Genomic DNA, 72,089 nt, shown 5'->3' with positions numbered 1-72,089 from the left:
AAACACATCAACAATAATATAAAAGTAGTAGGGGACTTTAACACCTCCCTTACTGAAGCATACATATCATTTAAGCAAAAGATCAACAAGGAAATAAAGGTTTTAATGACACACCAGACCAGATGGACATCACAGATATATTCAGAACATTCCATCCTAAAGCAACAGAATACACATTCTTCTCTAGTGCACATGGAACATTCTCCAGTATAGATCACATCTGGGTCACAAATCATGTCTCAACCAGTACCAAAGGATTGGGATCATTACCTGCATATTTTCAGACCACAGTGGTTTGAAACTAGAACTCAACCACAAGAGGAAAATTGGAAAGAACTCAAATACATGGAGGCTAAAAAGCATCCTACTAAAGAATGAATGAGTCAACCAGGAAATTAAAGAATTTTAAAAAGTCATGGAAACAAATGAAAATGAAAACACAACTGTTCAAAATCTTTGGCACACAGCAAAGGCAGTCCTGAGAGGAAAGAATATAGCAGTACAAGCCTTTCTCAAAAAAAAAGAAAGGTCTCAAATACACAACCTAACCCTACACCTAAAGGATCTGGAGAAAAAACAGCAAAGAAAGCCTAAACCCACCAGGAGAAGAGAAATAATAAAGATCAGAGAAGAAATCAATGAAATAGAAACCCAAAGAACGGTAGAAGAAATTAATGAAACTGGGAGCTTGTTCTTTGAAAGAAATAATAGGATCGATAACCCCCTAGCCAGACTTAACAAAAAGAAAAGAGAAAGGACCCAAATTAATAAAATCATGAATAAAAAGGAGTGATCACAACCAATACTAAAGAAATGTAAACAATTATAGGAACATATTATGAGCAACTATACACCAGCAAATTTGACAATCTGGAAGAAATGGATGCATTCCTAGAGACATATAAACTACCAAAACTGAACCAGGAAGAAATAGAAAACCTGAACAGACCCATAACCAGTAAGGAGATTGAAGCAGTCATCAAAAATCTCTCAACAAACAAGAGCCCAGGGCCGGATGGCCTCCCAGGGGGAATTCTACCAAATGTTTAAAGAAGAATTAATACCTATTCTCCTGCAACTGTTCCAAAAAACAAATGGAAGGAAAACTTCCAAAATCACTTTATGAGACCAGCATTACCTTGATCCCTAAACCAGATAAAGACCCTATCAAAAAGGAGAATTACAGACCAATATCCTTGATGAACACAGATGCAAAAATGCTCACCAACTACTAGTCACTATGATCCAATGGTACATTGAAAGGATTATTCACCACAACCAAGTGGGATTTATTCCTGGGCTGCAAGGTTGCTTCAACATCTGCAAATCAATCAATGCGATACAATACATTAATAAAAGAAGGAACAAGAACTATATGATACTCTCAATAGATGCTGAAAAAGCATTTGACAAAATACAGCATCCTTTCTTGATCAAAACTCTTCCCAGTTTAGGGATAGAGGGCACATTCCTCAATATCATCAAAGCCATCTATGAAAAATGCACAGTGAATATCATTCTCAATGGGAAAAAAATGAGAGCTTTACCCTAAGGTCAGGAGCACAGCAGGGCTATCCACTCTCACCACTACTATTCAACATAGTACTAGAAGTCCTAGCCTCAGCAATCAGACAATAAAAAGAAATAAAAGGCATCCAAATCAGCAAAGAAGTCAAACTCTGACTCTTTGCAGATGATATGATACTTTATGTGGAAAACCCAAAACACTCCACTCCAAAACTCTAGAACTCATACAGGAATTCAGTAAAGTGTCAGGATATAAAATCAATGCGCAGAAACCGGGTGCATTTCTGTACACCAACAGCAAGACAGAAGAAAGAGAAATTAAGGAGTTGATCGCATTTACAATTGCACCCAAAGTCATAAGATACCTAGGAATAAATCTAACCAAAGAGGCAAAGATCTATACCCAGAATACTAGAAAGTACTCACTAAAGAATTGAGAAATACACAAAGAAATGGAAAAACTTTCCATGTTCATGGATTGGAAGAACAAATATTGTGAAAATGTTCATGCTACCTAAAGCAATCTATACATTTAATGCAATCCCTAACAAAATACCATCAATTTTTTTTCAAAGAAATGGAAAAAATGAAACAAGATGGGACCAGGGAGGGAGACAAACCATAAGACTCTTAAACTCACAAAACAAACTTAGGAGTGCTGGGGTGTGTGGGGGGAGGCATAGGGAGGCTGTTATATGAACATTGGGGAGGATATGTGCTATGGTGAGTGCTGTGAAGTGTGTAAGCCTGATGATTCACAGACCTGTACCCCTGAGGCAAATAATATATTCTATGTTAATAAAATAAAAATTAAAAAAATTTTGAAAAAGACCTACAGCGTGGGAACCACACTATGAGAAGATGGTTTCGCATAAGTGCATATTTTATTACCCAGCTGATACACACTGATTGTCTCATCACCTAATCAACACTGAGTGAACTGAAAGAGGAAGAACAATGAGAATCAGGTGTTAAAGCAGGGGTCTGAGAGATCTGAGGGAGTCTGGGACTTGAACTGATCCAGTCACTTGTTCTGTCCCAACTGTGTCCTAACTCTAATATGAGAATGAAGGACAGGGAGCCCTGACAGCTGAGTGAGGCAGAAGCTGTGGCTCCTCCCAGCTTTTGGAAAACTAACTTCTCTTTCTCCTTCCTTTTCCCCTCCTAGCTCCTGGCCAAAAAAAACATTGACTGAGATACTTACTGCATGCTGGGCAGCGTGCAGGCGGGATGTTGGGGATTTAGAGGTGCAGTAGATCTGTGCATCCCTCCAAGTGCTCTGAGCCCAGACCAGCAGCCACAAAGGGGAATGACAATGTGAGTTCTGAAGGGGAAGTCTGTCTTGGGGTGGGGCTGCTTAAAGGCTACGGAACCTACATTCCACACAAAGCAAGGGTAGGGCTTGCGTAAACAAAAACTAGAGTGGGCTACCTAGGTAAATGTGGACATGTTTAAGATGTATTTGTCTGGGGAATGGGCAGAGGAGGGCTATAAAAAGTTAGAGAGGAAGGTGAAGAAAAGAAGCCCTTTAAATTTGAGGGCTAGGCTTAGGGTAATGCAGATCCAGTGAAGTTGTCCATGCAGTGCAGAGAAGTGTCTTATACATGATGTGATAGAGTACATTTTGGGGAGCCAATTTTTTTATACCTCCCTATAGCCACACCCTTCCCATACAACTTTGCAGTTTCCTCATGTGAGCATGAGTGAGTGCATTTCCCTATCCCTTGACTTTGAGATCAGCTATAAAACTTGCTTTGCCAATAGGATCTTAGGAGATGAGACAAAGCTATCTTTTGCAGAAGACCCTCCCTCTTGAACTTCTGCCCTTGCAAGACAAAAATATGCACTGGATGGTTTGGTCCAGAGAGGAATGAGGCACACTCTCTGAGACCCACAGACTTGAGTGAGAGAGGGAGCTTTTCCAGCTGTCACAGTCAAAGCCGAATGGCTCAGCCATGCCCCACTTTGATCAGACAACCTCCAGCCAACTGATGATGCATAAGCAACTTAGGCTGAGATCAAGAGGCATAGAGCTAAGCCACAGATGCCATATAAATGCTTTTTGTTCTATGCCACTGGGATGTGTTTGTGGTTGCTTGTTACACAGTAATAGATGACTGATGCTCTCACCATGATTCTCTTCCCCCAAAATTCAGGGAATTTTGTCAAGACTAGTCAATTCGTGGACAATCATAGGCACCTTAGCTAAAGTTAGGGATTATGTCTCTCTTCGTCTCATGGAAAGAAGGGCAGGACAGTGCTGGCAACAACTATGAAAACGGCATGGCTCTAGGTAAGATAATAGTCACACATACATATTTGACCTGTATTTGACCTGGCCTGACTTCCTAAACTAGATGAAGGAAGTAATGCTTTTTCCTAGAGATTAGGAGCATTCTAGAAGATTCTGAGAAACTGTCAACCAATCCTGGGAGTTGGCCAAAAAAAAAAAAAAATGCTTTAGAAAAGTAAATATTCTAAGTCCCAAAACTTTAGACTCTCTTACACACACACACACCCCCCCTTTCAAACCTAAATATGTGTAAGGTTTTGCAGTATACAGGGATTAAAAACACATTCTCATTATATGAAGAGAATTCCCTTTATAACAAATCTATCTTCTTCAACATATGAAAACTCATGTTTTGGAACCCATATCCAGGAGTATGTCTTGGGCACATTTAACACTATGATTTTAAAATGTTGGCTGACCCTTAACTATTTTAGAAGGTTAAAATGGTAGAGGCCTCACAACTGTCAACAACTCTGTTATTAGGAGGAAAAAAATTGTACAATTTAAACATTTCAGCCTGAGATCTTATCTCCTTTTCATGACAGCTGGTTCCAGGCAAGCTTGGACAAGGTAGTCATAAGCATTCATTGCCTTCCCTAAGCCAGGAATCAGGGCTGTTCGCTGCTGAGAGAGAGAGACAGTTGTCCCCAGAACTGACGTTCAAACCCTAACAAACCTGTTCTCTCTCACAGATGGAGATTTGGGCAGAAATGAACCCAGACCGCTTTGTACCTTCAAGTGTGGCCACAGCCCCCAGCTGGCTCCACGTCCCCAGCCCACCACGCATGAGAGACTGCTTCCCAGCCGACGCTGCTCAGCGTGCATCCCGTTCATCCAAGAAGAAATGATTTCCCCAAGAGCCTCCCATAGAATGAATCAGGACCTTTCAAAGTAGCAATTCGACAAGGCTCTTCTCACCCTTAGGAGGTTTTTATTCTTTTAAGACATATATAGAAACATAGACCTCATCCAAGTATGAAAGGGTTCTTTTGAGTGTTTGTAGAGTGTGTGAGCAAGCCCCTCCCAGAGCTGCCCCCCAGCCTTTGGTGCACTGGAATCTGAACCTTTCCCCATTAACAGCCCTGTCCTCTGACCCCCCAACAAGCCTCGGCTGATTCTTCCCCTGGCCCCTTGCTCAAGCTCCAGCCCCTGTCTGGGTCTGTCCATCCACACTCCCTCTCACCCTGACATCCGGAGCTGGGCAGAGCTAAGTCAGGGAGTCTAGGTAAGGACTGGGGCAGGGCTGCACACTTTAGAGCTTATGCATGAAGCTTTTCATTGCCAGGAGCAAGAACAGCTTGTTACAGTGACACAATCCTTATCTTGTCTGACAGAAATATCCCATTTTGAGAGACTAAACCTAGCAGGGCAGAAAATGAGAAAGATACCAGACCCAGATTGTCAAGGAAAGCATTCATCAGAAGCCAGTACAACACAGATCCCTCAGGTACCAGGTCAGGAAGCAGGAGCCAGACCCAGGCATGGCTGCACTTTTTTAAACTGAGGTCATTCCCTGATCAGAGCCAGGCTGACTCCTCAAGCCCAACACAGTGCCCTGGGGACAAGGACAGATTCCAGGATAATCTGCCTCACCTGGGAGTGGCCCTATGTGATGCTGCTCACAGCGCCATCTGGTGGCTCCTTGATAACGTACCAGCCTGCAGAGCCTAAAGACCACAGCAAAACCTCAATCAGAAGGGTTCAGAAAAGTCAAAACTTCACCCTGCCTGTAGCTCTTTCTCCCACCTGCTCATTCTTGTTTAATCGTCAAGATTTACTCGGTTCTCATAATGAAAACGGTGAGAAAAAAGCTCTGCCAAACCTCAGTTCCATTTGCAATAAAGCAATTTACCCATTTGCTTCACTGGATGTATTAGACGTCCAGCCACGCAGACCAGTGCTGGAATGTTCCAGCCCATTTGGAGTGCAGAGCTTTTTCCCACTTGTCCTCCCTTTCAATGCCTTTGCAAAGGCAGGCGATGAGGACAGAGAGTCTTCCGTGGCTCTCCCCCTGGGATTGCACGGTCCTCTTCCTCTTTGAATGTGATCTTCAAGTGCTATCCTCAAGCCAGAAGGAAGATCTACAGCCGCCAAATGATTTAGTGGCCAGTGGCACAACATAGAGGCCTCTTTTTACCTTTTCCAGTCCTCTTTCAAATACATCAGAGCAAACCTCCCCTTATAATTAATACTCATCCCAGTGTGAAAACACCATGAGAAGACAATATCCCACTCTCCCCAAAAACCTTGCTGCAAACACAAGAAGATGGGTGGGATAACCGAAGACAGATGCCTCAGCTAGGACTACGGTGTTGTCAGGGTGTGTTCTTCCAGCTGAACCAGGCACAAGAAGTTAGTGCTTTCAGGTAAAAACATGCACTGAACCCCTGCCATGATGATCCTGATCATACCAGATGTATCACAGCAATGAAGGGGATACAGAGTTCTCTGGAGAGTGAGCCAGAGAGCATGATGCTTGAGCATCATAAGCAAAACAGGCCATTGGAGTAAGGTAAACATTGGCAGGATGCTTTTTGAGATATGAGCCTATGGTTTTTCTCATGCTATTTTAATCTCTTTGGATTTCATGCAAGTAGCCTTTGTAATTCTTCCCTTCAGGGTATTTTTTACAGAGCAGGATACAAATGGGACTTGAGGTCAGAAGCTTGTCCTTCTCCTGTCCTCTGTAATGGCTCCCTGATAAATACTAGGTGTCCCAGGTGTGGAGTGGAGAGAGAGAAGCCTATGCTGGCAAGGAGAGAGTCCAGGACAGGGTTGGGAATATCTATGAGTTCAACATCTATGATGCTGGGAATGTCTGAGTCATGAGGACAGCACTTTGAGGCAGGTGGGGAATGAGGGGGTCACAAGGATACTAGGGTAGGTGATGCTAGGCCCAAGGACCCAAAGCTCAAAGCATCACCAAAGATTCTCGAATTCTGAGCAGAACCTATGCAGCCCCAACAGACTGAGACAATGGGTATGTCTCAGCATTAATCAGTGCGGACCTGTGACTCATGACTGGAAAGGTCTCCCCTTGGCTTTACCATTGTGAGTGACCCCAGGACCCTGGCACGGCCTCAGGATAGAGAGGAGCCTACAGTAACACCAGAGGTGAAATTTCCAGGTGATCCTCCCTGCACACCTGAGTTCAAGACTCAGATTCACACCACTCCAAACGTATTGGCAGGAAGAGACTCTGCAGGAACCTGACACTAGAATCACAGAGACCCAGAAGGAAACATAAAATGGAGACTGAAGGTAAAGACTCAGCAGTATGGAATTAAAATCCAAGCATTTAAAGCCCAGAGCCACACACAGTGCCCACAGTGGACCTAGACAGGCCTGGGGTTTGACCACGTGGGTGAGGGTGACTCCCAGATTGTCAGCAAGGACGCACAAATCAGAGCCTGTGATTGGTAGCAATCGCGCTTTGTGTGGTCCCCTTGTCTTTTGAGACCTCACTAACACTGGCCGGAGCATTCTCTCCCACAGGCTGCAGGGAGCACAGTGAATTTTTGGGGTGGCACAGCCAGGGCTTGGCCCTCTTAAGAAACTCAGGAGAACGGACAGGATCCCCGGAGATGTCAGGCTTCCTCCCCTTCCAGACAAGCCCTGAGCCAGCAATTCACTCTCCCTCAGATACAAATTCTATTACTCCATCTTCCGTAAGACTTAGCTCTGTAGTCAGGTTTGTCCTCAAAAAGCAATTATATGGTTGTCAAAAACCATTAAGCTGAATACTTAACATTGGTGCATTTTATTGTATGTTAAATAACACTCACCTTAACACACACACACACACACACACACACACACACACATACACACACTTGTTATGAGCATCTGTAAAATCTGGAAACAGACCAATACATATGTCATCAAAGACATCTTCAATCTGTAAAAAGGGATACTTCCATGCTTTAGGACCCTCGAGACTTGGATTAGGTTAATGAAGACAGAATATATATAATATTCTCATTCTAGGGTGTGGGTCAGTCATTCTCAACACTAGGAATTACCTGGATAGGACAGAGCAGGTGGGCAGCCCGGGACCTGGTGCTGGCATGGTGGTGTGCACAGAGTTGAGGCTGTTGTGGAGGAAAATACCCTTATGGCTTTTTTAAAAACTCGATTGGGAGGGGAGAGATCTAAGCTCATTACGCACCCACTGTCTTCCCTGGAGCAAGTTTATTTCCCCTCCCTAGGCATTAGACAGTCAACCGTAAAAGTAGTAAGATGGGTAAGATGATCTCTACATCTTAAATTTTATGATCGATTCTTTATTTAATCTATCTTGCAGCACCTGGGTGACTTGCATTATCAATCATAGGAGATGGAAGTGAGGCTTCCAATAAGCGACCGTCTCTAAGAAGATGCCACTATTCCAAGTCCCCGAATGGAAAACCAAGGCCACACAGCAACTTGAAAATGAAGTGCCTTCTGTGGGCCACACCTCTGAAGACAAATGCACATTGGATTTCCATGATCCTAAAGGTAAAATCACCACAACTGCATTTTTATAGGCTCCTTAGACTGGTTGAGGACCAGAGCAGACCCACGCCGTGGCCTTAGCACTAGAACTAAGCTGCCAGCCTACAGGTGTGGGGCTGTGGAGTAGACCAGAGCTGAGAAGCTGACTGCCTGTGTCTAAAGAGGGTCCGAATGTATCCTAGCAAACCCTCAGCAGTTAGCGCTAGAGCCCCGGCTGCCTTTATAGCCTAGGAAAAAATAGAATGCAGCCCAATGACCAAACCACAGCCCCGTCACCAGCCTGTGCTGCATTGGAGCTAACCTTGGCCCATGTAAGTTCATTGCAGACAGGGTGTTTTTAAAAGATGAAGAAACAACAAGCCTACTGCAATGCAACCGCGGCAAATTCTATCCAAAGCAGACCCAGGAACCCAGTGCTGCAGACCACAGTGTGATTCCAAAAGTCAAGAGCACCACCTGCTGCCCAGACTGTGGAAAGGCTGATTTGTACGTCAACCTTTAAGCTCTTCAGCAACCTCAAACAGAAGGTGCCTTCAGCTCAAACTGGGGGAACCTGCTCAGTGTCCGAAGTTCTCTCCAAGATCTGTGAGCTGTTTGTATGCCTTTGTGTTTATGATGGCCTAAAAAACTCCACACAAACTCAATCACATGCTGGATCATTCGACTGATAAAGGAAAGGAAAATCATCAAAAGGGGCGCTTGGGTGGCTCAGTGGGTTAAGCCTCTGCCTTTGGCTCAGGTCATGATCTCAGGGTCCTGGGATCGAGCCCTGCATCGGGCTCTCTGCTCAGCGGGGAGCCTGCTTCCCCCTCTCTCTCTGCCTGCCTCTCCGTCTGCTTGTGATCTCTCTCTCTCTGTCAAATAAATAAAAAAAAAAAAAAAGAAAATCATCAAAACATTCCTGGCCTCTATTTTGCATTTGTTAGGATATAGCAAAGAGTTGTGTCCAGTGCTACTGTTTTTATCTGTGGCATGTTCATGGATCAGAACAGAGGTGGATGGCATCCTCAAGGAAGTATTTCTACTAAGTAAAAGTCAAAGGACTCGGCTTCGAGCTCTATAGCAATTGTACAAAAATGGAGTGAAAACTGAGTCATCACAGGGGACTCAGGAGGGTAGAAGCCCACCTAACTCAAAAGAATGTAAACAGAACAGTAAGGACCATATTTGAATTGCAAAAGGCAACTTAGTGGAAATAAAACATCATCTATCCGATCTAACTGATATAAATTATGAGGCAGTTTTACCTGAAGCTGATTTGTAATTTTGTTTTGCTTGTATGATGCAGTATAAATTATAAGGATAAGAAATGTATACCTGGTATTGTTTGAAATATTTGTTAAATTAGGGGCCCCTGGGTGGCTCAGTGGGTTAAACCTCTGCCTTCAGCTCAGGTCATGATCTCAGGGTCTTGGGATCAAGCCCCATATCAGGCTCCCTGCTCAGTGAGGAGCCTGCTTCTCCCTCTCCCTCTGTGCTCTCTCCCTCTTTCTGGCTCTCTCTCACTCTCGCTCTCTCAAGTAAACAAAATCTTCTTAAAAATTTTTGTTACATTATATAGAATGATTTACTTCTGACTCCTTCTAACTGCTCTCCTTACTTCTATCCCTTCCCCTCCAATACACACATACACTCATATTCAGTGTTAATTGTTGAATGAATGGAAAAATTATGTCAACACAGAGTGTTCGCTAGAAATTTCTCCCTCTAAAAGGGACCCCGTATATGACTCAGCATTAATCAGGTTTTGCCTGCAGTGGTGGTGTGCTTCCTAACAAACAACCCCCAGGTCTCGATGGCTTACAGCGACAACTGTCTGTCTTCCTCACCCACATGTGCTGTGGGTCAGTTAGAGCCCCTCTGGGTCTGCAGGCCAAGTTCAGGTTGGCTCCACATGTCTCTCATCTTTGAACCTGGCATGCTTTTTTTGTGGCCAGTGGCAGGGGCACAGAGGCCACGTCAAACAGGCAGGCCCATTTGAAGCCTCTGTGCCCATCACATCTGCTCCAGTGCTTTCGGCCAAAACAACAGGGTAAGGAAGTGTTTTTCTCCCACAGCAGCGTAAAGAAGCCAGGATGGGGAGAGGAGGGAAGGTAGGGTTGTGGACAGACCATGTAACCTGTTACAGACCCACATTTTAGAAATGCTGCCTTTAAGGAAAGGGAGCATTTACATGGCTATTTCTCCCTTTAAAAAGAGAAAATGTGTAGAAACTCCGGTCCAAGTGGTAATTGAGTCTCTGCATTGTATTCTCTTTTCTCGTTTCCGAAATCTCCACCAGAATAACTTAAATGAACTGAGAACGAAATCACGACCAGAGGCCAGACCCAAAACTTAAAAGCTGAGATTGGGGACCAAGGGCCCTCAGAGGAGCTCTGGCCTCACAAGTCACAGACTTGTGAAAGACGAATTCCAGGACCCAAGCTTTCACCCCAGCTCTGAACCAGTGTCCGAAGACGGGGGTGAGTGGTGGTGTAGTCAGCCAAAAGCAAAATCCAACAGGAGTAGCCCTTAGCCTGCTGCCAAGGCCTGAGGGATTGGGGTCACAGAGGGACCTCACTTCTCCTCAGGGCTCCCCACCCTGCACGGAGGGTGTGGGTAGCGAGCTGCATGGGACACGGTTCCTGCTGGGAGTGGCTTTGCCGTGGCACTGGGCAGGCTGGCGAGGGGACCTTGATCCTGGCAGCGTCCGTCTGCTGATGTGGACATGGAGGGGAAGTACCCCACAGAAAGGAGGGGTTCCCGTGGTGAAATGGCTCCCTCCGTGGAGAGGAAGATCTGCGCCGGCTGCCCCCAGTGTCTGATATCATACAAACAAGACCAGTCTGACCTATGAGAAAGAGCACTTAGAAAATGACATGGAGGAGGGAAGATGGGGGAGGGGCAAAACAGGCGAAGGGGAGGGGGAGGAACAGGCTTCCTATTGTGGGATGAATAAGTCACAGGGATGAAAGGCACAAGATAGAGAACATAGTCAATGGTACTGCAATGGCATTGTATGGTGACAGGGGGGAGCTACACTAGCAGCGAACACAGGGTAACATACAGACTTGTCAAATCACCACGCTGTATCCCTGAAACTAATGTAGCATTGTGTGTCAACTGTACTGCAATTAAAAAACAAGAAGAGGGGTGCCCGGTGGCTTAGTTGGTTAAGCGAGCGCCTGCGGCTCAGGTCATGATCCTGGAGTGCTAGGATCAAGCTCAGCATCCGGCTCCCTGCTCAGCAGAGAGTCTTCTTCTCCCACTGACACCCACCCCCATGCTCTCTCTCTCTCTTTCTCTCTCTTTCAAATAAATAAATTAAATTTTTAAAAAAAAGGAAGAATCACCCGATGTACAAAATTACAAAATGACTTCACAGTGTAGAAGCAGCAGCCCATAGTCATAAACACATGGTGCTTCTGGTACATGGGTTAACAGGTTAATGAAACTGAATATAGTCTAGACATAGGGATGCATATGCTGATTGAATGCATAAGAAAATTTACTATATAATAAATAAGATATTATTTTTTTTTAATGGATAAGTTAAAAAATTGTCTCAGGACAGCTGGCTAGCCACTGCGGGGGGGGGGGTGGGGGTGGGGGAATAAAACTGAACTCCTTACCTAACTCCTTGCACCAAAATAAATTCTAGATGGACGAAATATTTATAGTTGAAATGTTTATGGTGACTAACATAACACAATAAAAATAAAATAAAATGGTCCCTTGGAATGGGATGTCATTTCTAAGAAAATAAATAAATGTTTAAGAAAAATAGGAAACTGTTAATATTTAATCTCGGTGTTGGGGGTGGGGAGTGCTCTGTAGGCAATAGATCAACATCAGAACCCAAAACAGGCAAGACCAGGGAGTGAGACCTCCAGAAGGGCATCACTTTCCTTGAAAGGGAAGCTTACCAGGGGTGTGCCCCAGAGCACTGGGCAGCAAGCAGGAAATGACGTGTAGGGATGGCACTAGAAATGCTGGCCCTCTCCTGCCCAGTCCACACTGTCATCTTCTTAGAAAAACTGCTCTCAATTCATGCTTCTCCGGAAGGGGCAGCCCATGTTCCCATGCCACCTGCCACCACCATCGCACACACCTGATGGGGCTAGCTAGGGGTGGGCACCTGACCCAAGCTAGCCAATCAGAATTCCTTTCCCAGGAATTTGGAAACAGATCCCTATGGGTGAGCCAGTTAGCTCCAAGGAGACACGCTATAAGGCCACGGAGACTCCAAAGCCAGCGCAGGCACAGGACGGCCGTAATTGTGAACCAGCAAGACCCAGACACTGGTGTGAAGCAGGCTGGTGTGCAGGGGAAGGGGAAAGAATGCCCAGCCCCAGGCCCAGCTCAAAGCCCCTGGGCTACCTCTCCACGAGGCTGGACAGTCAGTGCAGGTGACCTCTGGTTCTCGCGAGACCTTTTCTGTGGGGTCCCCATGACCGACCTTGCAGTAAGCCCTCTCTCCACGTGACTCACTTGCCCTGCTCATCGCCCTTGCAGCATCATGATTCCTGATGTAGACGCGGCTTTTATGGATACACAGGCTAAGAAAAGCGCCCTAAGAAGAAAGGAACAAATCAGAGCTAAGGGAGGTGGGGGGAGGAGAGGTCACAGCTGGCTCCATTCTGTTTGAGAGTGATCAGAAGGGACAATGAAGCAGACCTAAGAAAACCAGACGAGTGGAAACAGCGTACAGTCACTCAGCCCTCAGAAGGTGGCCTGTGTCCCAGAGCTCGGCAATAGAAAATACTCAGAAGCTGCAAATGTGGGACAAAACGTCCCATGGTGCTTCTGTTATTTTCAAGGGAGTAGGCAAAGCAGAAAAAACAGCGATGTGCAGCCCTTGGATGATTTTTAGGAGGGCTGAAAAGCCAGCCAGGCGGCTTGAAAGGAGCTGCCTCCCCGTTACAAAGGCTGGGCTTTGCGATTCCAGGCGCCGCGAGCAGCCCTGCTGACTTTTCATAACCTTCCATTTTTTTCCCTGGGATTGGTTTCCACCCCTGAGGGCAAGTGTAAAGAAAGAAGCACAATAAAAGGAATTACCCTCCGGTTTTAAGACTCAGTTCCCCTCCTCAATCAGAGTGCTTGTGTGGGGGCCTTTGGGCCAAAGTTGGGCCTTTTGTAAAAATAGAATCAAACTTCACAGATCACATTTTGGAGAATGGAGACTCTTTTTGAAAAGGTGTTTTTGCTTTTGTTTTTGCTTTTTAATGAGTGCAAAGGTGCAGAGCCACCACAGCTGGGAGAAAACTGTTGAGCCTCAAAAAAATGAAGGAAAGGGAAGGAAGAACCTTCTAGCAGGTGAGGGGCCACTCTCCTTCCTGTCATGATTTTTCTAGCCAGGGAGGCTTTGTCAAGGGGCCACATCTCCATAGCCAAGAATCTGAGCTGAAAACGGTTTGAATGGCAGCTGCTGCCTGAGGTGGATGAGGAAGCAGGGGCCTTCCTGGGGGCACACCTGTCCAGGAGCCTCTCCTTGTGATCTGCAGGGCAGGCAGGAGGGCTGCCACTGTGTGGCTGGACGTGTCTTGGGATATGAATGGATGGTTTGTCCTCCCGGTGTTTCCCTCCCTCTTTTCTTCAATTCTAGCTGGTTTTCAAAAGGTACGTGGCAAGATAGAAAAGACAAGTAAACACCAGGATATACTGGTTTTGTTTCCAAAATCCCATGGCCAGCATTAAAGTGAGGCAGGTGAGGCACTGTCCTGCGGGCAAAATCTAAAGACACCCCCTACCCCCAAGAAACTCAAAAGTCAGGATCGATAATATTTTAATGTAATAGTTAAAAAATCAAAATGACTAAGTCAATTTCACCCCAGGCTTGTTAAGTGATATTCAATAAATATCCTTGGTGTTGCTTAAAAAAATTTTTTAATACAAAAAAACTCTGATTTGTAAGGTGTACCCTTAAATTTAGGGGCTGAAAGAGATCGTCATTCACCTCGTCCCAATCCCAGCCCTGCCCAGGGGAGTATCTGGAAGACCTATGGAGAGTGTAAGGAGGGAGAAAGGAGCTTGCAGAGAGAAAAGGAGAAAGAGTGCCTCCCTCTCCCAAACCATACAAAGGGATCCTTCCCAGCTTGAGGAAAGAGAATCCTACAGGCTCCAGAAACCCCAGGGATCCAAGTGGATGCCCTCTCAGGGGTCAGGACCCCAAAGAAGAATAATCAGTGCGACCAGACTATGGACTATTGTACAAAGGATTCCCAAGCCCTAGAGTGGCAAGGGAGCAGCAGAGAGGGAGGCTGGGACAGAGCATGTGACAGCAGGAACCCATGGGGACCGATCGCTGAAGGCTGCCCCCCTCCATGTGGCACTTCACAAGATCTCAGAACTGGGATCCCATGTGGAACGAATGGCTGAAGTCACTGTCCAGCAGCCAGCAGGATGGGGGTACAGCCAAAACATCATTCAAATGACAGAAAATAAAATTATGCCATAACTGTTGCATACCCGTAGTTTCAAACTAATATTAACAACTGCCATATCCAGACAGGGAAACTGAAGCCAAAAGGTAAATTAAGCAACTTGCATTAAGCTTGGATTTAAAAAAAAAGAAAGACTGTATACATCTACATTTGATGGAGAAACATATCAGTTTCAATATATCCATTTAAAAGGACAGCCTTAGTTTTAGAAAGAATGCTTATCAAAATATTTCCTGTTTCCAGGGTTACCTCCATGATGCTCCTGCATAAAACTCAATGTCAAAGGCCTGGGAGCCTTGGCAAAGGCTGATGAGACGGGAGAGCGATCTAAGTGCCACTTGCCTTCCCCCACCTCTCTCCCGAGTTCTTTTGGGAAGTTGGAGCCGAGAATTTATGCGCACGCTTCCTATCAGATCAGGGGAGGGCCCAAGATCTCTCAAGTGAAATATACTTTCAGATCATGATGAAGCTATTGGCTTTCTGTTGACATAAATTACACGGGTACCACAATAGATGAAGCATCACTTTCTCCGTGCTGCGCGGTTTTTGTAATAGCAGCTGGATTTCTCAATGCAATTTTTCTTAAGGTCAAATATTCTTCTCCAAGTATATTCGGCGATATGAAACTTGTCAGAACAAATCTAGATATATCTTTATGTTCTTGTATTATTCACTTCCCAGATCCTATCAGGGAGATAGACAAGGAGGAAAAAAAATATACCATTAACAACAAAGGAAATATCTGATGCTACACTGTATGGTATCTGTGTAAAACAGGAAGAATATAACCTACGGGGAAAAAGAAAAATCTGCACTATTTATTCCAGTAGCGCTGCTTTCTTGAAAACAATTAGAGTTTTCACTGCTCTGAGTTTCCAGCTTCTAGGACACCATCACTGTAGGATACACGCTAGGTTTAAGAAGAGCTTTCAAGGGGAAAAGGAAATGATATTCAGTACGCATCAGTTGTAAAATGCACTTGAGCTGAAGAAATGCAACGATATGGCAAAGCGTCTATCTTTGAATGAGGGGAAACAGTTGTGGAGATTCTGTCTCACAGCAACTCAGCTGTTAGTATTTGCCATCAGAGGGACGGCCACAGCGATCCCACACCGACACCAACAGCAAGGTCATACAACGTGGGATTGAGATCCAGCGAAGGGGAAAGGTATGGTGTTCCAGGTTCTCTAGGCAAGATGACATGGAGAGAAGAGCCATGGCCTTCCACAGGTATGGGTTTGGATCCCAACTCTGCCACCTTCCACCTGTGAGACATGGGTCCTCAGTTTCTTCATCAGTAAATCCGAGATTTCTTCATTCATGCAACAGATATGTATTATGAGCCTAAAATTTTCCAGGCACTGTTCTAGACATGGATGATACCCAGGGGAACAAAACGGAGAAGGTCCCCTCCCTCCTGAAGAGTAGGTTCCGGACCCTGGGGTCACTGAAGGAAATGAAACAGGGGGATGGGACAGCATCTCAGGGAGGCAGCTTCTCAAGGAGACAACCTTTGAGTTGAAACCTCAGATGGCTGAAGGAAAGCCATTCCAGAGAAAGGAAAGAGCCAGGATGAAGGCCCCACAGGACGCTGACTGGGCTTGAGAAAACGCCACGGGGTGTGTGTGAGGACAGCAGTGCTAGGGATGGGAGAGGAGTGAGAGATGCGATCAGTGAGGGAGGGAGGTCCGCTCAGCTTCTGCAGGCCACAGTGAGGAGTTGGGTTGCATTCCAAATGGAACTGGAAGTCATTTTAAATGACGGTGACAAGATTTTTTAAAAATTCCACTCTGGCTCTGATCATTCATGCAAGAGGTGCGGGGTGGGACACTAAAACCTCTACCATGGGATTGTCTGGGATTCACTGAGAAAATATCAAGGTCCGGGCAGAGCTCCTGGCTCCACATCTGTGCTCCTAAATGACCACTATTAATTATAATATCTATGGAGCCCTTTGAATATCCCCTTCATTCCATTTAATACATTGCATGAAATGACCAGCTTTGGGGCCAGTCTCCCCAACAAGACAGAGCTCCTTGACAGCGGATACCAGGCTATAGCCATCACTGTATTCTCAGGATCTGGTATAGGGCCTGACTCATGACAAGCACTCTATCATACTTGCTGAGTTCAGAGCTGAATCCACGAATGACTTTTTCCTGATGGAAGGAACCCAAGTAGTTTCCGTTCGTCCACTGTGAGTGTTAAGAGATGGAAATTCAGGTTTGCAAAAATGAGTGGGTTAGTAAGGATGGCTAATTCTCCTTAGCAGGCACCTTAGAGGTGTTAAGATGCCAAAGTGGCTGTAGATTCTAGTCTCCTCAAGATCCTTCCATCAAGTGGTGAAGACTGTTTCTTTGCCCCTTAAATCTGAGCCAGCTGTGTGAATTGCATCAGCCAATAACTGGAAGCCAGTGGTGGAAGCGACTTCATGCAAGCTCCAAGGCTAAGCATGAGAGACCTCACAGCTACCAACCCCATGCCTGGATCTCTTCCTCCAACATGTCATCAAGCCCAGGCCGGCCTACTGGAAGGATGGCCATGTGGAAGCCGTCTGTCCCAGCCATCCCATCTCCTCTAACCAAGAACAACAAAGCACTGCCTAGATCGGGGCTGCCCCACTGAGCCCAACCCCAAGGAAGGATGGGCATTGGTGGTTAAAACCCCAGCTCCTCTGGCCAGGAGTGGGAGGATTCTAAGGTGTATCCTACACACGGTGTCTCAGAGCCCCCCACGCCCCCTGCTCCCCTTATTGGGAGCAAGCCTCGATTATCCACAGCAGTCCTCAGGCACGAACTCCTGCTTGTCTGGCTTTTCTCTCCTTCCCAGACTCCCTGCCCTACTCTCACCACATTTCTCAGGAGACAGGTCCCTGTCTCAGCCTCTGCTTTGAAGAACGCCATGACCCCAGAACTTTTCCCAGATGGGTTTAGCTTCCCCATCTCCTGGCCGGAAACCTCCAGTGCCACCTGCTGGAGCTTCCCCCTACCCCACAGCCCAGCGACAGGGCTGGAGCCCCGATGTTCGCACAGGCCCTGAGAGTCTTGCTCACATGCTGGAACTAGCTCTAATCTCCTCCGTGGAAGATAGGAAACCACAGTTGAGTCTATAACCCCTCTCTGAGCTTATTGATCCCTGGATTATATCACACCACCAAAGTCACCAGGGTCCACCCACTGAGGAAGCCCCGGACCCAAAGCCATTCTGTGCCCTGGTCCCCTGGAATTCGCCTCAGTCTGGGCAGCCAAGAATTAGGGGGTCCATTCCAGGTATGCAGGGGCCCCGTCAAGAGGGTCTGGAAGGACTGGGGAAGGTCCCTGGAAGCAGTGGCCTCCTGCTCATACTAACTGGATGTGAGAAACTCAAAATTTCCCAGGAAAGCAGACTCAAAGAGGGTGCCTGTGTTTTGAACTTGCTCAGCAGACCCATTCCGTGCCATAGGGAGTAAAAGGAGAAGGGCCAGAGGGGAGGTGATGATCTGGTCTAGAGGAATGTATGCCCACATGTGGATGCGTCATGTGGCCAGCTGGACGGACGGTCTGAGCCAAGAGGAGGAGCCTCGGCTAGAGACATACTGGGAGGAGGGAGGGTGAGGATCGTCTGCAAATCGATAGCAGGTACAGGTGAAGGGAGAGTATGGGAGGAAGGAAGAGGGTCTAGGACTGGTCTTGAAGGAACTACAACTATATTTTTTAACAGCTTTATTGAAGTATAAGTGACACACAATAAACAGCACATATTAAAAGTGTATAATTTGATAACTTTGACATGTATACACCCACAGATCCATTATTATATTCAAGATAATGAGCATACCCCTCGCCTCCAAAGTTACCTGGTGTTCCTTCGTAACCCCTCCCTCCCTCCTGTCCCCAGGCAACCCCGGATCTGCTCTGTTGCTAGGATTAGTTCTCACCTTCTAGAATTGTAAGTAGACAGCATCACACAGAATGTAATCTGCTTTGGTCTGACTTCTTTCCTTCACTCTAATTACTTTTCTTTTTTTTCTCTTTCATATTGTTCATGTTGTCACTTGTATCAAGAGTTTATTCCTTGTTATTGCTGAATTGTATTCACTATATGGACACACCACAATTTGTTTGTACATCGTCGATGTATGGACATTCAGACTGCTTCCACTTTTGAGCTGCTACAGACATAGCACCTATGAATATCTGTGTACAAGTCTTGGTGCGGACATACACTATAATTTCTCTTGTAAATGCCTAGGGGTGGAATGGCTGGATAATACAGTCAGCATTCGGTTAGCTTTTAAAGGGACGGCCAAATTGTTCTCCAGAGGGGGGAGATTATTGAACATCCCCACCGGCAATATACAAGAGTTCCATTTGCTCCAACTCCTCACCAACACTTGGTACAGTCAGTCTTTTCATTGGAGCCATTCTAATAAGTGTATGGTATCATTTCACCATGGTTTTAATTTGCATTTCCCTAGTGACTAATGACGAGACAACCTTTAGCAACTGGAAGAAGACTGAACCTATCTATACAAGAGACCCGAAGGAGAAGACAGAGATGCAGGAAGAAAGCCAGAAAAACGTGGCATCACAGAGGCCAACAGGAGAAATGGCTCAGAGAGAGTGGTCAAGAGAATCAAATGATGCTAACGTGGACTGAAAATTCTCACTTGGATTTAGTGAGAATTTAGTGCCTTTGGTGACGTTCTAGCAGCAACTGGTTCCAGTTTCCAGCCTCTCTCCACATTTGCAGAATAGGAGTCCACTGGGAAGCACCCTCTCCTCTGGTGTGTGGGCTCCAGCTCCCTCCTCAGAGCCCCTGAGGCAAAAACACCAGCTGATGCCACTTTGCAGCAGTCCCACATTTCCAGAGAGGGTCACAGGATCTGTCTCCTGGAAGGCCCACTGTGACATGGAGATTAGCATGCAGAAGTTTTCTTAGGAAGTGGTCTCCGGCTGGTCATCTCTGACAACGGAAAGAAGCAAGACTGGGCGAGGCAGATACTGGGATGCTGAGGCTGGGATGGCTCTTCGGTGTTGTCCCCCACTGGGGGCAAGGAGGTTGAGCCTTCCTTTCCTGCACGGACCAGTCACTGGACACAGCCTGCCGCAGGAGGGAGGTGTGACTCCGGGGGAGGTGACTCTTTCAGCTGAAAGTGATGCTTGTAGATAGTTACTGCTGAGGGCTGCTACCCCGGGATCCTCTTCCTTTCATGTTCAAAAGCGATCAGGGTGGCACACTCAGCATCCACTACAATCGGTTTCTCCTCCAAGTTTCCAGGTTCTAATCACCCAGCCTCTTCCTTTGGCTCCCCAGCTCAGATTGGAAGCCATTTCCTGCTGTTAGAGTTGGCAGATCACTTCAGAGCCCCTGGTGCACTTTTGCAATGTTCCAATGCCCGCTTAAAGAATTCTTTACGCTAAACACTCTCCTCTCACTGTTCCCAGTTTCCTGATGTGCTCCTCTGCCCAGATGACTCCAAAACCATTAGGGAGGAGGGGGTGGAGTGAGAAGCCCACGCTGGTGGGCTGGTTCTGTGTCCCACTGGCTGGGTTACATATATAACCCAGAAAGGTCAATTTGGGAAATAGCAGGATTACGTTTTGCTTTCAGCTCATGCATACCCCCGAGTCATCCGAAAAGAGCAACATTTCCATACAGAAATCTGGAATGAATCAGAGAACATGCATCCTCCGTGTGTCTGCCCTGCAGGTAGGAATGTGCCTGAACTCTCTGAGCAACTCGGAGCCTGAGTGTAATCCATTTATGGCACTGCTGACATATTAATGCGCTAAATGACTCCCTGGTGATCGGAAAACGTTAACACAGCCACAGCCTGAGTGTCTAACTTCAGGGGGAAATGACTCAGGCTCGGGGATAATCGGCTGAAAAACAGTATAAAGGAGTGTTGTAGGGGCAAGGATAAATCAATGAATTCTCCTTTCCATTTTTCTGCCAGCACTAGAGGAGATTTTCAGTAAATGCTGGACAGCAAGATCAGCACATCCCAAATAAACAGGTCCTGCCTCTTAATCAAGTGTCCGTCACAACATTTAGATGTAGTCGTATTGGTTTTAGGAAGCATGTCGAAACTCGCCTTCCCTGGTTCCCCTCACCAGCATTAAGAAGTCATCAGAATACAACCCACTTCTGTCAGTTAGAGCACATTTTATTAATACAGAGAGACCACGATTCACCTTGTTCATCCTCCCAGGGGGAGTTTAGATCCTGGTAAGCACCACTCATGTTGTTTGCCATGAACTTGATTACAAGGAGGAAGCAAAACACAGCATCGTTACCAAAAAGTACTTGCTGACGTCTTATCGCGCCCCCCCCCCGGAAAAAATGTATTAAAGTCTTCAAATATACAAATCTAAAAATATGTTACAACATTTAACATTAAGACTCAAGTTTATTTTTTAAAATATGCTTTAAAATATACTAAGCATCTCTCCTTCCCCTGATTCTCCAATGACGGGCAGAAGCCCTCCCGGCGTCTGTTTCCTGGATTTCTGTCTCGGTCTCTGTCCCTGGGGGAGGGGGGACTGCATAGCACCCAAGGCGGAGACTAGGAGGCTTGCTCTGCGGACCGCTTGTGTTGGCTCCGGACGTGGCCCTCGCTGCTAGGGGGCACCTCCTTCTGGAGGCTCCCCGTGCTAGGCTTTCCCACCGTTTCAATCCAGGGGTGCTGAAGGACCTGGTGGGCGGTGTAGCGTTTTTTGGGGTCTACCACCAGCAACCGGCTCACCAGATCTTTGGCAGCTGTGGGAGGGAGAGAAGGAGGGGAAAATGAAACAAATGCACGGGGCTCTGACTTTGCCTGTCCCGTTCGCAAACGGGAATCACAAACACCCATATAGGCACCCCGCACTAGAGGGCGCTGTCCCGCAGAACTTTCTGTGATGCTGGGAACCTTCCGTGTCTGCACGACCCACTGAGCATCTGAAATATGGCTGCCCAGACTGAGGAACGGAATTTTTATTGTATTGACCTTATTTAAATGCAATAGCCATAAGTAGCTGGGGGGCTGGAGCGGGGGCGCTACTGTGTTGGCGCTACTGTGTTCATTTCTAGAGTCAGGGGGCCAGGCGACCCCGGACATCCATGGCGCCCCTCACAAGAGAACAAATGGAGGCCACACACCATATGTCTACATATCTTACATTCTGAAATCAATCATCGGGCTGTTAAATAAAATCTGTTCAATCTCCTTCCTAAGTTGGTAAATATGCCTTCACACTAACAAAATTGAGAAACATGTGAAGGAAACCTAAGTAAAAAATAGCACAAATTCAAAGTGGATTCCATTTTCTGCCCAAGATCATGACTGATTCTGGCAACTGCTGGGCCAGGTGGTAGGCAAGGGGGAGGAACAACATCTCTGTGGCTTGCTGACTCTCCCTGGCCAGCTCCCTGAGCGTCCTTTTTAATCAGGTGAAAACGAAAACACACACCTCTCTTGGGGGATGACTCCTGCTCAAGATCAGCAGCTTACCCAGCAATCAGCCCCTCCCTCTACACCACCGCCCAGCTGACTCTTAAGCACGGAAGCCCCTGGATCTCTCCTACATCGCCCACTTCCAGCTGGGTGAGTTCTGCAAACAAAGCACCCCAGCACCCACCCCGACCAGCACCACTCCGTCCAGATCCTCAAAGGACTCAGTGGGGAGCGGGTCAGGTTTAAACGGGGAATTCTCAGACTCACGTGTACCAGTGTGGACAACTGGACACCCCACCAACAGGTCCAAGCTCTCTCTACCCCTCTGAACAGAGGCTCCTTGGCTACCCGGAGGCACTACGGGAAGTGTCTGGGTAAAGAGGTCTCCCCAGTCTCAGAAGTGGGCCTGCACCATTCGAGCAGGGAATTCTGGGGTTTTGATGAAGTGACCTAGAAGGGGGGCCCTGGGTTCTGGAGGATGCATCTCCTTGGCTCCAGAGTCCCCTCCCTTTGTGGGGTGGGTGTGACAGAAGCAGGGCCCTCTAAGCCATGGGGCACAGGGCACAGGCCACCATAACTTTCTAAAATGATTTTTAGACCTTCAGTTCCCAAGTCACCATTGGCTTGCTCAGCTCAAGACCCTCTCTCCCTGCAGCACGCCAGTCTTCTCCCTACCTTATTTAAGGGGGGGTGGGTGAAGCTTTTTCCTTGCCTCATTCCTCCAACCCCAAATAAGGAGACTGAGGCTGGGAAGCGCAGTTCAATAACTAATCTTAGATTACATGGTTGGAGAAATTGAGGGAAAATGAAGTTATCACTCCTATTCACCTTTTAAGCCCAAAACTCCAAGACTCAAAACCCCTGAATATCTAGTTCCTGATTTCACAAGGGTAGCAAGTGGTACCAAAAAATCAGTAGCAAAAAGGGGAAAGACTGCATCTGGAAGGGCCAAAAAGGAGGAAGATCCCGCAAGCCTCTGCTCCACTGAAGATAACCAAGACCTTTGCCCCCACTTTCCAAAGCCTCTGAGCTCCAACTACACCATGCCACAATCTCTGGCTGCTCACGGAGGAAGATATGCATTCCCAGTCTGCTCAATTCCCAGCACTTCTATATACAAGATGACTGTGATCTCTCAAATGAGGGTTTCCATTTCTGATATTCTTCAGTTCTGAGCTCACTTCACTGCCTTAAGGAAAAGTATTCAGTGACTGCAACCAGGGATCAGACTTACTCACTGAATCCAAAGCAAGTCCTGTTTCCCAGAGTGCTACACAAATAAATCTACACGAAGCTCACGGTTAACAAAGGATAAAGTACAGGTCGACAGCCCCCCGCCGTGCCCAGTTCAGAGATGGGCCCTCTACAGCTGACCTAAAACTGGCTCTGCAGTCAGAGCCCAGGACAGGCTCCAGCTCTAACGTCGCCTCGTCTCCTGCTTGGGGAAGCCAATCTCACCGTCAGAAATATTGTCCCAGTAAGGGGCCAGGAATTCAAAGTGGCCCAGCTGGATGATGTTAAAGAGCTCGTCCTGGTCCCTCTCTGGGCTGCGGAAGGGGGGGAAGCCACACAGTAGGATATACAGGATCACGCCTGCGGCCCACATATCCACTTCCAGTCCGTAACCTGTGAGACGGGCAGAAACACAAGGGAAACTGAGACCAGGCTGGATCAGACAGGAGGAGAGAAACGTGGGGAACTGTAGTTCTACATAACAGAGGACCACAGCTTTGAGTAAGCGCGAGCCACTTGTAAACACATGGGGGGGGCATCTCGGCTCTTTCCACTGTTTGGCGATTGCGGACATTGCCGCTATGAACATTGGGGTACAGATGGCCCTTCTTTTTACTCCATCTGTATCTTTGGGGTAAATACCCAGTAGTGCAATTGCAGGGTCATAGGGAAGCTCTATTTTTCATTTCTTAAGGAATCTCCACACTGTTTTCCAAAGTGGCTGCACCAGCTTGCATTCCCACTAACAGTGTACGAGGGTTCCCCTTGGTCCACATCCCCTCCCGCATTTGTTATTTCCTGCCTTTTCAGTTTTGACCATTCTAATTGGTGTAAGGTGGTATCTCAATGTGGTTTTGATTTGAATTTCCATGATGGTTAATGATGATGAACATTTTTTCATGTGTCTGTTAGCCATTTGTATGTCTTCTTTGGAGAAGTGTCTGTTCATGTCTTCTGCCCATTTTTTGACTTGATTACCTGGAGCCGAGATGCCCTTCAACAGATGAATGGATAAGGAAGAGGTGGTCCATATATACAATGAAATATTACTCAGCCATCAGAAAGGATGAATATCCAACTTTTGCATCAACATGGATGGGACTGGAGGAGATTATGCTGAGTGAAGTAAGTCAAGCAGAGAGAGTCTATGATCATACGGTTTCATTTACTTGTGGAGCATAAGGAATAACACAGAGGACGTTGGGAGAAGCAAAGGAAAGTGAAGGGGGGAAATCAGAGGGGGAGACGAACCACGAGAGACTGTAGACTCTGGGAAACAAACTGAGGGGTTTGGGGGATGGGTGGCCCGTAATGGGTATTAAGTAGGGCACATATTACAATGAGCACTGGATGTTATACAGAAACAATGAATCATGGAACACTGCATCAAAAACTAATGATGTACTGTATGATGACTAACATAACACAATAAAAAAAATAATAAGCACATGGGGGAACTTGGCTGCCAACACCTACAAGTGGGGGATCGACACCAGTGTTACCCAAAGCTTGGTCCTCAGACAACTGCCAGTTTGTAATCCTTTATTTCTGGTCGGGGATAAAAAAAGCATAAGTAAACATTTGGAAACTCATAGCAACTGGGCATGGCCAAGACATCCAGCTGCATGGTCAAGGACAGGTCTCACTGAACAGAGTACAGGGCAGAGTTCAGGGGTTGTCGAACACACATGGTGAGGCACACGTGGCATGAGTGGTGACCTCGTCCCGTGTGGCAGAACTTCATGTGGGTCCACACTATATTAGAAATTTTAAAATCTTCACCAGAGATAGTTCGAGAAGCCCTGGTCTACCCCAGCAGCTTCTCCGTCCTAGTCATTCATTGTCTTCTCGCACTGAAAAAATATTTTTACTGGCTCTCTCCTATGATTATAAAAAGCCTGACATTACTAGCTATATCCCCATGAGTGCACAGACACACACAAACACACACCCACACACACTGATACTTCCCGTAACAAAATTAGGATCACATTGGACATATTTTATACTCTATTTCATCCACTTAATACATCATGGCATTTCCTATACAGGAATTTCCTATAAAGAATATTAAAAAAATTCTTCAAAAATATGATTTCTAGTAACTGTCAGTATCCCCTTTATATAATGAATCCTTTATGTTGTAGTCTAAGTGTTTACTAACTTTCTTACACCATGGTTCTGTGACGAACATCCTAATCTATTAAGTATTTGGGCACATCTCTGACTATATTCTTGAAATAGCTTTGCAGAAATAGAATGCAGAACATAATACACCGTCAAGGTTTTGGATACGTACTCCCCAATCATCCTCACAAAACCCAGCAACAGCCACGTGGACATTTTCAAACACGCTCTAACTTTTTACCTTTGGGAAAGGAAGCCATTCGGCAGCTGTAATTGGAAGTTGGGTATTCATTATCAAGCCCCAGAGCAATGGTGACAAGACAAATCAGCAAAAAAAATAGAAATAAATCACTGCTGACGCCTTTATGGCCAACTTCACTGGCCTTTCCTCAGTCTGTCCTGCCTTTCACACTCAGGAGCATTCTCGGCTTGGCTCGCCCTCCCGTCTTGAAATTCACCCCTCGACCTCTGTGGCACCATACCTTCCTCATCCTCTTCCTGCCTCTCCGCTGCCTCGTCCCCTGCGAACCCGTCCTTCCATCTCCATCCCCAGCTCTGGGCCTCCCTCCAGAGTCTGTCTCTGGAGGCCCATCAAGAGGAGCTCCCTCTCTTGCCCACACGCGTTGCCATTTCCGAGTCGAGGAGTCTCAAAAGCACCCGCTCAGCCCGGGGCCTGACCTCCCTGCCAAGTGGACAACTCCCTGTGTCCATCGGCATATCTCTACCAAATCAACGTGTTTAACATTTCAACCCACCCACCCCATCCCCCAAGAGAGCTTTCCAGCAGCCTGTCTTAGTCAGTATCAGCCCCAAGGCTGTGGTTTCCCTCAGCGCTCAGGGAGACCATTGCTTTCCTCCTTCTCCTACCCAGGGCATCGATGCCCCCACTAAAATGTCTATGATGGCTCAGTATGCTCCTGTCTGCCATGGCCACTCTGCTGGCCACATGGAGTCCAAATTCTTCTGTTCAGCCTCCCCAGTTGTAGAGAATCCAGACCCAACCTAGTCAGCCAACTACCACACTGAGTGGTAGTTTCCCTCTACCACACTGAGATCAGTCTTCTCAACAGCTCTACCAGCCAACCTCCATATATAGTCCAGTCTCCCTGTCTTCCCTTCCCTGATGCTTCTGCTGCTGGGAAACTCTCTCCCTTCTCTCCACCCACACCACAACCTACCCAGAGCTTTCCCATCTTACATATGGCACCTACACTGATTTCTCCCAAAGTGCCACGGTGGCTAAACAGTCATTCAGGGCCTGGGCTGAACAGTATTTGGAGCCATACAATAATAATAACAGTTTCCTTTTTATGTACTTTATAGAATGTGTCACTAAAATAGTTCATTGGCTCTTCATATAATATACACACTGGTAATAAATATTAATCATGGGGTTTGAAATGGGACACTCTGTTCCTTAAAATGCAAAGTTGGTGGAGGAGTTTTCAAGCCAATTACTCTAAGAACTGCTACAAATTTTTCCCATTAGAGGTAGCCATGGGTCAGTGGCACAAACAGCCTTGCTTTCTTGAGTTCCCTGGCTAATTCTCCACCGTCTTTTATCTCAATCTCCTGCCAACACACACACACACACACACACACACACACACACACACACACACACCCCAATCCCTCCTCTGTAAGGGCAGCCCAGATGAGGAAAATGTCCACATGCTTTGGTCAAGATCTTCTTCAAATATTCCCATTAAAATTCAAGTGGAAGCCTGGTGCCAACTCTGAGATTTTTGACTGCTCCATATTGAAAAATACAAAATATCAAATTGTAAAAATAAGACATTTGCTAGTAAGTGAGCCAGAGTCCGATGGAGCAAGGTATAACGCCTACCTTTCTCAGAAAGAATTTCAGGAGCTACGTAAGTCGGAGTCCCACACACAGTAAATATAGGTCTCACCACATGCTTTGCGAGGCCAAAATCAGCCAGTTTCAAGGTGGTAGATTTGTCCTCGTTTCGCTGAACCTGTAAAAAACCAAAATCTCCAAATCACCAAAATTGTGATGAGAACAAAGAAGAAAAACTAATGAGACAACAAGCATGCAAGGTCAGGATAAACAAAGAGATAAACCTACTCGAGCTTGTAGTTGATAAACCCAACCTGATTTCAGTGATGGATCCTCACATTTTCAAGTAAAACACCAATGAGGTAGACTCGCTGTGTTGTCCACTACGGAAGTGCCCTATGGCCACGGATGGGTATTAAAATTTGTATCAAATTAAACATTTAGGTTCTCAGAGGCACTAGCCACATTTCAAGTGCTCAAGAGCCGTTGATGGTTAATGGGTACCTTATGGAGCAGTGGAAATAAAGAACATTTCCATCATTGCAGAAACTTCTATCGGGCACCGCTCAGTTGGAACAAGGATCGATGATATTTTGAGCACTGACTAAGGTTAGTGAGGTCTCGAGAATGCCTCTGGGGGATGCAAAATTGGGCAGAAGAAAAAAAAGAAGGGGAAAGAACTAGGAATTAAAAGGACGAAGTAAACAAGCAGTGGAGAAACACTAGGTACAGACCCTAATTTGGGGGCTGGGGGAGGCGTTAAGGACCAAACAAACCAGGGGTCTTTATTTCCAAATCTAAGAGTTGCCTCTGGATGGTCTTGGACAGATGTCTTTACTCATCTAAGCCTCCTTTTAAAAAGGAGGGAGGTGATAATATCCAGCAATTAGGCTTCTGTCAGGAGTTCCAATCAAGGTCCATAACCTACCCTGCAAAGTCCTCATCTAAAGTAACCAACAGTCCCAGGCTGCCAGGGACTGGAGGGCTCCCAGGATGTGAGATTATCATTTTTAAAACTAGGAAAATCTCTGGGGTGCCTGGGTTGCTCAGTCCATTAAGCATCTCCCTCTTGATTTCAGCTCAGGTCATGATCTCAGGGTCGTGGGATCGAGTCCAGTGTCAGGCTCTGAGCTCATCAGAGAGTCTGCTTAACATTCTCTTATCCCTCTGCCTCTCCCCCACTCTCAAATAAGTAAAACCTTAAAAGAGGCAAAAAAAAAAAAAAAACCCACAAAAACAAAAACAAACAACTAGGATAGCCTCAGGCAAACCAGGAGGAGGTAGTTGTCCTTGTTTGCACCTACTGTGGAACCAGTGCTACTGAACCAGGATTTACTGCTGTATATGAGAACTGACAGTCTGGGTTCTGTCGATATTTTTGCATGAAGATGAAAGACGTTAGCTCTGATTCTTTAGACCCCACTTCCCCCAAGTTCTAGAGAAGGGGGAAAATCAGCCATTTTTAGAGCACCAAAAAGATAGCTACCCTCACTCTGAAATGAAGACGGAGAACCCCTGTCTTCCTTGGTCATCGTCAAAATGGATCCCACCAGGGGCGCCTGGGTGGCTCAGTGGGTTAAAGCCTCTGCCTTCAGCTCAGGTCATGATCTCAGGGTCCTAGGATCGAGCCCCACACTGGGCTCTCTGCTCAGCAGGGAGCCTGCTTCCCGCCCATCCCCCTCTACCTGCCTCTCTGCCTACTTGTGATCTCTGTCAATAAATAAATAAATAATCTTAAAGTTTAAAAAAAAAATGGATCCCACCCACATCTCATTCTTTCAAACAAATCCCAATGACTGGCTTTCTGCTTGCTGGTAAACCAGTTCCCACGGCCCAGTTAGTGTGCCCTGTCCCCATCACCCTCAAGGTATCTACCTGCTGGATGATGTGTTAGGAAGTGGTGGGTCTTCCCTAAAGGAAACAAATCTCAAGAGGTGAGCCTAGCAGGTTACACCACCACGCAAGACGTGATCAAAGTAAAGATACGTCCTATTTCACATAAAAACGAACAGCAAGGGGGCAAACCTAGCATATTTTGTAGTAAGTGAAGGATACATTGGTTTCCTCCATGCTACACAGGCGGTTTTCCACTCCAGGGAAAGGTTAAATCATCGGGCACATCAAAATTCCAACCTTCTTCAGCGCCAGTTGGTACCCAAACAAGTAAGGTAGAAGGGTGACCCATAGGCAGTCTGGCCTCCAAACCTCAGAGAGAGTTAAGACTCAGAGCAGCAGCCGTCCCCCTAGGAGTCTCACCTTGGCCAAGTCTCAGGACAGCAAGAAATAAAGGCACAAGCCGAAGGGTTCCCATGCCCCTCGTTCCTGGGAGGCAGGAAGCAAAGCACAGCCCGGCGATACCTACCTGCTTCCAGCTCTCTGGCTGAAGCAGCTCTGGGCCCTAGTGGGGACCCCTGCTCTCCACCAGTCCCAGACAGCCGCTCCTGGTAGCTGGCCTGTGCAAGCCAGGAAGATGCTGGTTCCCTACGGGGAAGGCGTTCCAAGCCCCTTTAGCAGTCTTGCCACCCATCATTCTGATCTCATGTTCACAGAAAGCAGCCCACGCAATCTCTAGCAGGGAGCTTTGAATGGTGGATTCTGCAAGTGTGGCATCTTTTCCTCCCCCCTGTCATCTGCCTCTTGGGAAAGGTGCAGCCCACACAACACCTGTCGTCACATCCTGCCTGGCACCTTTCCTCCCAACAGAAAGGACAAAGCTGGGGGCTGTCAAGGTCTCAGGCCCAGAGCAGAATTTATCCATAGAGGGCAGAGAGAAGAGTGGAATCTTAAAAACAAACAGAGAAAAGTCCAAATCCAAGAAACAGAGAGTAGAACGGTGGTCGCCAGGGACTGGGGAAAGCTGGTGGTCCAAGAGTACCAACATTTAGTTCTAAGACGAATACGTTCTGGGAATCCAATGTACAACATGGTGACTGTAGTTTATCATTCTGCATTGTGTACTTGAAATCTGCCAAGAGAGATCTTAAACATCCTTATGAGGAAAAAGCCACAAAAAATAAGGCAGCTCTATGAGGTGAAGGACGTGGAAATTAACCAGAGTGTGGAAATCCTTCCACAATGGACACACGTATTGGATCATCTTGGTGTACACTTGAAATATATCACAACTTTATTTGTCAATCACACCCCAGTAAAGCTGGAGGGGGGGATTAATGCAAGGTTTTAATTAAAACATAAATTTTGTTAAATATGAGATTAAGTAAATTCACACTTGGGGTTTTTTTCCCAAGGCACGTTCTCAACAAAACTTTTATTTTCCGCTTAAAAAAAATAATTATAGCCCCTATGACTGTCTTGAAACCCAGACAGACAGCTAGTGCCCTGGGTATCCTGGCCATGCAGCAGAATTGACCCCAGGAACAGAGAGCCAAACTCCCCCCTGGATGGACCCCTCCCGGACCCAGTACCACCTGCAGGATTGATGGCAAAAGCCCTTTTGGTAACAAGTCGGTAAAATCAGGGTTGAGGTGACTGGCTCTGCCCCTTCCTGGCACAGGTCTGCCCCTTCCTGGCACAGGTTTGCCCCTTCCTGGCACAGGTCTGCCCCTTCCTGGCACAGGTCTGCCCCAGATCCACCTGCCGCTGGTTCTGCTGGAGGGGGACTCCGGGTGGCTTCCTCATGTCCCGCACTGAAATAATCTTTTGCGGGAAGATTCGGCATCACGTACCAGTTACAAGCACAGACTCTAAAGACCCACCACCAGCAGACTCCCACTCACTATTTACTGGTGTAACTGGCTAAGAAGCCCTCTCTGTGCCTCCACTTCCTCATCTGTAAAGTGAGATGCAGATGAGATGTGGGGTGAGAATTTAATGAATTAACATTTGTAAGGTGAGATAAACAGCACCCAGCACCTAAGAAGCATGACATAAGTGTTAAGTAAACCCTATTATTTTAGCCTCTGTAAAGGAGGATCGGAAAGATCAGCACTGACTTCAGACAAAACGAGAAGTATGGCAGGTTGCTCTTGACAAGCTTCCTTACCCACTGAAGGCCGCCATGTGGGCAGGGCACTGGTCCATCCTCTGCTGTGAAAGTCCCACTCCCCTCCCAACACTTGCCTGCCCTGCATCTCATCACAGAAGCTGAATGTTCCCGGCAAAAGTGAGCAGCGCCATTAATTACTGAGCTACAATTAAACAGGGACAACGCTAGCTGACAGCACCCCAGGAGAGAGGCTCCTTGGGACCACCTACAGGAGAAATTATCAACGTGTCTGCAGGCAGAGGCTCTCACATCTCTAGTGGAACAGGAAAAGGTTCCCTATGCTCCTAGCAGTGCCTTTAAGGGGGCCGAGGGCAACAGGAAGAGTCCGGCTCTCCCTGTACCCCAACAGAGCCGTGGGCACAGCGACACCCAAAATTACACCGCACGTACTCCCCGACCTCCCCATACAAGAAAAAGTTCTCTGCACTTGCTTTGGATCCTGCCAGTGAGCTTACATCTCTGGAAGCAGAATATGTCTTAATTACTGAGTCTGAGTTACTGCAGGGCAACCCAATCGATGTCGCCCTAATTAATCTAACTGGAGAGAAAGTCACAGATGCAGACAAAAGTGCGATCCGGCTATGGTCTGCACAGCAAGACAGACAGAGCCCAGAACGAGACAGAGAGGTAATGATGAGAATAACTTAGAATAGAAAATCGGGTTTGGAAGGGAAGTACAGAAAATAGTGCTGTGGTTCCTCGAGTTTCCAGCTGGACCGTCTATGTTAACCACATTTGCCAGGTAATGGCTGAAAAAAATGTGTCCCCCACCAATATTTGCATTCTCCCAACCAGATGATAAGCGGGAAAAGCATCTGGCAGCCTTGATACACCAAAATAAAATATGCTCCCATAAGAAGGAACAAACTAGTCCTTTCCTCAGAGAAACCCCCCAACTCCAAACCCTTGCTCCACTGAAAGACCAGCAGATTCAACCTGGGGGGGACTCAGTCTCTTGTTTCGCACATTTTTTAGGTTTACTGTCCAGATGCTAATGCACGCATTTCCAAACATCAAAGCTGTGTTTTACATTATTCTATATTATCCTGCTTTTTGTCTCTTCAGGGTTTCATCTTGCTCCTATGTCTCGGGATCATCCCCACATCACCCCCCACAGCAGACGCTCAGCCCCGGGGCTGGCTGAGCTCTGGGGAGCTGTTTTTCCCTTCCAGAAAGTGGCTGGAGACCACCGGTGTTTTCATTTCTGCTGTCTCCAGCTTATGCTCTCGGTAGGGACGTCACATCCTTCAGGGCCATCAGCGCGACTTGAGGTCTCTCATCTACTTCATCTACATGGGCCACTTAGTTACATTTAGGGTCCTGCACTGACTGTGTGAGTTTCGTTTCGTTTTGTTTCAACAGACACCTCCCATTCATGGCAACAGAGCAATTTCTCTCTTAATCGTGAAATCAAATCAGTGACATCCTCCCGGGATAACTCTTCCTCCTAGCATCTGTGGGACTTCTAAAACCATCAGCTTTTCCTCCCAGACAGGAACTTGTGTAAAACACCCTCCCACCAACGACTGTTCACCTCTGATTGAAATCCCAACACGGAAGAGATCCCACAACTTTATCCAGCAGCTCATCCCGTTTGTGGCCATTTTAACTTGTGAGGAGTTTCACCCCTATGTTGATTCCAAATCCCACCCGCTACACGGTTGTCTAAGTCCGCCCTCGGGGAGGGTACTGAAGAAAGACACACTCATGATCCGCAGGTCATCTCTGGTGTCTCTAACTTCACATCCGAGGACCCACCAATTGATCCTGATAAGACCTATTCTTCTGATCATCACTCCTTTCTCGCTCCTTCTTACAATAAGTTCACTGCCTGATCCAAAAGCACCATCATTGCTTGGGAGCCGGATAGAGATCTAGGATGCCCAGACCCACTGAACCAGAACCTACATGTCGACAAGACCCCAGGGTGATGCATGGCCAGATTCTGGATAAGCTCCGTTTCATCGAAGCCTCTTTTAACAAAGAACACCCAGAAATAAACACTACATGCCACGTGTGATTTGATCAGGACAGTGGACCTCACGCCTTTCGGTGGATGGAACACTGGGTTGCCATAAAGACAGCCAATGGGACTACACCCAGAGTCCCATTCTGATGCCCCTTCCTCAAAAAGTCTTTGTAGGGGATCAGAACATGCCACCCCAATTAGGACACTTTGAAATACTGATTATTAAACAACTCCTATTTTCCACTCATTTTCCCATTATTTTGCTTGCCACAATTTGCTGCCCCTAAAAGCCTAGAAACCCTTTTCCCTTTATCTTGTCACTTCTCTAAAAATTTGTTGTTTTCTTAAGATACTCTATAAAGCCCCAAATTCAAACTACTGTTTGAGTTACTCATCCCAGAGTTCCTCCCATGTGTGTGTGCTGCGTTCGTGCACTCCATCTGTTTTTCTCTTATTAGTATGTTTTTTGTCGATTTAATTTCCAGGGTCCTGCCCAAGAACCCAGGATGGTGGAGACAACAGTGTTGTTTTCCTCCCCTACACCTTCATGGGCCAGGTTTGGCTAGGGCCCGCCCACAGCCCCCGTGCGCACATCTGAACTTTCTCACCCACATGTCTATTTCTCTATTTTCTGGTCCATCGTCACTCACTGCTCTGGGTCATGTTCCTTCCAGGACTCTGTTTTCAGCTGCCCTCCAACTGCAAGGCTGTTAGAGATGCTTTCACACGGCACTGTTAAGACTGCTGAGCCATCTGCGTCCATCACCCCCTTTTCCAGACACACCAGTTCCCGATTTGAATCTGGTGGTCTCTGTTATTTACATAAGCACCCATATAACACCTGGAGGGCCCCAAAGCTTCAAGAGGAGTCTTTATTTTTCTGAACAATTAACAGCCTCCTGTCCTTCAATGGTACCTCAATTTAAATCTGATCTTGCAATGTTCATCTCTGAACAGAAGATGGCAGCAGAGTATATACCAAACAGGAGGCAACTCCCCCTTCACCCCCCCCCACTCCCCCCCAAATTCAGATGTGGTTAAGCCTACATCTTACTTGATCCATCATAGTCCTTCCGGCCTTTTCCCTCCACGGTTCCGTTTTCAACTGGCTATGAGGGCTTTATGATCTTAGAAACCAACTCACACTGAAATACCAATGCCTAGAATCAACTTACATTTCAACAGCAAAAGACACCCTAAGACAAAGCAATGATTGAAAGCATCAGCGGAAACGAAGTCTTCCCTGGGACCTGTCATGACAGGCCAATGACAAGCCTTCATCCCAGTACTTTTCTAGCTAATTAACATCTGATATTTACCCAACAAATATTTAGATGCCTATGGTTTGGCAGGTATCGTTCTGGGTACTAGTAATAGTGGATAAAACAGGTAAAGTCCTTGCTCTTATAAAACCGTCTTTCTATTAATAAATAATATTCAAATGAATATGTAAAGTCCTGCAGTGATAAGTGTGGTAAGAAAAGAAAAAGTGAAATAAAGGCTGTGTTGTCTGGTATAGTTTCCCATAACCACATGTGGTTATTTTAAACAAAATTTAAAGTTCAGTTCCTCAGACACCCAAGGTACATTTTAGGTGTCCACATAGTAGTAGCCATTGTACTGGGCAGTGCCGAGACAGGATATTTCCATGATCACAGAAAGTTCGACCGGACAGTGCTAAAACTGACAGCAGCAGGAGTTGCTATTTTAAATGGGGTGGTTAAGGCAGGACTCACTGAGAAAGTAATATTTGAAAAAAATCAAGGGTGAGGGTGGTGGGGTTATGGATTTTGGGGAGGGTATGTGATATGGTGAGTGCTGTGAAGTGTGTAAACCTGGTGATTCACAGACCTGTACCCCTGGGGCTAATAATACATTATATGTTTATAAAAAAATAAAATTAAAAAAAATCAAGGGCGAGCCGTATTCAAATCCTAGGACAAAGCTTTTCAGGTAGAGGAAATCGCAAGTGAAAGGTCCAGGGGCATGCTTGGCCCAGTGTAGGAACAGCAAGTAGGGGCAGGAATGGAGTGGATAAAGGGGTAAGCAGACAGAGTAGAGCTCTGAGAAGAAGCCAGAGGCCACATCATGCAGGACCTTGGAGAAATGAACCTGGCTTTTATCCTGAGTGTGACAGAAAGCCAGTGATGACTCTGAACACAGGAGTTATAGGGTTTGATTTATATTCGGAGATCACTCAGGCTCCTGGGAGGAAGACGGCCTTTAGAGGAAGAGGGAGGACCAGTGAGGAGGCCACTGCCATAGTCCCAGCAGGAGATGGTGGTGGCTTGGTCTCGAGTGGAGGAATGGAGGTGAGAAGTGTCATCCTAAGGCAAAGAGAAGTCGTGAATGGGGAGAGTAAGGAAAGGGGCTCCGGGGCAACTGAGATTCCTGCCACCAGCAGCTAGGCCAGCGGCGGCCCCATCTTTGTGACAGAGAAGGGTGGGGGGGTTGGCACCATATGGGGATGAGAACTCACCTGGAGTTCAGGATGGAATGGAACGTGGACAACTACAAACAGGGCAAACAGACACCTTGGGGAGGGTGTGTGTGTAGTTCATAAAAATGGGGTAGTAGCTGAAGGGGGACGTGGAGAAAACAAGGTTTGTTTTCTTTTTTTTTAAGATTTTATTTATTTACTTGACAGAGAGAGAGAGATAGAGAGCACAGGGGGAGTAGTAGGACAGTAGGGGGAGCAGCAGGCACTTCTTATCTATGGTTTCCTGAAAGCTGTAGTCTCCCACATTTGTCCTACATCCAGCAGTCCCCCAGATCTCCTGAAAGAGGACTCGTAAGCAAGCCTGTGACCCCACAGTGGACATGGGGAGAAGAGTGAGGAGGACGTGGCAGCACCTACCCACCCCTGAAATGACCCTGAGCCAGCCCCACGCTGAGGGACCCATCTTGGCCAATGAGATAGAAGAAGGTGTGTGTGAGGAGCCCCTGAGCCAGCGTTCCTGCCACGATAGGAAGGGAGAACACCCACAGCAGTCCACCCCCTACTTTCCCTGCCATTTATGTGAGTGCGACAATGTGATCCTTGGAGTGGGCATTTGGTGTAGACACTTGGGGGCCCTGAGGGAGATGGCAGCAACTGCTTTGAGATCTTTGACCTGCTCCGTTAACCACCCCTGTAACCACCTGTCTCCAGCTTCTTCTCACTGAGACAACAAGATGTCTTCATTGTTGGAGCCCTTGCTCCACAAGGTGTGCTCGGCAGACCATCAACATCCCCTGGGAGCTTATTATAAATGCAGCATCTCAAGCCCTTCCCGAACCCACTAAATCAGCTCCTTCACCTTATCAAGATTCTCATGCACGTGGCAGTTTAAGAAGTGCCGATTTACCCCACTGTCAGTCACGTGGTGCCCCTGCAGCTGGCAGGTAGCTCAGCAGTAACTAGGAGAGCCCGTAAGGGTGTCCTCTCCCTGTCCTTGTCCTCTCCTCAGCCCTTACAATTCCCTCGCTCCTCTGGGTGCCAACATGCAGACAGTATCTCCATGGGCACACGGCTTTATGTCTGCTTCCAACTTCTTCCCAGAAAGGTAATGTCCTGACATAAGTCACCAAGCCCACCCCAGTATGGCCATGCACATAATTTATCCAAATTCCCAAGGTCAAGGCCCTACCCAGTGAAGCCGAAGTTATGACCAACAGAATTACTATTGTCACGGTCACCAACACTTATTCACGGGCCTCCAGGGGTGTCCTGGGATCTGACAAGGTCAAAACGTCAAAGATGGTTCCCACGTGGAAAATTTACCATCTTGAAAAGGCACCTGGGGTCAAATGTCTGAGTGCGCTGCCCACATGAGATTCCTCAAGAAATAATCTTTCAACCTGATTCTATATATTCTAGCCGACTAACTGAAAGGGATTTTAAGAGTTTTGTCTTGATATGGAAAAGTGGAGTCTCCTTGCCCAAAATGGCAGTTAAAATTAAAGGCTGGGGAGGGATCAACAGTGTATCCGCATCCACACAGAATGCCCAGTCCTACGGAGTCCTTAGCCAGAAGGCTCAGTAGGAACATTACAATCACATTGGCAAGGTTTAATGCAGGAGGCAGTGGGAGAAGTAAGACCCACAGCTGAGTTTTCCCCTCCCCACCTCTATCTCTGTGCCTTTATCTGTTTTAATCTCTCCCTCTCCTTCCTTCCTCCCTTCCCTCTCTCTCCCTCCCTCTCTCCCTTCCTTTCCTCCTTCCTCTCCAGATCCTCACATGACCCCTAACATGTAGGACATCCAGAAGAAGCTGAAACAGAGCCAGGGTTTCGGATTACTACAATTAGACAACCAGATCTTAGATCTTGGACACTCGTTGAAGGGACTTACCAATTTGCTTCCTCAGATTAAGGGCATTTTGAAAATACAGATTTTTTTTTTTATTTTTAAGAAACTGAATCTTAGCTCCTCAAATGGCTCACAAGAAATCACTCTCCGAGCAGCAACCACACACATGAACACAGGCATTCAGAGGGCATTAGCAGATCGCTCTTCTTTACCTTTACTAAAGGACCTGAACTTCAGGACTCGTTGGGAGAATGGAGTCACAATTTTAGAAGTGATTTAACAACATTCAACAACATTCTCCATCGTGCTTTAAAGTTGTCTCTGTTGCTGATAATTCCTGATAGACAGTAAATTATCAGACACCCACCTTTGCGGAGGTGACTCTTTCAAAAGGAACAAACAGAAGAAAACCTCAGTTTTCAAAATGACCTAGTATCTAGAATTTTGAAGACTTTAAGAAATTTCCTGAAACTTCTGGCTGTGTGGTCAAGCCTTAGACAATGTGTGGGTTCAATGACCATATGGATACTTTTTATTTTCCTGGAAACTGTTAAAACACAGACGGCGATCCACTCTCACTGACATAAACCTAAAGTCATAACTCTGGTGGCTCCTGCTGGAATTCACCTGGAATTCTTGAGATGATCTCTTAAAAACCTGTCTTCTCACAAACTTGATCGATATTGGCCAATGACCAAAAGGCTTGCCTCACTGCACTTTTTCTTTAGTGATTTCATGTTATGGCTAAAATCCCCATTTCTCGATTTTGTTAAGAATCCCTTAACAAGATGTGCTTCATAGGTGCCAAATGTTTAGTGAATGCAATTGGTATTTAAGTGCATTCATGAGTACTTGGACCGCTAAGGAGAGGCCCCGGATGTCTCTGTCTTAGATGCTAAGGGGAAAGGAAATTGAAACTGGAGCTGGAAAAAGGTAAGTCGCGCAGGCCAGGGAGAACTGTGTACCACAGCACTGCTCACAGCACTAAGCAACAAGTCTTTCTTGTGCATCCAAGTAGACATGGAAAAAAGAACCTAGAGAATTAAAATTAACAAAATGACAGGACAGGTTTCTTTTCGAGGGAGAATGGCCAGGAGTGTGTTGGGCCATTTATTATCCTTCCAGATTTTCCTTACCAGCCTTGGGGACGTCGGTCACTGCCCTGTCCTAGTTGCATTCAGCAGTTAAAAACCTAGAAAAGTCTGTTCCGTCCCAGAACCCACGAGAGGCCAGAAAGAGTACCACCTTTATCCTTGATGAGCTGTGACCTGTCCCCCCAGCTGCCCACCACCATTTGCCCTGGATTCCAAGGGTCTCTGTTCTAAGAACTTGGCAGCCACAGTTCCCTGTCCATCCCCTTCCTTTCAGCCTGTTTCTAGAATGGGAACCTGTCCCTTCTTTTGCCCTTCCTCTGGGACAGATGGCCTCAAATGACCTTGCTCCTGTCTGACCTCCCTTCAGGGTCTTCCCCCACCCACTCGCTCAGCCTTCTTTGCCATACACAGCATCTCAGCGGTTGGCCTTCAGGAGCCTGGCCTGCTCACCCCACCCTATGTGGGCTGCTGTCATCATCCTCACCTCTCGGGCTCCTGTCTGCCCCCTCCTCTCCTCCCAGGGCCCCGTCAACACCACACGACGCGTTCTAGCCCCACCAAGGGAGCACACACTGGCAGAAGAAGCAATTAACATTTCTGCAAGCTGGAAATTCTCATAATTAAAACTTCTTTTGCAAGACCTCAGGAGTTGAAGTAATCCAAAGGGAAGAGGAGCACTAGCATCTTATCAGGAAATGTGATCAGTAGAAATAGATAAACTCAGCAACATAGACCTAAAATTGTACCCCGGGGCCCAATTATTAGACACGAATACTTCTGTTGATTAAAATAATGTGATAAGCTTGCTGTATTCATAAGGAGCTCTTTGCACATTCAGAAAGTCTCTAAAAGAAGCAACAGTTAGAGTCACTCATGTAGTCAGATACTAGCTCTAACGTGAAATCACTTTCCTAAGTTTAGCAAAGTCAGGTCTTAATACAGATAGTGACCATCTCCTGAAGGACAAAGAAACAATCACTTTGATAATACAAAGCTCAGCACAAGAAGAAAACACTAAATTAAAGGCAACTGAAGGAAATTCATTCATTCGTTCATTCACTGAGGGACAGTGGTCATCACGGTGGTATTTGCTAATAGTAAGTCTTAGCAGATCAAGCAAGTTTGTGAAGTGTTTATCAGACCAGCAAGCTGAGAGATGACACCCTTCTAAGCCCAGACAATGAGCCCACTGCCAAATCCAGTGCTATCAGAACTCTGTCTGAAAAGCCGTAAACACTGACATCAGAGAGCATTTAGACTTGACAATAAAAATATGTTGAACTTTACTCACCCAGAAAAAGGACTAATGTGACTTATAAATGTGACAGACCTTTTCATTTTGATCAATGCAAGCAGACAAATGATCCACGGCACAGAAAAGAGATTTGCCTATTTCACCGAAGATGGCTCAGATGTGGAGCTTTTTTTGCAATTTCTGAAGGAGCCATACTACCACAAAAAAGGGGGGGAAATGAAAAAAAAGGTAAAAAAGAAAAAAGTGGGCTTCCTTTGAAATCAGAGAAAAGGGTCTAAATATAAGTTCCAATCAACACCAATAAATAACTCATGTATTGAGATTGAAAAATTATACTTCCTCCGCTGTTGTGCCCCTGCCTCAGAAAACACACACACACACACACACACACACACACACACACACACACATACACGAGCCCGCGCAGGTACAGGCACGTACCCACTTCACTGCCCTTAAGGACACTAAAGACACGCACGTCCTGACATTTAAATCCACGCAGAGTTGTCAAATGACCTCTCAAGGGCAGTCAGCTTGTCCACACTAAACACAGTCCTTGCAGTTTCTCTAATTCCTCAAGTAAACTTTGCCATGAGATCCGAAGCCGTGCCTTCTCCGTTTTAAAAACTGCTGACAAGTGAATCCCATTACACGAGTGAGAGCCTCCATGGCCCAGGAGATAAGCTGGCTCCACACACTGGTCCAGGGACCTGGCTGAGAAAATGCCAGCTGAGATGCCTGTCCCTGAAAAAAGACAATCCTAGAGGATACATTATCTCATTGCACACACCCAAAGCTTGTATGACCCTTACAATGCTTGACGAGGCACACGCCCAAACTGTGCAGCTCAGGGAGAACACCCAGGCCTCTAACCAGAACCTCTTCTGCTGAGACAATTCGCTGAAAATATCAGAGGTTCATTCCAGCATGTCCGTTATCAACAGCGCACAGTGCACCGCACGTGGAGAACGCCCGGGCTCAGACCCAGAAGACAGGAACCATCAAAAAGCTGCTGAAGAAAGGATGAGAACACTCAGCTAACACAGAAATGAAATTTTCTCAAAGGGAGACATGCAGTCATCATTCAGACCTCTCAGGAAACCGGTCAAACGGCTTCTTCAGTTCTACCAATTTGGGCAAAAACAAAGTTGCTTGACTGAGGGGTCAACACAGACTTCATTTCACCAGATAATTCGTTTCATTCACTTGGTGTTTCTGTTTGCCTGTGGGAGCAGGTTACAGACAGATGAATGTACCGTGGAATGATGTTCCCAGGCTGGGTCTACAGGCATGAAATTTAGGAAAACAGGCTAAAGCCCTGCCAAAAAGAAAAAAAAATGTGGCTCATGGAGATCATTTTTGCCATTCGCTGGTGCTCTATCTACAGCCATCTGGCTCTGGATTCCTGCTCGCAATAGTGACCTTAACATCAGAGTCATTTCTAAAGTGGTAATGATGATGGTAGGCACCGCAGGTGGAATGCTGGCTGTTTGGCAGGCAGCACACTCTGATCGGAATTCATTCCTTCATCTAACTACTATTTAAAGATGGTCTGCCATGTGACAGAACTGTTTAGGTTTTGGGGTAACGTCTAAACAAAACCAAGTGCCTGCTGTCATGGAACTGTGTTTCCTGTTAGGGGACAAAAGAAAAGGAAGAATAAATAGGGAATGTAACAGGAGGTGATCAGGGCTAAGAGGAAAGTGTGATGGGGCGCCTGGGTGGCTCAGTCGGTGAAGTTTCTGCCTTTACCTTGGGTCATGATCCAGGGTCCTGGGATCAAGCCCCGCACTGGGCTCCCTGCTCAGTGGGGAGTCTGCTTCTCCCTCTCTCTGCCCTTCCCTCCACTCGTGCTCTCCCTCTCTGTCTCTCTCTCTCTCTCTCAAATAAATAAATAAAATCTTGAAAAAAAAATTGTGGGGTAAAGGTGTCAGAGAGTGACCATGTGAACAGAGGCCACCAGGAACACACCTGCAGCTCAGGAACGCTGGGTTTACTCACTCACTGCAACAAAAGAGAAGGCACACCACTGGGGTCCAGGATTTCAAATAAGATTTTGTCAAAGGACTTTAAGATTGGGGCTGTTAGGTGATTTGGGGGAGGGCTCAAGAAAGCAGGGTCTTGCTGCAAACTGGCTACTATCGGAAGTGAGGGTAATTCTACGATGGGGTGTCTCAGTAATTCTCACCAAGAAGATAGGAGGAATGAAGTGAGGCAGTCACTCACAGTAGCCAAAAGGGGATGTGTGGCCATATGTGTGATTTGGAAAATCTTGGTTTTATCTGCATTTGGACATGATTATAAAGGGATCTTGCTTTTGCCGTGACCCATCAAGGTCACAGAGTGTCCTCATCTGATGTTGGTGTTTCGTGAGAATATCTTCAACAGGAAAACCCCACAGCTGAGGTGTGAATGCCAGGCCAGCTCCCAGACGTCCTCCTTCAACCGTGTCAGACAAGAACTGTTAATATTTCTGTTTTATAAATAAGGACACCAAGGCCCAGAGATGTGAAAAACTTATCCTACAGCAAGTAACTAAGAAAGCCGGGTTATCTGACTCCAGAGGCAGCCTCTCACCCCCTGACAAGAGGTTCTCTTCAAAAGGCCAGGAGGGTGATGCAAAGCCCACAGGGGCAGCTCCTGCTGGTACCTAGGCCAGAGGCAAATACACAAGAAATTAAGTCCACCCGGGCACTGTCAAGGCAGAAGCATCATTCCCCCAAGAATGAGGAAGCATTTCTCATTTTATTTAAATTGAAAGGGTGCGAAAAAAATAATTAATTAATTAATTTAATTTAATGTTGCTTTTCAATAACTAATTAATTTAATTAAAAGGTTGCTTTTTCAATAATTTCATCAACACCAGCGCGTCTCAGCAATTGATGACCTAAAACCAGAGTTTTCCTGGCTCAAGAATGTTAAAATGACATGAAGGCCGTGTTCCAGAATGTGGGGGTAACAGCGTAGGAGGCATGCTTCCCAACCATCCTGCGGCCGGGCTTACCAGCAGGTTTTCCGGCTTGAGGTCCCGGTGCACGATGCTCTTGTCGTGCAGGTGCACCAGCGCCCGGCACAGGTCCATGAGCATGAGGGCGGCGTCGCGCTCGGCGAACTTGACGCTCTCGATGATGGCGTCAAAGAGGTCCCCGCCCTGCACGTACTCCATGATCAGGTAGATTTCCGCCTCGGTCTCGTACACCTCGTGCAGCTTCACGATGTTGGGGTGGGAGAGGCTCTGGATGATCAGGATCTCGCTGTCCACCATGTCCTCCTTGCCCTTGAGCTTGGACTTGTCGATGATCTTCATGGCGTAGGCCTGCCGGGTCTCGCGGTGCCGGCACTCCTTGACCACCGCGAAGTTGCCGTCCCCGAGCACGCGGCCCGCCTCGTAGTGCTTGTGCACGTCTGTGGCCAGCAGGCCCGCCGGTCGCCGCTTCCGGCCGCCCCTGGGCTCCCTCTCCCCGCGAGTGGCCTGCTTTCTGGCCCCTGACGCCTGCGTACAGGGCTGCTTCTCCCGGTCAGCGTCCTGCTCGCCCCCGCGCGGCCCGGGAAGCGCCTCGGGCTCCCCCTGCTGCTCCCTGGGCTGCCAGCCACCAGGCCTGTTCCTGCAGGCGCTCCTGGCCTCCCTCTTCACGTCCCGCAGCCCCTCCTCTCTGACCGGCTGGGCTTCCCCAAGCTCCCGCTTGGCCTTGGCGGCTGCCTGAGCGTGACCTTCCTGACCTTCGGGGTCTCTGTCCTCCTTCTTGTCCGGGTTTTTCCCGGGCCTCCTCAGCTCCTGAGTGGGGTTCCTGGGGCTGCTCCTGTGGCTCTCGCCCTTCCACCCTTCCTCCCCGGTTGCAGGGTGGGCCTCGGGGGACCGCCTGCAACTCCTGGTCCTCACCAGCTTCTCCGCTGCGTCATACCTGTGGCACTTCCCCAGGTCCAGCTCGCTGGTCCCCAGGGATAGCCGCTCCCTCTGCAGGCCCTGCTGGAGCTCCCGCTCTCTCTTGCACTTCTCACATCGGATGATCTCACCGGAGGTCCTTTCGATCTCCACGCCCAGGTGCTTCTCTCCACTCGCAGGTCTCTCCAGAGTGGCTTCCCTGGGCGGTCTGCTGCCAGGCTCGGGGTCCCACTTTCCCCCGACCCACTTCTTCTGCGGCCTGGCCCTGTCCCCCAGCGCTGGCTCCACAGAGTCCTTTCCCTGATGTCTGCTGGCCGCCTTGGACCGGGCAGCCTCCCCACAGCTCTTGGCAGTCTCAGTCTCCCCACAGTGGTGCCCCCCTCGCAGGACCCTGCTGTAAAGCCTGCTTCTTAGCCTGGGAGAAGGGGCTCGGCTGTGCTGGTTCAGTGTCAGCGCCCGGGCTTTGCTGGGGTACAGCTCTTCTATAGCTACCTGAATGTTCTTCAGCGTCAATGGTTCTTTGCCCATGGCTATGAAAGCATCCCCTTCCCGGAAGAAATCCGAGACACTCCTGATCTCCCTGCCCTTGAGGTTAAAGAGTTTTCTTACGCGATCGTTCTTCCATCTGGGAAAGCCCAGGGCCTCCGAGATGTCGGCCAAGAGCTGCTCAAAGCCCTGCACGGACCGTCTGTTGAGGAGCAGAGTGATTTTCCGGAGGGGGTGCCCACCCAGCTTCACCACGGTCACCACCCTGGGCTTCAGCGTACTACTCTCAGCATGGACGGAGTGGAGGCCACTCTGAGGGCTGAACACCGGCACTACGGAGCCTCGTGGCCCCAGCAGTGGTTTCTCCAGATTCCCTCGGCCAGCCGGCAGCCATGTGCCCTGCAGCTTCCGCTCCGTGATTCTCGAGCTTAAAGATTTTAGAGAATGGTCACACAGGCCTCGATGTCCTGCAAGAGGAAAATGACAACACAGCGTCAGTCGTGATGGGTTCAAAGAGCCCTTTGGCCTTCGCCAAAGCTTTACTGAAGGTCACTGATCCTATCATGATTTTATATAAGTGTGGTCTTTGAGGATCTGCTTGAAATCTTGGAGCCTGTGCACTTTGGGTCTAATCCCCAGTCTCCCCTAAAAGAGATAAGGAATGCAGAACGAGGCTTCGTTGGGCCTGATGGCTCCTCCGAGCCTCCCAGGAGCCCCCAGTATGTGCCACACCATGGGAATCCTCACTAGGCGAGGCCTGACCCTGGAAAGACGACTTCTGCTACCCTGAAGTGAGCTGTCTTTCAGGGATATACAACTGGGATAAAAAGGTCTAAGCTTCAATGCCCAGGAAATATCAACAAGATGTCAGAACCTTCTGGAACCTTCAAGAACCCAAATCTCACCCACCTCTCTGCCAAGAAGAGTTTTCTCAGCTTGACTTTGAACTCACTCGAGGTGAGGTGAGGATGTGAAGAGGTGATGACCACAGACTCTGAGGCAGATCTGGATTTGAATCCTGGCATGGCCACTGGCTACTGGTGTGAATGTGGGCAAATTACTGATGTTTCTGTTTTTTCATCTGGGAAGCAAGAATGAGAACACCTTCCTTGCAGCATTTTTGTGAAGAGCAAATGGGAAAATAATTACAGTTCACTTAAAGGAGTGTTTGGCACACAGTAAGGGCACAGTAATGACCAAGTATTAATACTGTCCTTACAGTCTCAATATCTTTTGTATGATAATGATCATTTTGGTAGTAATATATTGGTAAGGCAGAATTTGCTTGACCTCACAAGAATTCATGGACCAGCCTGACATAGTAGGTATTTCTTAGGGTTCCAAAAAAAGAAGGAAGGAAGGAAAAGAAAGAAAGAGAGAGAGAGGGAGGGAGAGAAGGAAGGAGGGAGGAAGGAGAGGAGAAGAAAGAAAAAAAGAAAGAGAAAAAGGGATGGAAGGAAGGAGGGAGGGAAAGGGAAAGAGAAAGAAAGAGAAAGAAAAAGAAAGAGAAATGAAGTTAAAAGGAGTTTCAGTGTAGTTACAGAAACTTTCTTCTCTGAATGGCTTTTCTTCCCAATATTAAGGGGGGGAAAAAAAGGAAAGAAAGAAACCAAGGTCATATTAATGTTCAGAACTTTAATAATGAATGAAAATGTGCTCATTCTCAATGTATTTCCTGATAAATTGTGTAACTGAATAAAACAAGACATATTTCCTGATCAACTGTGCCCAGCCAGAACGAAACAGTTGAGGTAAAAGTGGTTCAATTTCCATTTGGGGTCAGGAAACAGGAAAACGACAGAATGTGTCACTGAGTTACCCCGTGAGGGTGGGCTGCGGATTACTTACGTTACCCCACAGGACCCATCTGTCCTACCCTACATGTAGGAATCTGCCGTTTATGCTTCCTTTAAAAAGGGATTAAAGATAATTATTTTTATGTGCATTTGAATCGTAGCAAGAACCCCAGTTGTGCCAGGATGCGCAATTTGGCCCAGCATATTTACACAGAATGTTTTTTGTTTTTTAATTATCACGTACAATCTGTTCTGAGATGACTTCCATCTAGACGCAGGTGTCAGATTACATGACAAGTAGTGGCTGGGACTGATCTCACGTGCCATAAATGTATGAGCCTAACGCTCACATTTACAGCTCCACTATTTATGGACATCTGTTCTTCCTTTTCTTCTCATAATCTCCGGGACCTGCCTCCATTTCTGCCGGAGAGAGAGTTGAGAGGAAGAAAGATCTACAGCAGTAATACATGTCTGTGTTTACTCACAGGAGAATTAAGGAAGGGTACCAAGGAAGACAACCTTCAAATGTGTGTGCACAAGGGGACTAGGGTTGTCATTTGTTTTCCTTGTGGTGCGTCTCACGGAGTTGGACCTGCTACACACATTTGTCGGGCTAAGTCAACGGAAAAGAATTCTCTGTTCCGAGGAGTGGGAAGGAGAGGGATTTTTAGAGAAGAACGCAAAAGACAAGGGAGCATTTGACAAATACATTAGGGATGCAGGAAGAGTTTAGCATGGAAGGGCGCTCAAGAGGGTCCCAGAGAAGGGTCCAGCAATGGGAGGTCAGGGAACCATGTAAGAGTCCTCATGGAACAAGACAGACACTGGTAGTGTTCTCACATTGAATGATGACCGAGGATGACAGTAAGGTGAATCATGATGGGACCCGTGGCCTCAAGGTCCCAGTAAAACTAGGGAGTTTGGATATGGTGATTGATGATTTGGTCCTGTGGTACCCAGAGGTGGGGTGGAGGAGGGGGCATGCTCTCTGGGGGTGATGGTACCAAGCCAAATTACTTCAGATCTGGCCCTGATTCCTGGTGGTGAGGGAAGTAAACTGGGAACACCCCATCCCTGAACCCAAGAAAAGCTCCATAAGAGTGGCCCCCATCCCAGGGCACAGACATGAAGGACATGAAGACAGAGCAGCTCTGCTCCACCATCATCAGGCACACTTAGTCCACTGCCCAGGCAATCACAGACTCACTCAAAACCTCCGGTGTCTGGGGGCAAGAGTGAGAACTCAGTCCCTCACCTCTCCAACATAACTGGGTTCTGGCTGCATCAAGCTACTGGGGAGTGCTAGGAAAACATAACCTCAAGGTGCAAGCCCTCCTCCCCCCCTTAAAAATCCTTAGTGCAGAGCAAAGTTTTCTTCTTTAAAGGTGAGAGAATCCAATCAGGAGTCTCTGAATGCCTGGTCTGTAAGCAGGGAGATCAAGCATTAGGGAGAGGAAGGATATAGCACAACTTTGGGTCTCAGTCTCCAGCAACAGCCTCACCTCCCAAGAACAGCAGCACAGTGGAACACTCAGACTAACTAGAAGCAGCAGTGTCCTGTACCCACCCCCATCAAGCCAACCAGAAAGCCAAAGACCAGTCTGTGTCTGCTTATCGCCAGCAATTTATAAAACTGATTAAATGGAACCACATGAAATTGCCAGTACTTCCATTTTGATGGGCAAAAGCATGGAAATTCCATGTGGCTCAATCTAAAATTATCTAGAATAATAACCACTACTGTGTCCCCACATCAACCACAAATAGTTAAAGAAGGTACAGATAGTGAAAATTAAACACCCTAATTCCCAGTCCTCGGTCACCTGCTGCTTCCCAGAAAGTGATGCAGAAAAAGATGCTGTTGTAGCACTCTGTTTTCTAAGTTTCTACAGCAACATAAATTGGCCTTGACTTGACAATACTGCTGCTTTTGCCTCATACACCCTAAATACAAATGTTTATAGGGTTTCTCCCCAGAGTCAATCTAACCCCCCACGTATACACACAGCAGAATAAACACTGCTTTCACTGAGCCACTCCTCTGCTCAAGAACCTACAATGGCTCCTTATTACCTTCTTGGGGGCCAAACTGAAACTCCTCAGCTTGACATGTAAGGCCCTCCATAATCCAGCACCTCTACCCATCCCAACCCCACAGCCCCCTCACTCCTTACATCCACCCAAGTCTCACGATCTTGTAAGACCTGGGACCCACATCCACCTCCAGACCTTCCCTGACCTCACTTTCACAGTCAACTCCCACCTCGGAAGTTCTGTTTGCTCCTTAATTCAACACTTCACATGAATACTTGAGACAGATACTGACACTTGGCTGCTGGCTATCTGGTCTACCCTTCGGCACATCTCACTATTAACAATACTAGGCACTGCAGGTTTGGGGAACCAGTTCCCAGCGCTAACATCCAACATGAATACCAATTCTCAGTCTGCCAGCTCTCCTTGGAGACAACTAAGGGTTATTCCTTTCAGCTCTGGTGGACATCACACCCCAGACCTCGCAAAGAGATTAAATAAGAGAGGTGGAAGAAAGCACAATCACAGACATCCATTTACCACAAGGAAATCTGCCAAAGCAGTGTTTATAAAGAAGGACTAATACAGGCAAGGGAGAGCATGACTTCAGAGTTTGTGATAGCTTCATTTTAGAGGCATTCAAAGAACCTTAAACACAGCATCAGAGACCTCACTTAAACCCTGGTTCTACCAGGCTCTTCCTAGCCATGGGACCTTGGGGAAGTTTTAGAATCTCTCTGAGCCTCAGTCTCTACCCTGCCAGCCTCACTCGTGCTGAAAGTGCTCAGCGTATGCTTGTTTTCTTCCATCTTTGGAAGAAACGGGTCTTGTAACCTTGGATTTCCCCCAAATCTATTGTACATCTCGAGAGCAAAGAGAAAACAATGCTAAATGTGACTCAGCAGGTGAATTTGTCATCCATGCAGTGACTGAAATAGGAAACCAGTAAGGACGGGGTAATAAGAGGAATGCTCCAGCAAACTGAAGCATACAGCAGTTCTGGGAGGCTAAATGAACTTCCTGCTCCCTGATCCTAGGATCCTCTGCCTGGTGTGAGCCAGTAACTGCGCTGGCATTTTGCTCTTATTGCTTGTAATGGCTTTGGTCCTCGGCAATCCTGTTTTCTATCTGCCGCCACGATTCAGATGAGCTAGCGTAACCTGATTCTACAGTGGTCAGGCCTACATCCTTGTCATGCTGACCACACTACCACAGTGATGGGAAGTCACCTTAACCCAGTTTCCTGCATGATTACTTAATAACACTTCGTTTACAAGGCTATTCATGGAGTTTAGGATCAAGATTTAAAAAAAGAAAGAAAGAAAAGAAAAGAAACTATCCCGCAAAATGAATCTTTTACTTTTCTTTTTTAGTCAGAACAAAAAGAGTGCACCTCTTCCTAGTCATTTTCAAATCCTAACCCATATGTCTAACAAAGAAAAACTATGTCTGAGGTCACCACCAACTTTGGAACTCTCACCTGGGTTCCTAGAGAGCTATAATGACACACGAGAAAAAGAAATGGGAGAATCACACCAAATTACTATCAGGCTTAAGTAATACATCATCACTTTTTAAGCCTTTACAAATTATGGGTACTAAAAGAAATGGAAATTGGTGTTTCAAAACATCTGGTAATAGGCAGTACAAAAACAAAAAGTGACTGGAAGAAAGTCAATGCATCTAGTGGGATAGAACCTCCTCTCCTAGCACAGAAGTTCCTCCTAAAATACTTTCCCTTTTCTTGACCTCATATTTCTGAGTGGTTCCCCCAGACTGATCACGTTTGGCCCCAGGACGCTGCACTGAGAAACTTGTTCACTTCCATTCTTTTGTAGAAGATGAAGAAGGACCAGCTGGAATCGTTGTCCCTTTCACTGAGTAATCATTTGTCCTGGGCTTTTTCCAAGGCTGTTTGGGAACAAACTCATTTTGTTCATATGCAGATTATGAGGCAGGAGAAACATTTGTGAACTTACATTTGATTATGCAAACATCCCAAGGAGGGTTTTCTAAAGGAATAAAAAATTGGAATGCTGCCTCCAGTCACTAAGCCTCAAAAATGCTACTGTTGTTGTAACTTGCAAGCCTGGCCAACATCCGTATTGATCAAAGCCAGAGAAATTAATAAAGGTAAGGTAATAAGATGAACCTGCTGTGCTATTTATTAGCCATCATTACTGATGACACTTCAGTCTCTGATCAATGCTGTCGCTACTTAATCTTTATTACCAGCAGTACACCAACCAAGACATCAAAAACAGTAATTAAAAAGACCTTTTCCAACTCTCATCTCAGAGGTGCCCCTGGTCTGGGTTGTCTTTTATTCTGCTGACCTACTCATGCCAATTCTCCTATGTGCCTCCCAGCTTATTGGCACAAGAAACTTGTACGGTCTCTGAGTGAAGGATATTTGCCAGTCCTTGTTATAGCCTGCCTAACAGATGCCCAATATTTTTCCTAAGCTACTCACTGATTTAAAGATGGAATTTGCTAAACAAACAAACAAGAAGCAGAATCAGATCCGTTAATCCAGAGAACAAACTGGTGGTTGCCAGAAGGGAAGGTTTGGGGGATGGGGAAAATGGGGGAGAGTGTGGGGGAGATACACGCTTTCAGTCATGGAATGAAAGACACAGCACAGGTTGCCTGGGTGGCTCAGTGGGTTAAAGCCTCTGCCTTCAGCTCAGGTCATGATCCCAGGGTCCTGGGATCGAGTCCCGCATCGGGCTCTCTGCTCAGCAGGGAGCCTGCTTCCCCCTCTCTCTGTCTCTGCCTGCCTCTCTGCCTACTTGTGATCGCTGTCAAATAAATAAATAAAATCTTAAAAAAAAAAAAAGACACAGCACAGGGAATAGAGTCAATGATATTGTCATAGCAATGTACAGTGACAGATGGTAGCTACACTTGGAGTGAGCACAGCATAACATCTAGATTTGTCGAATCACTATGTTGTACACCCAAAACTAATCTAACATTGTGTGTCAACTGTACTTAATTAACAACAACAACAACAAAAGAAACCAATGAAGAAAAAGAAGAAAGCACAATGGATACTGACCAGGCAAAACTGATCATTGCCTTGGACACAATTGTACAGGGAGAATGCCATGTGAACATGAAGGTGGTCATCCACAAGCCAAGAAGAGAGCCCTACAACGGCTCCTACCCTCATGGCACTCAGAAGGAAGCAACACTGCTAGCTGGTTTTCAGACCTCTAGCCTCCATTACTAGGAGACACTGCTGTTTAAACCATCCCCCCCCACCCCCGCCAAAAAAAGAAAAACTTTACTGTCAGCTACTTTGGAGTTGCAATGAGTTAGTTAGAAGAGGATTTTAAAGTGAACAAGCTTACATATCTCCTCACTTTCAAAGCTCATCCCAACCCTCTCAGTAAGAACTCCTCCCACCCTTGGTTTCCCCGCTCCCTGCTCCCCTGATCTCACCCTGCACACACTACACACCTCATTACCACACCACACTTCCCACTTCCTCTTCTGCTGGTTTTATTGTGTCTGAAGAACCTCCATGTTCCACGCAAGCCAGAAAGCATATTCCTCTCTCCCCAAACATCGCAGGACACTTCACGACAAAGAGGACCGATGACCAAGGGAGGAACTTCCTGTCATTAGAAAGTAGGAAAGTAGGAACTTTCCTACTGTCATTAATGTGCCTCCTTTAGTGTCCAGCTAAACTGGCTAAGCCAGCACTTCCCATCCCCTGTGTACTGTGTTCCACGGAGCAAGACTTCTCACGTGTTAGAGCACATACACCACCTGTGAACCACGTTCACATACAGGAACTAATTCAGCCAGTCAAGGTCTAGGGTAGGTCCTGAAAGTCTGTGTCTCTAACAAAGTCCCAAGTGATGCCTATGCTGCTCGTTCACGGACCACACCTTGAGAAACACAGATAGAGAGACAAGTTCCAGAGTATCCTTCTGGGAATGCCAGTCAACTATAAGCAATTTCAAAGTGGCCCAAAAACCAATTCCTGAAAGTAGTATTACAACCCACAGTACCTTTATTTTCACAATGGGAGTAAGGAACGTATGGTATGTAATTAAAACACGATGCGACCAGTGCCGTGAAACCAAAAGTCCAGTCAGAGCTCCCTTGCCTGAGTTCTCACTGAAGTGCAGCCAACAGAAGTGACGGAGGGAAGGACCACTTTGACGACCCAGAGTGACCCCACAGCACTGCACTCACCTGGGAGCTTGTTGGCAATGCAGAATTCCAGGCCCCAGCCCAGACCTACAGCATCAGATTCTGCATTTGAACACAATCCCCAGCTGGTCTGATGCATCTGGAAGTTTAAGAAGCCCTGCTACAGACTACCTTTTGCATCACCCAAGTGGCTGGCAGACCATGACGGGGGAGGTTATGAAGTCCTTGGACTGATGCGTATCCCTTTGGTTATCACTGAAAGTATGGCGGCGTGACCCAACCCCATGCAAAGTGGGATCCAGGGATGGCTGTCACCTAGGGGCAGGTTTAGTTCTCTGGAATGTACATGCACCAGTTGCCCGAGGGAGCGAGCAAAGAGGGAAGAGGAGGTGCTTTGTGCACACGCACCAGACACCTGGGAGGAAGTAAGAAGATGAGAGATGGTGGCAAAAGAGGCCGTGGAATGGCTTCTGCACCCGCCCTTCCGATCCTCGGAGCACAGGGTTAATGAGGGACGCTGAAGGAGCTGGGTTTTGAAAGCCTGTGTGAGGCTCTGCGACCCAGATGACAAGATACCGGAGTAAACAGAGGCAGCCACCCCGCCTTCCCCAGCACAGCAGAAGAGGGCAATGTGGGGTCTTGGGGACACACGGACAGCAGGGGTGGGGGAGTAAAGAGTGACTTAACCGCTGGAGAAAGAGTAGGAGCTGCCGTGTACCTGAGCACAGGTGACACCCTGTCCTGGGGACTCGGAGGACGCTGGCTGAGGTCCCGTGTAAGCAGGAGGGGCCACTAGAACTCCAAGCTGGGCATTAATATTAACGTGGCCTCATTTGCTCCCAGGGCCGGTGAGGCCTCAGACAACCCAGGGACCACAAGAATACCATTTCTCTCCAACAGCTTTTCTTCCAGATGAACCCTTCTCCCACTTTCTGATGATTTCATCACATGAAGCTTTTATGCTCCCCTTTTCCCTTCAGCTCTGGGTTTGCTGAGGCTCACCAGATGCTACCCTGTCGCTCAGGCTGTCCCTCATTGCGACATTCAATGCTGGGTTGCTTTGAAGGAAGCTTCCCCTGGGGACAGCTTATCCTTCTGTCTCACCCCTGGGTTTACTGTTTCCTCCCAACACACCCCAACTCACCCACAATCTCATCCCTGGAGTGTCACCTCTCACTCAGTAAAATTCCAACAGGGTATGGCTCCCAGACCAGGCTGTTGTTTTCTACGACCTGGATTTTTAATCCCAATTGTCTGCTGTGGCCCAAGAAACTTGATTTGGGTTGAATTTTGCTTTTCTCTGTGCTGCTCAGGGAGGCTCTTTGGAAGGACAAAGGACAATCTCCAGCTGACTCGATGCCTCCAAGACCTCATATTTTCCTTTTCCTGACTGGTCACCCAAAGGCCTTCCACAGACCACCAGTCTCCACTGACCTGTGTCCTAACAGTATCTAAACACACTGGGCTAGATGGAATTACACCACAGTCCATTTCTCTAAGGGAGGCGGCAGAAATAATTCTACAAGCAAAATCCATCTTCTTTCTTCTAGAGAGACCAAGCACATGTGTCCCATTCCTCATCTTCCTGTTTCGGTTCGGGTGGACCCCAGATTGATGCGGAGACACTGGGAATATCTGAACCGTCTGAAAACGCCTGGTCCTGCAGACTCTGACCCCTTATCAGCTGCTCACCTGCAGGGCCGGTGGACACCTCCACTAAGCATTATTATACAGGACCAAAGAGTCCGTGGATTCCTGAAAAGCCCTTTTTAAATGATTTTGACCTCTTGATCAGACAACCACCATGTACACCATATAATTAAATAACAAGCAAGTAAAGCAACTTAAAAGGAGATGTTTCCAAAAAACACGTGTTTTGGAAACAATAGATGTTTCCCTTATATTCAGGAGCGACAACATATTTGGAAAAGTACTGAGGCCTTTTACATAAAATAATGATAAGGGAATACTATGAATTATTGTATGCCAATAAAGAAGACAAGTTAATAGAATGGATGGATTCCATGAAAGATACATATTACCAAAGTTCCCTCAGAAAGAAATAACCTGATTAGCTCCACTGAGCTCTTTATGTGAGGACTGGGAACATCAAATGGAGCAATAACTTTCCATAAATATTGAAGATGCGGTCATTACACAATTGATCGGGTTTACTGGTAAAAATTCTCAGAAATTGCTTATGTTGAAATATGCATCCTTTGTAAACAAAAGTAATGCCTTGGACCCATTCTAAGAAGGATGCAAAGGGAGTTCTAAGGAGGATGTGTGGGAGCAGAGACTGTGTGGGGGAAACTCTTTGTATGTTAGAACCAAAAGGCCAATAACCCAACACCCTCGGTTTTCAGAAACAAACGTAGACAAAAGGGGTACATAATGGGCCCAATGCCACACAGCCAATTAGTAAGAACACAAAGTGTCAATGGCCTCAGACAAATTTAGGGATGTCATTTGTAACCATGGAATAAAGCAAAACTCCTGGGACCAACAAGAGGAAACAGAGCAGGACACCAGCTCATCAACAGGACCCAGGCAAAGCAGCCTCAGTTGAGCTCTGCCCTAATTGTTAAGGCAGCCAGCATCCCAACTGGGCAAAATAAAGTCACAGAGTGCTCATGCCACTGGCAATAAACAAGTGAGCTTTTTTCTGCTATCCCCATAGACAGGATGATCTAAAAACACAACTCCCCAAAGTGTATTAAGATTCCAAACGGAGTGATGTTGGGGTAAAGCAGATTGAGGTACAAACTTTTCTTCCTTAAGGGAATCCAAACAGGATTTGTTTTTCTTCTAATCTAAAAGTAGGGAAGTCACCATGCTAAGACCAGGCCCCATAAAGCTCTAGCAGTGGGCCCAGTACCCACCCTGAGTGCCAGAGCCCAGAGGGACCTTGCCTTCATCTCTGCTGGTAGAGTACACTCCGGTCCTCGCTGCCATGGGGGCCTGCATGGCCACCACCAGCCTGGCCTCCCAGGGGGATGGCCGTGAAGACCGTAACAAGGTGACAGGCATAAGGTCATCTGCGCCTGTAAGCCCTCAGTCCATCATGGTTAAATCACACTGACGATGGTGGCACCATGGCCAGCCAGCTCCTCTTCTAAGAAGCCAACCTCTGGGGTGCCTGGGTGGCTCAGTCGCTTTGGCGTTTGACTTTTGGCTTTGGCTCAGGTTATGATCTTGGGGTCGTGGGGGCTCCATGCCTGGCAGAGAGCCTGCTTGAGATTCTCCTCCCCTGCTCCGGTCGTGTTCTTGTGGGCGCACACGCACACACACTCTGTCACTCTCTCTCTAAAATAAATAAATCTTAAAAAAGCAAAAAAAAAAAAAAAAGAAAGAAGCAGCAGCAGCCAACCTCAGTGGGCAGAAAATGTATACGGTTCCTTCAAAGAGCCCAACTGCTTCACATAGGTCTTTTGAGAGCATCATTATAAATGTTTTAGCCAAGATTGGTGTCTTCAGAACCTTGATAGGAGTAAACCTTGGCAGCTTCTGTGGTTAAGCTTCTCCAGGATCCCTTGCAATGAGCTCTTTTGACATTAAATATGTCATTGGCAGGGACCGTGTCTACTAAATAAACGGACCTCGCTTGGCAAGATTCCAAGCCCACAGACCCAATGCCGGGCAGGCGGTAGGCTGGCGATAAACAGGCGTTGCGTGAAAGAACCCAATAGTTCTGTAATTGTGTTAATGACAACAACCTATCGGCTGAGTCCACAATCGCCAGGAAGTTCCAGGATGACCAAAGAAATCCTACACCTTCTATCTGTTTCTGCCCCCAGGTCTATCTAAAGCTACTCAGTTATCTACGTTCCTCAGTTACCTACGTTCTCGAGGGTCAACACAGTCATGGATGGAGGTGCCCAGCTCGAGCCCCCTACCAGGCGGGGGCTCCCACCCACCAGTTCTTACCAACATTGGCTATTAAACGGTTACCACTACTCCCATTTCCAGAATTACCCTCCGCTGACTGGAGAGACCCACCCAGGAGGTTACACAGCCACCGCCACTTTCACCAGTGTGGCCCACAATCAGTGACCGATGGGGACAGGGAAGGATACCAAAGACCAGTCCCTCACCCAGGAGGGCCCAGCTTTGTGCGCAGTGCAAGCTCCAGAACTCCCGTGGGCTTGGGCTGAGGTTTTCTCCGGCTGAGACCACACGCTTGCTTAGCTATGTCCCCTGCTCCCCTTTCCCCTACCTCCCTTCTCCTGACAACTCTCCCTCAAAATCATATACACAAGGATCCCAAGCTCAGGTTCTGCTTCAGGGAACGTGAACTTTAACCACTGCCTAAAATTATGAAAAGCCTTTAAATCTCAAAATAAGAAGGAACACTGAGTGTTCTGTGACATGTTTTTCCAAATTCATTCTCAGAAGCATCCCCTCTTTCAGGTTTCATTAAAAACAAAGGGCAATTGGGGCACCTGGGTGGCTCAGTGGGTTAAGCCTCTGCCTTCGGCTCGGGTCATGATCCCAGGGTCTTGGGATCAAATAAATAAATAAAATATATTTTTTTAATTTTATTTATTTATTTGACAGAGAGAGATCACAAGTAGGCAGAGAGGCAGGCAGAGGGAGAGGGGGAAGCAGGCTCCCTGCTGAGCAGAGAGCCCGATGTGGGGCTCGATCCCAGGACCCTGGGATCATGACCCGAGCCGAAGGCAGAGGCTTTAACCCACTGAGCCACCCAGGCACCCCAATAAATAAAATCTTTTAAAAAAAAAGGCAATTAATTACCCAGAAATGCCTAAAGTGTGTTCAAACTATTTCTCTCACACACACCATCCTTCCTACCTTTGGTCTGGTCTGTAATCGATCATCTAGTATCATTTCTCCAAGAGGTCTTCCATGAAGATCCTCAACCGCTCCGTCCCCCTCACTCACCAAACTGTGGCTGCTTCCCTCCCAGCTTACCACTACTGGTGTTACAATGTTTACCTGATGCTCTAACCCGTCTCCCAGCCCTCCAGCTCTGTACCGGCTAATACAATGGGCATTGACTACATGGGGCTATTTGCAATTTCAATTTAAACTAATTAAATTACTGTGCCTAGGCTGGGTGGCCTAGGAGACCCTTGGTAAGTAAATTTCCCAATATCTAATTTTGTAACTTTTATACTAAAAACTGGTATTTTCAAGGATAGGAAAAGAACTGTAAGAACCTTTAAGAAAGAGTTCCTTAAAAAGCACCAAAGAATATGACTGTTACTGGTTGAATTTTGAGTGGATGGTAGTTAATTGTAGGTTAAGAAAACACAATGCCAGCCTCCAGATCGAGGCAGCCAGCTAGCCAAAAACTGCTGAGAATTTTTGACAGTTATTCAAGGCAGCATGGAGAATATAAAACTTTCCTCGTTTTTCCCCCCTGGGATGGGCAGATATTTAAAATTCCACTCCCTCCTCCCCACAGAATAAAAACCCATCATGTATGTTTTTTCTTTGTTAAAATCCTCACTTAAGACTACTTAAAAGCCCACAAGTCCTGTTTATGGCCAAGCAAACAGTGGGGGGAGGGGCAAGATAAAGAGAGTTATTACTCTGTCTCCCTACCCATCTCCTCTCCACCTCTCCACCAACACTTCTCCACCAACAGCTTCACAAAGACACCTACTTTGTACTCATGATGAAGAGAGCAAGCTAAAAAAGAGAACCAGGCAGCCTCTGCTGTCTTTGCTCTGTAATGTAGACAAAGCAACTGGGGAAAAAAGCCAATAACTAACAAATGTTCCAGGGAGCATGGGAACCATAGGGGTCTTTCAAATGGTTCTCAGATTTTTTTCATTTATCCTTTATTTCCCCTTAATGTGAGTGTGTGGACTCCTGTTTCCCTTTCACACTATGGGACATCTCTGGAAAAATACCATCTTCAAAACCAGCAAGACATCTTTAGCTATGCCATTCTTGTAGAAAATGATCAACTTCTTTGAATTCTAAATTAATACTAATGGCATTAGAGGGAAAGCACTCCAAGGTTCAAATAGCCAACACACAGTAGACTTAAAACTTTACAAAGGAGCTTCTTCAAAATTACATTACAGGGCGGGGTCTGCAATCCTTGGTCATCGATTGACTTCAAGTTCCAAAAAGAAAATGGAGCTTCAATCTAAAACACTCAATTGCCTTCTGTCTCCTTTTCCTTCCTGAATTAATATGGCCAATGATTTTTGGTTTTCTTAACTCAAACACAAGGTAAGACCCTGCCCAGGGCTGTGGTGTCCTTTTATTTTGTTCTACATCAACAGTGTACATAGAGCCTCACTGAAGATTACTGACATCATCTTTTTATCCAGACTCACAATATAAACATGTTATTACTAACAAGTGTCAATCATCTAAGGGAAGACTATGATGTTGGGGCTAGTGATGTCTAGTGCCAGTCAGAGACACTGATGAGCAAATTTACATGACTTCCCATTCCAGAATGTGAAGTCTTCATCAGTTAAACATATCCATTCTTCCTAGGGCACCTGGGTGGCTCAGTGGGTTAAGTGTCCAATTCTTGATTTCAGCTCAGGTCATGACCTCAGGGTCGTGAGGTCAAGCTCCATGCTGGGCATGAATCCTGGTTGGGATCCTCCCTCTCCCCATTCTCCCCAACTCACTTGCATGTTCTCTTTCTCTCTCTCTCTCTCAAAAAAAAAAAAAAATCAGTTCTTTCCAATTGTAATTTGTAGATTTTCTGCCATTTAAGTACTGATGCAATTTTTGAGGGAGGACAGGAGAGAGATGAGAATGAGTGATGAAGATAGTAAAATACATTACGGAACTCCAATTGCAAGATCTTGGGACTTACACAAGAATAGCTGGATTTGAGGAAAAAAGAAAACCTGTAGCCTCAAAATAGATACCACCTTGCATGAGAATTTGATGTATGATACAAGATCATTACGAACTAATCAGAAAGGTACGAATCATTTTTACTCGGTACTGAAATAATTGGTCAATAATTGAAAGTGAAATGAATTTGGATGCCAGATGACTTAAAAGCCACAGAAACACATAAATAAATTGTATTTTGATATTAATGAAACCACTGAAGGGAGAACGAGTTTGGACACTGGAAGCATTAAAGGAGGTCACAAGTGTAAGATCCCGAGCTCTCAGGCATCGGCAAGGATGGGGAAATGGAGGATGGACTGACTTCGGTGTTGGCACCCCACATGGACAGAGCTGGCACCACATGGCAGGTAGGTAGGGGCCTCAAAGGCCAAGCTCAGCAGCTACCATAAGAAGAATTCTTACCCCTAAGAATTCCTTGTGGACTAAGCAGACTTCGTCCATCTCCAACCCTCCAAGCAGGGTGGACACAATGGCAGTGTCCCCGGTCTTATCTGTTCTGCAAGAGAAGCAGCACACAGCACTTCCACCCAGAGTCCAGTGGCCCCATTCAACCCAAAAGGGTCTTGGGTTGGACTCTCCCAAAAGCAGAGCCTGGGTCAGGATTTGAGTTGAGTTGGGAGGTGACCCCAGCAAGTGCTGCAGAACGGCGAAGCAATGAGGCTCTACAGCAGCGTAGGTAAGCTGGTCGCTGCTGTGGACAACCTGGGCTCGGCTCGGAGAGGAACATTTGGGGGGAATTGGTAGAACATGCCCGAGAGTTGTCCCACCAGAGGGGCAAGGTAACTGTGATATTCACCCGCCCATTCTCCTCCCGGAGGGATTGGGGACAGCTCCAGAGGCATTAACTCTCCAGCACTTCTAGCTTTCTCCAAGAATGGGCAAGCCAGTCTCCTACAGCCGGAGAAAGCCCTCAAACGCAGTTGCAGTGGCTTGTAGGGGAACCATAAGAACAGGAACTAAGGCCAGGGCTGACAGCGGATATCTGGGGAGCATGGGCTGTCTGCCACAGATGGAGAGACTCAAGGATTCTGGTTACAGCTGATCTAAAGTTAACACAACATCTGAACTACACAGAACACCAGCTTCACCCAACCCATTCCCAGAAGAGACATTCCAAAAACCAGGCCACTGTGGCCAGGGATATCCACTCCTCCAACCAGCCCTGGTGCCTAACAATGGTTCCCAAAGGTGCCCTGGACTAGCTCGCGGGTGCAGAGCCAGCTCTTAGGAAAAATGCTCCACTAGTCTTGGGGGGAGTCCAAGATGAAAAGACACAGTGCCTGTGCTCTGGTAGCATGTGGTCTCTAGAGATGACAGGTCAGCACTTCCTTACAGACCATTTGTCACCAGTTCCAAAGAGATGCAGCGGGGCATAGGTCCCGTGGAGGACGTCAGAAGCTCTGCCATGAAGGTCATGGCTGTGCCAAGGCCAAGAGATAAGTAGCAGTTGGTTATGAGTGAGAACACACAAATGGAAACCACTTCTGGCACCTTGCTCCTGGGGCTTCCATCAGGCAGATTAGGTTAATAACTCACACAAAGAGGAAACACCAGGTTACATTTTAAATTATTTCCTGCCCACAACTTTAATTCACATAAGATCTCACTCTGGCCACCCCAGTGATTTGTCTTCAGTTTGTGACCTTTTTATTGGTGTGTCTGTTTGGGTGCCCTCGCGTTCTCTGCCCACGGCTTCCCCTGAGGGCAGAGTTTCCAGATTCCTTGTTACATAATTACCCAGAGATCCTCTAACCTGCGCCACACCTGTTCTCTCCTTGGAGATTTTGAGTATCTCTGCCAAAAAAAAAAAAAAAAAAAGAAAGAAAGAAAAGAAAAACAGACTTGGTGCTCTTAAAAACCAAAGCAGATAACCAATCTCATTTTATATGGTCAGACAGCTTCTCTCTCAGAACCATCCACGATTTTCTCAAATACTTTTCATTTTCTCGAAACACGGAGAAGACGCAGAGGATGTGCCTAATCAGGCCGCAGAGAACCTGCTCCAACCGGTCAGGAGTAGCCGGCACAACAGAAAGTCTAACAAAGCCAATCCTATCATCCAAACGAGCACTAACGAAAAGTCCTGGAGAGGAAAAAACAGACACTACAAGACGCTGCCGTTCCTCAGAACTGGGTTCAGGAAAGCTCAAGCTTGTCAGGAAAGACGGGACGATGACTCTGGGTAGCCCAGCTCCAGCCTGGAGTTCTTCTGTGCTTCCTGTGGACACAGGTGGCCCTCACTCTGGTCAGTGGCACCGTCAGTCACCCTGACCCCATGGTGATGAGCCATCTCTGACTCCTCTTCCCTCCCCACACCTCCCCCAGCCAGTCTCCGAATCCTGTGGATTCCACCTCCCAATCTCTCTCAAATCTGGCACCTTCCCTCCATTCCCTTAACTACATACTGCCTCAGTGCCTCCCCTCGGCACGTGGGACCTGAACCCCCACCCCCACTCCCCACCCCACCCCTTCCTCTACCCCACCCCTGTCTCTGGCCCTCCGCTAACCTACCCACGCCTGGGCAAGCAGTATCTCTGAGCCACAAAGCCGGTCATCTGCCTCCTTCATTAAACACTCCAGGGTTTTTTTCCACCTGCTTCTCAAATTCCCGAGGATCCTCAGAAACATTCCAGGGGTTTGCCAGTTCTCTCCAATTATGTTTGTTTAACTTTGTGCTTTCATTTCTGTGTTAATCTTTTTTAAAATTATCCATAGAAAAATCAACAGAAACATAGTCTGGATCATGTGAACAAACATGTTATGCTAAGTGCTACCCGTAGTTTCACAGACTGTTTTTGTGCGTTTATGATATAGTTAGCGACTGGAAATATGTCACAGGCTAATAAGAACATCACAAATCAGACTTAACAGAGAGACCTAATAAGAACCGAGCCATCGGGCAACCCATGTAGCACAACACATAGCACACCAAATTCGCAAGACCTGATCAGCTGTTTTTAGAATCAGAAACAGTGATTTCATTATAGCGAAAATAACTTCGTCCATCACACTAATTTCACCCAGTTCATTTGAATTTCTCGATTTGTGGCTGTGTTGATGTTTTTGCATATATACTTGTTTGGTTTTTATAGTCCTATGCAAGCTCCAAGCAAGTACAGACCTATTTCATGCCACTACATCTTTGAACTGCAATATAATAAAAATAATTCAAGCCGCCACTAGGAATTGACAACATTTTGTTTCCTTTAAAGGAATTCACATATTACTCCCATTTGAGAAACTCTGGCTTTGGGAACTAGGCTTAAGGTCCGTAACAAGGCCTATGTGGGAGAGACAGTGATGTCCTCTGAACTTTCCATTCACACACGCCACCCTGCATCCTTTCCCAGCCCCCTCCCAGGGAGGTCTGACCAATGGGCCGTGGGCACGCGAAGCGGAAATGCATCAGTTCCAGAGCGAGGCACAGAGGAGCCAGAGAGCAACTCTCCCACGATCTCCTCCTGCGCCGGTGACTAGAGAGGTCACATTTTCCAAATGGTGTGACTTCAAGATGGGCAAAGTTCTGGCAACTTGTCCCTCTGCCGACCGGCAGGGACAAAGAGGATAAGGGACAGGTACCCTTGATCGGGTTAAGCTATGAGGATGCTGGAGTTGATCTGTTCCTACAGGAAAGCTTAGCCCATCCTGACAAATACATTCTCAGGGACAGAGCTCGGCCTCCCTGCCCCAACCCTTCTCATAATTCTCATGCTCCCAACAGCTCTTAGTTCAGTGCCTGAACACACGGAGCTGTTTCATTCATCAAACCTGATCTTTGCACATGCTGCTCCTTACTCCTAGAATGCAGCCCAGCATGCGGGGAGAGTAGGCACCATTTGGTTGTCTGGCCAGGAAGAGCTTCCTCCAGGGAGCTGGTCTAAGACACTTGAAGGAAGTTAGATCCATTACCCCTGCCGGGACCAAGTCCCAGCTATGTTCACCCAAGCAACAACCAGACTGCCCAGAGGGCCCAACCCTCCCCATCATCTCTTTAAGCACAGTGCTCCCCAGCCCTAAAAGGGGCCTTTGGCCTAGTACTCAAAGTGTGGTCTCTGAACAAGTAACACTGACAGAACTTAGGACTGGTGAGAAAAGCAGAATCTCAGGGCCCACCCCAGACCTCCTGGATCAGAATCTGCATTTTAGCAAGATTCCCGGATGAGTCATATGCCTGAGAATATTTGAGAAGCACTGGCCCAAGGCACCCAAATAGAATCTCTTCAGCCTAAAAGGTAACTCCAATAATACTACTTTCCATTTGTAGTAATATTTGCTAAGTGCCTTACATCACTAAATCCCCAGAATAATTTGACCATGCCCATTTCACCAATGAGGAAATGGAGGCTCAGAGTGGTTACCCCGCTGAGGATCACACAGCTTTGAAGCTATTTGGAGGCAGTTCCGATGGACTCATGAGCTCCAGCCCACCTCCCATAACTACACACTACAAGGCACCCTGCCGTTTGCAAAATTCTGTAAATGCTTAGCCTTCCAGACCAGCCCAAGAACCTCTGGAGACCTCCTTGTCCCCTCTTACAACCACTAAACTGCTTCTCTCTATGCCATCACTTCCTGCCTACACCACGAGGCCTCGACACACACCAGCGTCCCTGAGAGAATGCCCGTTCTCCCTGGGTACTGATGTTATGGACTTGCTCAAGAAGCGTCTGATGAGTCAATGAAAACACTTCCCCTTTGATCATCAACAACCCTCTGAGGTTGGCTAGACAATTATTATTAAGTAAAGAAAGTTGAAGATACTGACATTCCCAGGGAAGTATAGCGACGTGTCCCCAGGTCACCAAGGAGCCGCAGACCTCTGGGGATGGAACTCCGCTCCCTGATTCTCAGTACAACTGTCTTCTTCCCCGCTTCTCCACTCTCCCTGCATTCCCCTCTCCTGACCTACATTACCAGCCAGTTAACAAAACATCCTTTCCAAAGAACGCCCCCACATATGCATCTTCAAAAGGGGCTCTGCTTTACCATCACAAGGGCCCAATTTAGACGTGAACAAGTCACCAAAGGAAAAGGTGGGAAAGTGTGGCTACCACAGACAATGAGACTAGCACTGAAGCTCCACTGTCCAGCATTTCCCTCTCCAAGTTTTGCCCACAGCCTGGCCACGATAAACTAAGACTTCATCTCCATTTTTCCGAGGGCTTCATGGGGTTCTCATGCGGAGAGTCTCCCTTCTCACACTTTTTTAGCTCACCATCAAAGAACACGGCTCAAACCTAAACGAAGTGAATTACAGAGCATCTTTCCGTCGTTTTCTGCCTCTCTGTTCTTTCTCTAGTGAAGTCTTCTATGGCACCACCCAAAGCGTCCAAATACTAAGCTGAAATGCTTTTCCAAAGTTGGGCTGCTGGACACCCCCAAAACGCCTTTCGTTTTTTACTTTTTTACTTCCCAAGGCCCCTGCTACCTTGCCCCTTAAGGAAAAGCCCAGTGCTTGGCTGGGTTGTGACGGCAATTGTCAACTCAACACCAGCCCACCAAAACACCTCTCCAAGCAGTAACCCACACTGCCCTCGCAGTTCCTAACACAGTCACCGAAGCACAGGACCACCTAATGCCAAGACGCTGGGTGAAACACAGTGATGGCAGCTGGGCCAGCTTCAATTTGACCACTGTCCTCTTGGACAAAACACAGAGTAAAGGAAGGAGATGGAATCCACGAGGAGAGGTGAGGTGATGGAATGACTAACATTGGCGATGAATAACAACTGAGTTCCCTCCACAACTTCTACTCACCGCCCCCACTCCACCCAGCAGGCGAATCCGCTGAGAAGGTGTCCCCAGTCGCCTCTGTGCAGCCCTGCCTCGGTCTTCTCTCCACCCCCCAGCACCTCGCTCCCAGAGCCAGACGTAGAAGGCAGTGTAAATAAGGTCTTAGATTTGAAATTCAGTGATGGGAGATTTCACAAACTCATTTTTTTCCCTGTTAATTCCAAATGCTTTGCCCATAGCCTTTATCCTGATGGTCTTTAGTTCTTCTGTGTGTTTCTTTACCTAGTTCTAAGGTGTTCCCTTTCTTTCTTTCTTTCTTTTTTTAAAAGATTTTACTTATTTGACAGAGATCACAAGTAGGCAGAGAGGCAGGCAGAGAGAGAAAGGGAAGCAGGCTCCATGCTGAGCAGAGAGCCCGATGTAGAGCTCGATCCCAGGACCCTGAGATCATGACCTGAGCCGAAGGCAGAGGCTTTAACCCACTGAGCCACCCAGGCGCCCCTAAGGTGTTCCCTTTCTTTTAGCTCAGTCGGATAGCTCGGGAGACCTGGGTTCGAATCCCAGCTCTACCGCTCCCAAGCCATATGACCTCGGGCAAGTCAAGAGCTCTGGGCACAGCTGTCGTTCCACCTTCCTTACAGGCTGTGAAAAGGATGGAAGGTGGTCAAGTCCAGGCAAGGCGCTTGGCACACTGAGATGCTCAGTAAATGTCAGCTACCTGCCGGGTGCATGCACTCTTCCGCAGCCCCACGGCACCTCGAACGATGCCCACGCGTTTCCCGGGAAGGCCCCTCTGGCTGGCAACCGAGAGGAAATCAGCTGCGGACGGCGTTATGCCCCTACCCCCCGCCCCCAGAAAGCGAGTTCCAGCGGGTGTAGGTGTGCGCGCGGACACACACACGCACACACACACACACACACACACAGCGCTTGGGGAACCCCAGCGGGTCCGGCACGGCGGCCCCACCCCGCATGGAGCGGGGTCTCTATGTCCCGGACCCGCTGGGGCCCGGGCGCGGGATACTTACCCGGAGGGGGCGGCGCGGGCCGGGCCGGGGGCGGCGGCGGGCGCGGAGTGGGCGCGGCGGCTGGCATAGCCAGGCGGCGGGCTCGGGCGCCCGGGGCGCGGCGATGGCAGCGAGGTGCCGCGGCTCGACGGCCGAGCTGGAGCGGGGAGGCGGGGCGCGACCGAGTAGCCGCCCGACAGAGCCCGCCGGCGCCCGCCCTCACTCCTCTCCCTCCCGCCGCCCGCCCCGCGCCGCGCCCGGCGACAGCCACCGGGAACGTCTCCGGGGGCGCCGGGCTTAGCAACCGCGCGGCGCCGCAGCCTCGCTCCCCGCGCTGGCCCAGCGTGCGCGCCGCACTGGGCCCTGGAGGCGGGGCGGGGCGGGGCGGAGAGGGCGGGGTACTGGCGCCCACACCCCTACTCCGCCCGCTAGTGCCGGGAGGTGGCCCTCGGAGACCCCTGGACGGCCCAGCCTTCCCGCACTCTTTCCCCGCCCTGCGCGCCCTGGAGCCAGGCGGGATCCTGCTTTGAACGTGAGCCTCGCCCACGTTATCTGTAGGTGGCAAACCAAAGGCAGCCTCAGGAACCCCACAGCCCTTGCGCCTCCTGGCAGCTCCGAGTCCAGACTTTCCGCACCAGTCCCTCCATCCCACCCCATTCCCACTACTCTAGCACGCTGACCCCAGGTCCCTCAGCCACCTACATCCTGTTGCCCGCGAGATTCAGAGACGTGCTCACACTCTGACCACACCAGTGGCTTCTAAGGCACAGGCTTCAAAACAGCCCTCAGCCTCATGTTTTTCTGGTACCATCTAAAGATTGTTCAGTACCCCTTTCATTGTTGTACCCCTTCCAAGCACCACCAGCCCAATCCCCCTATTTTCAGATTTCCTTGCAATCATGGTCCCAGGCCCAGGCGACCTATATCCTCAAGCACCGGCTCCCAGGCCCCTCCTGGGAGAGATGGTGAATGCAAGGGACCACCACACACACACCACACACACCTCTCCACGTGGCCACTGACAAGATTACAGAAGTGGTCTTGCTTTTGCCCTGATCCGTCAGGTCACAGAGCGACCTTGTCCAATGTTGATGTTCTGTGAAATCTTTGGGGTTCAACAGAACACTGAGGCTGAGCTGAGAGCACTAGGCCGGGTCCCAGATATCAGCATCTGTCTGTCTTTCTCACGTAGAACAAGTCTGAAAGAAGGCTGTTCTTGCCTCTCAGGGATGACCTCAGGACCAGATATCATTCCAGGCTTCTAAATGCCCACCTTCAACAGATTCCTTTTTCTCCTCAGACTCAGGAGACCCTGTTGCCTCAGGGTCAGAGAATGGCTGCAACAGCCCCATAAAGCTATTGTGTGAAAAAGAAACCTCTGCTCTGGCTGGCGTAATGACCAGACAACCCAAAGCGATCATAGTGGACCACAGTCAGCTATCCACTCCACCAATAGTGACCAAAATGACAAGTGACCTGCCTCCAAATCACTCACCATCTAGTAAGAGGAGGCAGATAATGAAATAATCGAGTATGGTTATAAATGGTATGGAGAAAAAGGAAGTAAGGAAAGGGGGAAAGTGGTTATTTTAAGTTGGGTAGTCAGGAAAGACCTCACTGACAAGGTGACATTTCAGCAAAAGCTTAAAGGAGAGCCTCTTTGGAAATTTCTCTTAGAGGTAAGTGCCTTTCAGCTACTTAAATACTTTCTTTTTAGAAGCCTTTAACAGCCACTCCTCCTGGCCCCATCATTTATATTTTAGAAGTAAATAAAACTGAAACTGAGTTTGTGAAAAACTAACTTGTGGAAGAGAACTTGGATGATTCATGTTTTCCTTTTTGCCAAAGCAAAGTCCATCAGTGTTTAATTACTGGTTAGATAATCATTTATATTTTAATTAGATACAAATGAACACCTTAACTGAAGTTACCAGATTACTTTGCAACAATGAGGGGCAAATATGATGCATCTTGTTGAACACTGTGGAAGACATCACTGGTTGCCTGAATACTTCTTCCTCTTTCTAACCTAGAAATAGACCCTAGTGTTTAGCTGACCACCCTGCGGCCTGGAAGAAAAAAAGAATACATTTCCTGGGCTCCCCGGCAATCAGGAATGGTCATATGGAAAGCTTCTGGCCAATTAAATAGAATAGGTTGGGTTGCGTGGGAGTTTCAGATAGGCTCCTTAAAGACAGATGTGATTAATAGGTACATATGTTCCTTTGTCCCTCTCAACCTCCTTCTGTTGTCCAGAATTTCACACATAATGTCTGTGGTTGGTTTAATTATTATTTTCAATTCTTCACCCCATCCCTTAATAGAATCAGACAACCCACCCTTTAAGGTACATGGAATGTACTTCCCAAGCCTTGATATTTTTTTTTAACTTTTTAGAAAAGGCTTTATTCTTTTAGTGTAGTTTGGTTTCTTAGCAAAATGGAGGGTAGGTACAGAGATTTTTAGACTTGACCATTTTTCTGACTTTGGCCCATGAGATGTTATCAGACATAATGGGAACAGAGGCTTGGAATATATTCCTGTGATTTGCTTTAACCATTGTATGCTTCTGCCCACAGCCCAAATAGCTGCTGGTCCAAGCAAAATGTCAAGAAACATGTAGCAGAACTAAACTTGGACCTGCTGCTGAATTCAGCCAACCTGCAGACTAAAGCAGAGCTACCCCCTCCAGACTTGCAGACCTAAGAGTGAGACAAAGGGCAGGTTTGTTTCTCAGCATTATGGCGAAAGCTAGCATACATGATGGTTGATGATGGCTGGAGCTTCAGCAGTCATCTTGGGTCATGTGGTCAGTCACCTTGAAGATGGAAGCCAAGCCCTAAGAATTACAGAGTAGAAAAAAATAGAACCCTGAGTCCCTAACAACATCATGGATCTATCATACCATGCTTCAATTACCGACTTTGGACTTTCCTTTTAAGAGAGAGTGAACCCTTGTATGTTTAAGTCACCATAGTCAGAGTCCATTGTTACTAGCTCCTAAGTGATGATTTGTATCAATTCACTCAAAGATGAAATCACTTTATTTTCATATTAAGAGAAACATTGATCGCATACATTTGCAATCATTTATGTCAAATAGAAGACAGAAAGATCCCTCATGCTTACAGTGAACCACTTAACTAGCAACTCATTGAGCATAGCTGAAGACAATGGAGTAATACTCGTAGGTCTAGTCAAGGTATCAGAGCTATTCTGTTTGCAGGTGATCCAAATTCATCCATTAGCTCAAGATGGCAGGGAGCACAGGATAGTTTAAGGCTATCTGAAGAAATCTCATGAACATCCAAAAGCAGATTGGCTACCACCTCGTGACCTAACTCTCAAATATCTCCTGCATGTGATGCATCTGAGACTCTGATTTCTCTAGGAAGGAATATACTAAGCCCAGCTTATTTATTCTGACAAGGGCACTTATACTGCATCAGCTGCTTTGAGGGTAGGTGTCCATCCCTGGCCCAAATAGCCATGGCTCTGTGGAAAAGCAGCTAGAGGGAGTGGAATGGAAATAAAGCCTGGGGGGATGGGGGTGTACACGGTATAGGGATGAGGGCCTTTCAGAAGCTGTGCCTAAGATATCCTAAGCCTAGAGGGGAAGCTGCTGATGGCAGGGAAATCGACTGACATATCCAGGACACCAGGTAGGCTTTGTTGAGGAAAGAACTAGAAAATTTCCAGGAGGTCAATCCCAGGTAGGATACCACTGCCAGAGAAACTTGCAGGAAAGACCTAGATAAAGGGATAATGAAGCTTCTCAAAAGAAATTGCTCTACTTCCCAGCATTACCCAGGATGATTCCAGATTGAGATCGAGGAAAAGGAGAAAAATTCAGCGTCTTAACACACACGACTATTTCAACAAATCTGCAATGTGCTTTCTCCAGTGACACTTTACATGTCTCCTCACCATGTGGATAGGGCGTTTTAGACACCTCCCCACCCCCAGCTGTCACAGCACCTCTCCTTTCCTCTCTAGATCCCTAGAGAGATTACTATACCTTCCTCATCTCCACTCCCTCCCTTCTGCCCAGCTCCTCAGACCTGCTGGGATGGAACTTGTTTCCTATCTTTCTGCCTTGCTGCTTTAACTGCACTGTTAACGATCTTATCTGTCCAATTCGGTGAGCACCGCATGACACAGTCCTTGTTTTATTTCCTCGCACTGCAGCATGTGATCAGTCTTGAAACTCTCTCCTCTCCTGGCTTCAACGGTAACCGTCACTCTTCATTCTACCCACCTTCTCAAAGCAAACATTTTTACTGCTTTGTGGCTCTCTCTTCCTCCACTCAGACCTTAAATTGTTCTGTCTTACGGCTTTGCTCTTGGCTTTGATAGACTCACTGACCTGGCTGACCTTATTCAATGCCTTAGTGCTAACTTCAGACCAGTTTCATCTCCCCTCTCCCAAGAACAGCTCAGTAGCCTACTAGACAGCTCCTCAGAGGCCTCTCTTAGGCACCTCTCACAGTTTATCCAAAACAGAACTCATCATCCATTCTCCCAGATTCTGTTCCTCCTACTAGATTCTTGGTCTCATTCAATTCAGTTGTCCAAGCCATAAACCCAGGAATGAATGTCAACTCCATTTCCAGGCACCAAACTCTGTCCTCTCCCCAACGCCTCCTCCCTGCCAAACTGCCGTCGTCTTGTTCACACTCTGATTATATCCCAACCAGCACCCCAAGCACCTCCTTCCTTGCACTGCTATATCCTTTCCATACTTAACACCCAGCCTTATTGGACTGAAGGAAATCTTTCTCAGTATTGTTCTATATGTTATGTAATTTCTCCACTAAAAATCTGCCAATGAAAATAATTAAAATCTGTTCTGAGAGTTAAATTTTAAACCCCTTAGAATGGTCTTCAAGGTTCTTCAACCTCTAGTCTTGTCTACCTATCAACCATCATCTCCCGCCATTCCCCCATGGATACTGTGGGCTTCAGCTAGCACACATTCCTTGCTTTGTCTCAGCTGCCCCTGAGCATCCCTTACTCCAGCATCACCTCCCCCCAGTAAGTAAACTGCCAAGCCATGATTCAAGCCCTAACTAGTCCGTACTCACTACCAGCAGAAAGATAAGAAAGTAGGGTGTTTGAAGTCATTGCAGCATGGCCAATCTGATCTCTCCCCAGTGCTGACAACCGACCCAGTCACTGGCACATTCCATTCAGTCAGCTATTCTTACCTACCTGAAATCAGCCCAAATGCTTCCATCTGGCTTGAAAGACTTGTCAGGCTTGGCCTGAGTCCACACCAGTGACAGGTTTTAAAAGGGAAGAAGTCAAAACTACTGCCTAAGATAAAATACAGTGTTTCAGGTGGATGTCCTTCACGCCTGTAATCTCTCTTCTCACTCTAGTTCAGATAACTTTGTGTCAGCTGTGTGTAGACATGACTGAAGGAATACATCTAAAATGTTACCACTTTTTCTGGATACAAGCCCCTGTTAAAATTGCCACTGGAGCCTTCCTGATGCCCAAGAATATGGCACTCACTGCTGTAAAAGTAAGACGTGGATCATTGTTTCTGTATTCTAGCAATGAAAACAAACCCATTTTCAAAACTACTAATCAATGTTCAAATGTGGAATAGTAACAAATGGAAAGTTGAAAACATTCTCAAGTCCTTAGAGTAGAGCAGTAGTTTCAGGGCAAGTTTTCAAGTCTCAGAGGGTATTACATGAATTTTGAAATAAGCAACGTTTCTCAAAACATTGGGCCTATAATTAGATACAATAGCTAGAAAACTGAACTGGGCTTAAGTCTGAGAAAGCTAAACTTTAATAAAAATATATGTGGAATCTCTTACTGAATTACCACACTTGCTCTCAAAGAAAGAAGAGAGAGTAAGTAAATGATATCCTGTCCTAAGATTCCAGGAGAAGACATGTAGGCACACATATAAACACATTTGCAAAATGTATACATGTGTAGGGTTCATGCCTATGTACGGGACACAATGAAACTGAGAACCTTATAAAGGAAGTGGGGCTCAGATCCTCTTATATAAAATTTTAAAATGAATTTATCAGTGACTAGGTTGGCTTCAGATGAATTTTTCTTGTTCATCTAGATGTCAAATATAAAGAATAGGTTACCTAGGTTATGGGTGCTATCCTCAAAGAGAAACAGAGTTTTTTGTTTTTTTTTTTTTTTTTAGATTTTATTCATT

At 47.1% G+C, this 72,089-nt stretch overlaps 1 protein-coding gene across 1 annotated transcript; it reads right to left on the bottom strand.

The window, feature by feature from the left end:
- Positions 1–18,436: 18,436 nt before the first annotated feature.
- DCLK3 (doublecortin like kinase 3) lies at positions 18,437–65,984 on the bottom strand (the record flags this gene model as incomplete). The annotated part of the gene is made up of 5 exons (XM_080813196.1): positions 18,437–21,477; positions 23,612–23,779; positions 27,360–27,492; positions 42,934–44,765; positions 65,918–65,984. The coding sequence occupies 5 exons, from the start codon at positions 65,982–65,984 to the stop codon at positions 21,284–21,286; spliced, it is 2,394 nt and encodes a 797-aa protein (XP_080669322.1). The 3' UTR covers positions 18,437–21,283.
- Positions 65,985–72,089: the final 6,105 nt, after the last annotated feature.

This window comes from Martes martes (genome assembly GCF_963455335.1).
Source record: "Martes martes genome assembly, chromosome: 1".
Taxonomy (NCBI): Eukaryota; Metazoa; Chordata; class Mammalia; order Carnivora; family Mustelidae; genus Martes; species Martes martes.
Note: the sequence above shows the minus strand (reverse complement) of the source record. Positions and strands in the feature narration are given on the sequence as shown.